General features: G+C 36.8%; 1 protein-coding gene across 1 annotated transcript; it reads right to left on the bottom strand.

Annotated features, from left to right (window-relative positions):
* Positions 1–296: 296 nt before the first annotated feature.
* Positions 297–13,422, bottom strand: arglu1.S (arginine and glutamate rich 1 S homeolog). The gene is made up of 4 exons (NM_001096597.1): positions 13,039–13,422; positions 8,913–9,138; positions 2,049–2,132; positions 297–1,584 (listed from the first exon to the last, which is right to left on the bottom strand). The coding sequence occupies exons 1-4, from the start codon at positions 13,359–13,361 to the stop codon at positions 1,420–1,422; spliced, it is 798 nt and encodes a 265-aa protein (NP_001090066.1). The 5' UTR covers positions 13,362–13,422; the 3' UTR covers positions 297–1,419.
* Between the last annotated feature and the right edge of the window lie 45,655 nt (positions 13,423–59,077).

The raw sequence follows: 59,077 nt of genomic DNA, 5'->3' as shown, positions 1-59,077 counted from the left end.
CAAGAATTATTTGTAAATGTAATTGCTATTGAAAGCAGTATGCTGGACAGTATTATATGTCCCTTCACTCCTGGCTCTGACTTACGAAACATTTGCAAGTCAGCTGATTAAAAACACAGGCAAGTAAACTCACAGTAGAACTACACAGAGACTACCAAACAGAAATCTTGATATTACAGCAATCATATCTCCTATGCATATTTATTTCTGTCTGTGAAGCAGACTCAAACATCTCAAATATACATTTCTTGGACGAAATAACGCAACAGTGTGGTATAACAAAAGAAAAATGCAGATTAAAAAAAAAAAGTTTATTTAACAGGTTTTCAGGGCATGAACACTTAAATCTTTTTGCAGAAATGGAAACAAGAGCACAATCTTTTTTTGCATGAATGAAAACATATGTATGGCAGTATTGTGGAAGAAGTTTGTAATTGTTAAACATTCGCATCGATAGGACCGTTATTTTATAGCTCCAGCAATGTCTGCTCTTCATTTTGAGAAACATGTTAGGGTCCAAAAATGCTACTTCTACTTGAGACGATGAATTTACTTGATTGCAGCTACATGCGTCTGTGTTATAATTAGAAGGCGTTAGGTATTCAGGCATTTGTCTAAGGCAGTTAAGCCAACCAGCTGTTTAAACATGATACCGCAGCTGTAAAATAGGTCTCTGCCAGAATAAAACTAACATTCACATAACAGCAAGCTTTTTCTTATAAAAGAAATTAATAAATATGCATGCAGCTAAGAATTTTCTTGGGAAAGTGCTGGATAAAGCAAGAAATCTAAATTCCAATCCATGAAAGATACCTTAAAATATTCACAACATACGTGAAACATTTAAGACTTTATTCAGCAAATTGGTGTATTTACATTGTGGGGAAAGCTGCTTGAGTCAATGTTATTAAAAACGATTTTTGAACAGACAATACAGAGAATTTAAATTAGAGTTTTGTTACACATCTGTATCCTTACCTGTACCGGAACATCAAGAGCAAGAGATATAGTATCATGGGGACACTGACCCTTTAATACACTACAGAGCATTGACAATACTGTGGTAGGAATAAAGATGTCTAATACCATCTGTTTTATTCAAATGTCAAAAAAAAAAAAAAATGAAAAGAAAATTGTAGTTTTGTTAGTTAAAACCTTAACAAATCATACTGAGCAATTAGCAGTAAGCTAGCCAATTCAGGACTGGCATCCAACTAACTAAAATATGCATGATCTGTTAAGGATTTGACTTCAGCTGAAGAAAAATTATATTAAAAAATATGGAATTTAGAGCACAGCCCCTTTTAGAACAAAATAGCATCCAGTAGTAAAAAAAAAAACAAAAAAAAGGGAGGGGGGACACTTCAACATGAAGCTAACATACAGTCTTGATTTGGTGACAAATGTTCTTTTAGCCATTTAATCTGGGTTTTTAAATGAGAAAGACAATTTTGGTCTTGATTTCCCCTTGCCCAATATGATTTTTTGCTCTTCTTTTTGCTGCCGTTGCCTTTCTTGATCTAGTTTCATCCTCTCCTCATGAATTTTCCTTTGCTCTTCAACAATTTTCAATTGCTCCTCGGCCTAAAAGAGAAACATAGGGTGAAAACCTATATTGAAAGGAAAATGTATACAGACGGAGTTGTGGTAAGTCTGCGCATGCTGTGCAAAGAATCGCAAACATCTTTTTGTGAAATCTCACCAAGTGCTATCATAATGAGAAAAGATGAGAATACGGATACTTGGCTTTCTGAATCACAAGCATTACAGCAATTCCCAAAGCCAATATTAACAACTATTAATATCTAGTATAGGTAAATCTAAAAACAACTGAACTTGCTGAGTAATCAATGAATTGATTACTCAGCAAGTCCAGTTGTTTTTAGATTTACCTATACTAGATATACCATGACCTGGATGAATGAAAATCTTCATATAGTCAACAACTATTAATGTTTAGATATTAGTATCCTCATACAAATAATGACATTTCTGGTACCTATCTTTGGTTATATATATATATGTTCAGAAAAAAGTAGTAAACTCACCAGTTTTGCCTGAGCATCAGCAATTTTACGGTTATTCTCTTCAAGTATTCGCTCTAACTCTTCACGTTTTCCTCTTTCTTCTTCCTAAATGGAGGATGCAATACAATGTGAGAAAAACATAATACCCAGGGCGTCAGCTTCCTCTAATCTGCCTCAACTCATTTTGGGATTTAAGGGGCAGCTCAAGAGCCAACGTTTCAAAAAAAAAAAAAAAAAAAAAAAAAACACATTCACAGACACCGTCTAGATCTAAATTCATCTTAACCCTCCCAATCAAAACAGCAATCACTTAAACCCTCCCTAGCCATCCTAACATTAAAAGCTTTATTTTAAGTCACACAGAACAGGGACAACTAAAAAAACTGGGAAGCATTTATCAAAATTAAAAAGAAAAACGGTAAAAGATAAAGGGAATAGTTTTTCTCACCAATAACGTATACCTACGTATTCTTTACCTATACTCCTTTAATCAGCTTTAAAAGTTGAATATTTACTGTCTTGTCCAGTGTCCTGCAGAGTGTGCTCCTCAGCTGCCATACGCGCCAGCTTCCTCTTTAAAATGATTTGTACTGTTAGCTTGGCAACACCTGCCATCAGCAGCTCAACCAATTATAAGAAACATACAAGGAAGGCTGAGCTGAGGAATGCAGACGTTTATCGTAAAAGGGAACAAAAATATGTAATTCATCATTCCTAAGGCAAACAATTCATAAGAAACATACATTTATTGTTAGTCAAAAACACAACTAAAACCAAGGCTCTAATGGGACTTTAACGTTTTTATCAGTTTAAAGGTGCAATCCATTAAGTCAGGGCTGTCCAACCGGAAGTTGTGGCCCTCTAAGGAATTTTTATGGCCACATGTATGTTCAAGGGCTTGATGAACTGTTTACGTCAACATTTGAATATAATCTGGTCTCAATGTTGTACAGAACTGTTTAGTTAAAAGCCAAAACGGGTTTTCCCATTTATAAATACATATTCTTTGCATTTCCCTTCAAGAAGATGCTACTATGATGAATTACCAAAAGCAGTCACTTTTTATGTTAATGCTAGCAGTCTAAAAAAGACCCCATTACTTTTGAAAGAAGGTGCAATCTAATGATTTAAAGGAGAAGGAACGCTACCGAAGCAGTTTATTGCCAATAGATTAACCACAACAGTGCAAGCTATAACACTATATTTATTCTGCAGAATGCTTTACCATACCCAAGTAAACAGCTCTAGAAGCACTCTCTGTTTGTTTAGGATAGAGCTGCCATATTAGCTTGGTGGGACATCACTTCCTGCCTGAGTCTCTCTCCCTGCTCACTCATAGCGCTAGGCTCAGATTACAGCAGAAATAGGGAGGAGGGAAAGAGGGGCAAACTAAGCATGCTCACGCCCGGGGCAAGGAGGTTTAAAATGAAAACAGGAAGTCTGCAACAGAAGCCCATGTGTACACAATAGAAGGAAAGAAATGCTGTTTACTTTGACAGAGGACTCAGAGCAGCATTACTTTGAGGGTTTATTGGTGTAGTCATGAAGACCTTTCTGATAGATTACTTAATTTTAGACTTTCCTTCTCCTTTAAGATTTATGTCCTAATGAACAACGTACTCCAGTTACAGCACACATTTTACTAAATGGGAAAAAACATGCAGATGGTTCAGTGGGGAAATAAGAGCAACTGATTTAAAGGGGCAGTATACACACCTATGTACACCTTAGCCAATAATGAGCACAATAAAGAGGACTTTACCACATGTTTCTATTTTTTGCAATAATGGAAATGTTTTTGTTTCCCATGAACATTTACATCTTACACTGTAAACAGGTTAATATTTTCTAAAGATATACTATGCTCTGTATAAGTAATTCCTTAAATGTGGTCTTGTCAAAGTAAGAATCTCATTATACAGAGGCCAATATGTGCATTAGTAATTCTATTTCTAGCTTTTACTGTTTAAACAGTCATTTGGTAGAACCAGCATGTGCTACAGTAAAAATAAGTTTACATTTCTTGTTTAAAGTAACAAGACAGACATTTTAGATTAAAATAGGCAAAACAGATGATCAGCACAAGCCCTATTAATTGAGCTCATATTGTAAAGGATATACTGCTCCTTTAAGTTGTGTCCTTTTTAATTCAATACAGCTGCACAAAAATAACCTCATATTAAGGGTGCATCTGTTTGAAGGAGCCCTGTCACTCTAAGAAATAATTACAAATTATTTTATTGTGTTAGTTGAGCAAAATAAAATTTAATTACACTACATTATTTACATCACAGCACGCACCCATTTTGTGTATCACCCCATAATCTTGTGTATGCACCAAAATGGGGGACCTAATTAGTGCCCTACACAATTAAATAGTGTAAGGAGTAAAGGGGAGTGTGAAGAAGGCAGTGACATCTAGGAAGTACTGAATGAAAAGTTAAAGTAATCGACTGTTCCACCTCTATGCATCTAGAGGCGGAGACAGGTAATATTTGATTGACAGCTCACATATTTAAACACCTTTATAACAAGTATGGATGCTTTAATGAAAAAGAATTTGGGTTCCATGTTTAATTTGCAAACAGCTTTTATCATATGTTTTTATGTGTAGGTAAAAAGGTCTGCTTTTAATAGACTATAAACACTTCGGACAGTATGACTGTATTTTTGTTTTTGGTGCATTTAAGTTAAAACAGAAGTCTTTTCTGTCAATTTACGTGACTGTTTGCTGATCCAGCAATACAACATATATTGTTCTGTATTGTACCTTGCCTCAACTGCCTGAATTTTTAGGTCATTGCTCACTGTTCCCAGAGAAGAAAATGAAGTTTAAGAAAAGTAAACTTAGCAATACCATATTGATAATACTGAAAACCCAGAGACCAGTTATCTAGAGAGCCCAGAATTATAAAAAAGCCATCTCCCATAGAGACATTTTAAAGAAAATAATCCTCATTTTTAAAATGATTACCTCTCTGTAATAATAGGAAAGTACCTTGTACTTCATACCAACTATGATATAATTAATCCTTGGAGGCAAAACAAGGGTTTATTTAATGTTTTGATGATATTTAAGCCTTTCCAAATTAGAGAAAGATCCATTATCCTGAAAACCCCAGTTTCCAACTGTTTTGGATAACAGATCCTATACACATACCAGGTATCATCTTAATTCATAATACTGGGTGGTCTCTGCATAATTGTTGGTATTACCCACTATAACAAAGCCTTAGATCATAATACAGTAAAACCTAAATTTTAGATTGCCTGAATTTAAGTTTTCCCTCATTTTACATTGTTGTTTTGTGGTCCCACCTATAGATTATGCATAATACATTTCCCTGATTTTACACCATTTTTTTTTTGGTCCACTGAAAAAACGTAAAATGGGGGTTCTACTGTATTTGTGTTTAATACATTATAAAACATTAAAGGCCATCTTAGTCTTATGTTTTCTTCATGGATACTAAACAGGGAAATATCTATAATAGCAAAGCTCTGGATAGCCTTGGTGAAAGCAAAGCCATGAAGAGTTCAAAATACATGGCCCTCTTGTGCTAGCCATGTCATACCATGTCCGATTTCAGATCTGGACTGCGCTATGTCATGAACCCTTTCTGTTAAGGGATAAGAACACAATGCATTCACTATGGGAGGTGGTACTGTAGCAAATCAGCCTGAGGCAAAGGTATCTTGGCACAGCTAAAATGGCCAAATGAATAACAAATACAGACAATCTAGTGGGTAAAAAGCAAGGGAAATGTTTGGTCCATAATATTTACAAGTGACAAATACAAAGAGGAATGGCCTCTGATAAACTTTAATTATACTGTAAAAATTTTTGAATCTAGTTTCCTTCCGTCTTGGAATTCATAATTATAGCAAGCAGGCAGGAGCCATTTTGTGGACACTGTTATTAATATAAGCCTTGCATCATCTTAAAATCTTGTTTGCGCACCAGAATGGGGGACCTGATATCCATCCCAATGCACTGGCTACACAATAAAATGGTTAAGAGAAATTTGGGAATGTGTGGAGAGCAGTGATAACTAGGAAGTGCTGAATGGAAAGTGAAAGTAATTGTCTGCCCTGCCTCGATGCCTAAGGCATAGAGGAGGAGAAGACAATATCTGACTGACTGAGATTTTTAAAATAATTTACAACAGCTATGAATGCTTTAATAAAAAAAGAGTTTGGATTTCACATTTAATTTGAAAAGGACTTTTATTATACAGCTTTGGGTGTCTAGATGACAGGTCCGCTTTAACTAGTCCTCAAACATTCATAGAAAAACATAGTTCACCAAATAAATCTGAACACCATTATCAGACCTAGCTCATCCCCTGATCTGTATCTGTTAGACCAGGAGGATTTCTGTATGCCTTTTAGTCTTCTAGTGTAATGTAAATACAGTATAAGCTTTTGTCTTTATTTTTCTTAGTCATGGGAATCATGCTTTGGCAGAAAACCACCTGTATTGAGCAGCACAGTATCTGACTGATGGCAGAGTAGCAGCACTTTGTTTAACCGACTAAAGGAGTCAAGACTTTAAGCCCTATTTATGGGATGTACTCTATACCACACATCGTAATTAAGTGCCACCAGATGGACAATACTGCACTCTGTTTTTGAATTATAAAAGAACATACTTTCTCACAGAGGGACTCTACCGAAATAGAGAAGTCCTAGAAACAGCTACTCTGCTTGATTAACCTTGTGGCTTGAAGCTGACCAAGCAACACGCTATCTATCTATCTATCTATCTATCTATCTATCTATCTATCTATCTATCTATTAGAAAATATAGATGAGGAAACTATCCAATACAGAGTGAAATTTAAAAAATAACAGGCATTTCATTATTTTTTCTATGTGTTTGCTCTAAATATTTGCATACCAAGAGATTCACCCATGGCAAAGAAAATGATACAAAAAAGCAGACGTGATGTGTACGATCTCTCATACAGTGGTGGGATTCATAGAACACCTCTGCCTGCATGATATGGCATCATTGGCTATGTGCTGGCATCATAGCCCTAATTACATTAAAGTTGACATATCTGAACACTAAGGGCTATTCCACACGGGGAGATAGCGACGCGTTTGCGGTCGCGGCGACAAAGCGCCGCGACAGTCGCCGCGACCGGCGACAGTTTTATATGGGCGCCTATGTAAAAACGCCTGTGCTAACCACACGAGGCGATGCGCTTTTCAACAGTCGCCTGAAAATGCCTCGCCAGGCTTTTTCAGGCGACTGTTGAAAAGCGCATCGCCTCGTGTGGTTAGCACAGGCGTTTTTACATAGGCGCCCATACAAAACTGTCGCCTGCGCCGGTCGCGGCGACCGCAAACGCGTCGCTATCTCCCCGTGTGGACTAGCCCTTAAGCACTACAATTTTGGAGATAACCATCTATGGTGAAACTAAGGTTAAGCATAAATAAAGCATGTCAGAAAACTGCAGTATTCTAACCCCATCTATTAGACATGAAAATAGAAAAAAAAAAAAAAAAATAGGCCTGCACCTTGTAAACTGACAAAAAATATTTATATATATATCTATATATATATATAGATATATATATAAAGAAAAAATATATATATCTATATATACAGGTATGGGATTTGTTATCCGGAAGCTCATTATCCACAAAGTTCTGTATTACGGAAAGGCCGTCTCCCATAGAATCCGTCATAATCAAATAATCCAGATTTTAAGAAAAGATTTCCCTTTTCTCTGTAATAATAAAACAGTAGCGTGTACTTGTTCCAAACTATGATATAATGAATCCTTATTGGAGGCAATACCAGCCTAATGGGTTTATTTAATGTTTCATGGTTTTCTAGTAGACAAGGTATGAAGATCCAAATTACAGAAAGATCCTTTATCTGGAAAACCCCAGGTCCCAAGCATTCTGGATAACAAGTCCCATACCAGTACATGTTTTGTACCAACACCAGTTTGAAGAATGACTGTGCAAAAGTCTGATTAAAAATGTTGCAGTATAGAGTACCAATAAAAAAGTGAATTCAATAGCTAATAACTATTATAGGGAAAGTGTTTCTGCATTGGCTGCACCTGCTAAAGTGAAATATATTAATTGAGGGCAACATAATATCTTCATGGAAATCTAGGAGAGAAGGAAATTATGACTAGGTTCCCAGATGTGGTAATCACAATCTGAACAAAAAGGAGAAAAAATGTTAATCAAAGGACAATAAACAAATCTAAATGGGTTAGTAGCCCCCCCAGATTCTGAAAAGTACTTGTGCACATTTGCAATGACATCACAGAAGAGCTGTAACTCATAGGCCAAATGCTTAAAATGGATCAACCCTTTAACCTCCATCGAAAACACCAAAGATTGAATAGTACTGCATTTTTTCTCCATATATTTGAATACAACGTGAAAACATACATTTGATGTGCAGACGCACTAACGATTTGCCAGCAAGAAGATTCTTTGATGCTGTTAAAGGGCTCAAAAGCTTGGCTCATTAGTCACAGGTGCGACTGGTTATAAAAAAACAAAACATAAAATAAAAACACACAAAAAAAAAAACAAAAAAACAAAACAGGTTTGCTCTGTGCTCAAAATATTAATTCTACAGCCATGGCAAAAGTTTCAAGAGTATTTCTAACAAAATGCAAATATTGGTTTCTAGGTTAAATGAAACCCTCTGCAACCCTCTAGGTTCCTCAATTCATTCTAAAAAGCATCCTTAACAACGTTTTCTATATTGCAATTAAGCGGAGAATGCTGCAAATATGTCCAGCACTGCAAAACAAAAGAGGAGTATGCCTTCTGTCAAACAGCAGCACAAGATAAAAATGGAAAGTTTTGCCATGGACTGTCACTACTTTCCAAACGACCAAGCGTTACCTCTCTGGCTTTTTGGGCAGATAGCTCGGCCTGCCTCTGTCGCTCGAGTTCTTCGAGCAACTGCTTTTCCATGATGCGCTTAGCTTCCTCAACCCTGCGTAGAACCTCTCGCTCAATTTCATCTTTCCTCTTCTCCAGCTCTTCCTCGACACGCTTGGCAACTAATTCTTCTACTCTCCGCGCCGTCTCCTCTTCTATGAGTTTTTCTTCAATTTCTTGCTGGCGACTTACCAAGAGAGCAAACAACATACAAATATAAAAATCAGTACTTTAACCAAACAGGTAATTAATAACGTACATTACTCCAATTAAATTGTACAGAAACTTAATTACTGTAACTTTTTTTTTTAATTTGCAGGGAGGACTTAAAGGGATTCTGTCATTATTTTTATGTTCTTATTTCTAAATTACATTGTTTACACTGAAAATAATTCACTCTACAATATAAAATTAAATTCCTGAACCAGCAAGTTGTAATATAGGTGTGTAGGCAGCCATCTCAGGTCATTTTGCCTGGTCATGTGCTTTCAGAAAGAGCCAGCACTTAAGGATGGAACTACTTTCTGGTAGACTGTTTCTCCTACTCAATGTAACTGAATGTGTCACAGTGGGACCTGGATTTTACTATTGAGTGCCGTTCTTAGATCTACCAGGCAGCTGTTATCTTGTTAACAGCTTAGATCTACCAGGCAGCTGGTTACTTTCCCATTGTTCTGTTGTTAGGCTGCTGGGGGGGGGAAGGGAGGGAGTGATATCACGCCAACTTGCAGTACAGCAGTAAAGAAAGAGCGACTGAAGTTTATCAGAGCAAAAATCACATGAATGGGGGCAGCTGGGAAACAGACAATATGTCTAGCCCCATGTCAGATTTCAAAATTAAATATAAAAAAATCTGTTTGCTCTTTTGAGTAATGGATGTCAGTGCATAATTTTGCTGGAACAGCACTATTAACTGATGCCTTTAATTTCCTGGAACTTATGACTATTTGCATTTCCTTTCTGGCAGGAAACAGATGCCTTGTTTTTCTTTATGGAAGCAATTCTGTAGCCAGTATGCCACAAAACAAGGCAGGATGAACTACCCTATTTGAATTATCCATTATCAACGTATGAAAGCTAAAGATTCTGTGTACAATATACTTGTGGTGCTCAATTCAGAAACTCTGCTGCAGAAACAAGTTCCAACGATCCATATAATGTAGAAAAAATTAGATGGCAATTAATTGTGCTAAATATTTTTCGTGATTTATTGAGATCTCCACACAACATTTTGGAGGTACAACCTCCTTCCCTCAAGTGCTCTCATACGTGTAATCTCCACACAAAGTTTCGGAGGTACAACCTCCTTTCTCAAGTGCTCTCATACATGTAATTAATTGTCACAATTTGGGCACAAATACTAAGTACTCCTTGTCACTATACAGGTATTGTTACAATCCAATGTAATACTGCTTATACCTAAGTGATGTCACTTAGAGGGGAGGAGTGATCCACCTTTGTATGTTTATATACCTGTGGACTAAGTTACGTATGCGAGCACTTGAGAAAGGAGGCTGTACCTTCAAATGTTGTGTGGAGATGTAAATAAATCACAATTTTTTTTAGCACATTTGCCAGAGTGTGTGTGCCATCTGTTTTTTTCTGAATTATCCATTATGACTGACTACTGCTTGGCAACGCCTATAGTGAATTTATCAAAAAGTGAGATGTAAATCTTGGCTGAGATTAGGATTGCCACGACAAAAGGGGTGGGCCATGACATCAAAAGGGGTGGGCCCACAACACAGAGAACTGAAGACTGAGGAGAAAAGATAAATTACAGGGGATTGGGGGCAGGCCGAGGGCTCTCTTTGAAGGGTATTACAAATTTACCAGCAGCTACATGCCGGTAAATTTGTAATACCGGCCCCGGCCTTGGCAGGCGTTTTACTGGCTAGGCCAGTAAAATAACGGGTGGCAACCCTAGCTGAGATAAACCGAAACATAAGAAAATGATATAGAATGTTAAGTCTGAATACCTTTAATACATTTGGCTGACTTTATATGGTTCCAGTCCCCTTTCAGGCCCATCTGTTTACAGACCTCTAAGGTATAAAGGCCTAACAGACAAAATCTGCCTGTGTATGGCCACCTTTACAACTGGTCTATTACAGACATTGTGATGACTGATGGACTATTACTTAGAAACTGAAAAGCAAGCATTTCTGTGCAGAGGTCCACCTGCCACTGCAGGATCTGGCATATAACCGGCAGAGAAGAGTTGTTGTGACGTAACCATTTTCTGGAGTCAGCACAGTGGCAGTTGACAATGTTTATGCAACATACAGGCAATAATGCAATCTGTGTTCCTCGTCGGTGCCAAAGCAGCAAAATCAACGGTAAAACATTTGAATAGCTTTTAGGCATTTCTTGGAAAAATAAAAGTTGCATTGTTCCTGTGTGCATCCTAATAAATGGGGTATGTTATGCAAAACCTAATTAAAGGGCACCTTTCAAAGTAAAATTGGTGCATGAAAGGTGCGCTTTAAGGGTGTGAGCTGCAAGCTTAACAAGTTTAAGTTTTATGAGCACAATTTGTACAATTAAAGTACCAGGAAATTCACTGGGGTGCCACTGTTAAGGTGGCCATACATGGGCAGATTAAAGCTGCCGATATCGGTCCTTTAGACCGATTTGCAGCTTATCTGCCATGTGTGGGGGGCTCCCGACGGGTCCTCCCGATCAATATAAGGCCAAAAATAGGCCTTGATTGGTCAAGTTTGATTTTTTTTATACGATCCAGGACTGCATCGACTAGCTGATGCGGTCCTGCGACCCGACGGAGCCCATTCGTACTACTGTATCATCCGATATTGGCCAGCCGTTGGTGGGCATATCGGGGTTAAGATCCGCTCATTTGCCGACCTTGCCAAATGAGCGGATCTTATAGTGTACGACCACCTTTAGGCTCCAGGCAGTGAATCTCATTGCAAAGACTGATCCCAAGGCCTTGGGGGAAAAAACACATAAAGCCATCTTTTTCTAGGTGTTCCTGGCCCATTGCTGTTCAGCTTGGAAGTGAATGGCAACAACATTGTCACCTGCCAAAGAGATGCCAACACAGAAATGCCTGATGTGTCATTAGCACATACATTTTACATTGAAGCCTGCATTTTACAAATGTGAACCTACCTACTGCTAATCTTGTCTGGATCATCAATAGGTTAAGGTGGCCATAGTCGCACTGATACTATTCGTGATTCACTGCACATGCTCTGTGCTGCTGTTACTTACTGAGCTTAAGGATTGACTCAAAACATACAGTACTCAGAATATAAATGTCACAATATAAGGCTGATAGTACTTTATACAGATAATTACTACATGGCAGCACAGAAACCAGTGCAGCTAGCATCAGAACAGCCCTGTAGCATCAGCTTATATTACAGACAAACCTAATTTTCTGCTTGATAATTTGCAACAACCCCTAAGCTTAGCTTCTCAACAGCTGCACAGACACTTTCAAAGATGGTGACCCCCTGTGACAAGTTTGAAGTCCTGGTTCAATGAAAACTGAAACTTTAGGCTGGTGCAATAAGTTAAATAAAATATGGCATTTATAGCCATTCATTTTTAGGGTTTAGTTCTCCTTTAAGCGAGCAAGCAAACAGAAGGCCCATCATAAATAGGGTATGGGGCTAAAAGCTTTTTCTGGTGTAAGAAATGTAGTTTTGGCTTTCCTTGTATGAACAAGGCCCGGCATTTTCAGTAAAGGAGGCTGCCACATCATCCCCAGGCCCGGACTGGCAATCTGTGGGTTCTGGCAAATGCCAGAGGGGCTGCTGTAAGATGCCATAGAAAGTCACTATTAAGTGGGCTGATGGAGGGCTGTTGGGGCCTCTGGGCACCTGAAATGCCAGGGCCTATTTTGATTCTCAGTCCAGACCTGATCATCCATTACCAGATACACAAGCAGCTGGAAAGCCCATTGGTGGCACATCAGTGTTGCACTACTACACTGCAGCGCGGAGGAACACAAATGTAAAGCAGTGATAGGGCAATCCCAGCCAGCCTCTTGGCCTGCAACGCTATGCACTTTCCTACCCCACATGAGCAGCCCAACCCCCATGGGCCGCCGCATACTCACATCCTACGCTGCCTCTCGTACTCTGCTTTCTTCTCCTCCTCCTCCCGCTTTTGCTTCTCGTCCAGGCTGCTCCTTTTGCTCACTGTGCGACCGAAGATGTCGATTCTGTCGGGCGGTGATGCCGGTCTCTCCCTTTCCCTCCGAGAGGCGGTGTTCGAGCGGGACCTAGAGCGAGACTCCCGGCGCCGGTTCCTCTTACTCTCCCTTGACTTTGAGCGTTTTCTAACTCGTTCCTTTTCTCGGGAGCGGCTCCGTTTTTTGTTGTGTTTGCCGCTTTTTACGTGTTTTGATCGAGAAGAGCTCCGGCTCCGGGAACGGCCCATGACACTCGGAAAAGAGCAGTCGGGTTGTCTTGCGGCCTGGACAGCACAACCTGCAGACGAGGACAAGATGGCGGAAGCTCTGCCCTACGCCACTTAGCTCCTGACCCACAATGCAGTCTACTAACCCATTGCGCATGCGTCAAAAGCGCAGCAGAGGCCAAAATTGCTGTGAATGCGTTTTCCCGAGATGCCACTGCAGTGCACTAACAAACACCAACCTAATCAGCAACGTTCTAAAAGCACAGAACCAAAATGTATTTCACCCAGACCAGAAATCTATGTCAAATCTTTCTTTCCCTTCCATTATGCATATATTTTGGGTTTGTAAACGAATATAAATGTACTGAAGTAGAAATTGGAAATCTTAAAGTGTTCCATTACTATTTTCAAAGTAAAGCAGCCGCGCTGATTCTTTGTCTGGTGATGTGGAAAGACAATGCCGACAGTTCCTAGTGTATTTTTGAAAAAAAAGACAAAAGATTTGAAAATATGACATTTTTTTCTATCAGTAACGTCTACTATTTGAAGAAAAAAGGAATCAATTTTATATGTGCCTGTGTATCATCATCATCATCATAATCATGCTTTCAGCTTTTTAGTCCCAAAACCAGGACTGTCAAAAAAAATAAATAAAAAAACAGGGAGCAGCCGTACTTGAATTTCACCAATGATCCACATATCATCTACATGGGTTAGAACATGTTGGTGCTATTAGTAGTTGCACTGAGCTGCAGCTTGCAGGAGGTTTATACAGATTGCTTCTATCAAAGCAGTATCCCTTTAGAATTAATATATCCTAAATAAAATGTGCAGAATGATTCCCTCCAGCTTAATCCACAGCCATAGTACCTGCACAACTACACAGGTCAAGAGTCAAAATAAGCCCTGACATTCCAAGTACACAGAGGCCCAAACAGACACCCACCAACCCACTAAATATTGACTTTATATGGCATTTTACAGCAGTATTTGCCAGAACCCACAAATTGCAAGTCTGGCCTGCAGCTACGATATAGGTTCTACCCAGGGCACCATCAGGGGGAAGAGCCATACCGGGCCTGGTGTTGCACTTCTTGAATTAGATGGGCCTCCATTGAATGAAACCAAAGTCGGTGAATACAGCCGAAGAAGAGGCGAATGAAGACCTTTTTAAAGAGAACTAAAGCTTAACTAAGGAAGTAGCTAGAAATGTTGTACATTATGTATTGGGTTTCTGTACCAGCCCAAGGCAACAACATCCCTTTAGCAGTAAAGATCTTCTTCTCTACTGAATTACTGCACATGCTCTGTGCTGCTGTCACTTACTGAGCTTAGGGACCCACTCACAATATACAGTATACATAGAAATGTCACAATATAAAGCTGAGTAATTAATAGGGATGCACCGAATCCAGGATTCAGTTTGGTATTCAGCCAGGATTCTGCCTTTTTCTGCCCGCCAAACCAAATCTGAATCCTAATTTGCATATACAAATTGGGGACGGAGAGGGAAATTGTGTGACTTTTTGTCACAAAACACTGAAGTAAAAATGTTTTCCCTTCCCACCCCTAATTTGCATATGCAAATTTGGATTTGGTTCAGTATTTGGCCGAATCTTTCATGAAGGATTCGGCCGTATCCAAAATAGTGGATTCGGTGCATCCCTAGTAATTAATACAGATTACTACATGGCAGCACAGAAACCAGTGCAATTAGCATCAGAATATAATAATCAGCCTTGCAACATCAACCTAATTTTCTGCTTGATAATTTGCAACGACCCCTAAGCTTAGCTTCTTAACAGCTGCTCAGAGCCCACTGGGCATAAAGGGCTGTGGTTGTCTTGGGCTGGTACAGAAATGCAAAACATAATGTACAACATTTCTAGCCTAATTCGTTAATTAGGCTTTCGTTCTCCTTTAAAGAGTGACCCGTTAACCCAAAAATGATTCCAAATCCTATTTTATCATGTTAGCTAAGCAAAGCAAACTTGAATTACACTGTATAAATTATTTGAATCTTGTTTCCTTCAGTCTGGGAATTCATAATTATAGCAAGCAGGCAGGAGCCATTTTGTGGATACTGTTATTAAAGCAAGCCTTGCATCATCTCAGAATCTTGTTTGTGCACCAGAATGGGGGACCTGAGGTCCATCCCCATGCACTGGTTACACAATTAAATGGTAAACACAGAGGGGGAATGTGGGGAGTGCAGTGATATCTAGGAAATGCTGAATGGAAAGTGAAAGTAATTGCTTGTCCCGCCTCTATGCCTAAGGCATAGAGGAGGGGCAGGCAATATTTGATTGACAGCTGAGATTTTTAAATGCGTTTACAACAGCTATGAATGCTTTAATAAAAAAACGAATTTGGATTTCATGTTTGATTTGAAAAGGACTTTTATTATAAAGCTTTTTATGTTTGGGTGACAGGTCCACTTTAAGCTGGCCATAGATGCGGATGCAACTTTTCGGGGCGTGACCCCTTTCTTAAGCATGCTTGAGAAAGGGATCACGCCCCGAAACGTTGCATCCGCAATAAACGAGCAAGGTTATACCTGCTAGTAATACCCATGCTGTGCCGGTGTGTTCTGTGTCTACGTTGCTTTTGAGGTTGCCCAATTCCTCTATCATCGAGCACCTGGGATTCGTTTGTTTCTGGACGGCCAGGGTGTGCGAGTGTAAGTTTGTTCTTTCACATAGATGCAAAGAAACCATCATACAAAGTGAAGGTTCGTATGATTTTCAGGCCGTGTGTGGAGTGTCCTGATATTTTTCACACTATGCAAATTGATCATTCAGTCGATCGGACAGGTTAAAAGATTTATATCGGCTCGCGATAATATCTCTGCATATATATCCTATCTGACGCTACCAATGGGATATTGTCACTATTATTTGTCGGACAAGACTTTCATATGATTGCTGTCTGTCAATTAAAATAATTAAACTACTTTATATTAATCTGAATGGTTAGTTGCAGGGGCTGCATTAATATGTGTAACCTGGTCCTTCTGAAACATGACGCACCACAGTTTCAGACCATCAACTTAAAGGGTTGGTTCACCTTTGAGATAACGTTTAGTATGATGTAGAGACTGATATTCTGAGACAATTTGCAATTGGTTTTCATTTTTTATTATTTAAGGTTTTTGAGTTATTTGGCCCTTTATTCGGCAGATCTCCAATTTGCATTCTAAGCAATCTGGTAGCTAGTATCCAAATTACCCTAGCAACCATGCATTGATTTGAACAAGAGGCTGGAATATGAATAGGAGAGGCACGAATAGAAAGATGACTAGTAAAAAGTAGCAATAACAATACATTTGTAGCCTTACAGAACATTTGCTTTTTAGATGGGGTCAGCAACACCCATTTGAAAGCTGCAAAGAGTCAGAAGAAAAAGGCAAATAATTATAAAACTATTAAAAATAAATAAAGAAAACCAATTGAAAAGTTGCTTAGAATTTACCATTCTATAACATGTTAAAAGTTATCTTCAAGGTGAACCACCCCAGTGCCATTTAATCCACTCCCTGCAAACAAAATAAAAAATGGAATTGAACAAAAAGAGGTTAATGATGAGATTACAATATGACATTACTATTTTTTTACTTCAGTATAAAATTGTATAGAACATCAAAGCCAATACATATGATAGCTTTTGGTTTATAATATCTTTTTACAATGAATTGCTGTAGGGATAATAACTGTGTGTTTCCATTTTAATCAACAAAATCTCACCATGCGATATGAGTAACCTAAAATAAAACACCATCATGCTTGAGTTAACATCCAATGTAGGCTTAAATTAAAAGCCTTTTAATTACCTATGTAATTGTCAGTTGCTATTGTCGGTCTTCTTAACTTGCACCTAATATCTGGCATTGAAGGGAGAACATTCCATACAATTTAATTATTTCCTGAAGTCACAATTTCCCTTCTCTGATTATTGGCATCATCCTGCAGTAGATTAAAATGTTGTCTCTGTTCCGACTGTAGACTTGAAAACATAGAGAACATATTGGGGAAAACTAAATGATCTGGGACATAATTTTGCTTAATTTCATTTAATAATTTTAATTCTTAACACAACATAATTCTGACAGTGTCATAGTAAACAACATGCCTGTCAATTCTCACTGGGACAATGCTAATGATAAAGTCTAGCTATGGCACAGAACAGATAGTAACAGGTTCCAATGCTTTCATCTTTATTTGCACAGGCACATGATGGCTTTTAAAGCATGCCAAACCTTGCTCACAAATCCCTGCATTGTGCCTGGGTTTATATATCATGCCAAAAGTATTTTGTTCGCTTAATTAAAGCTGATTTTCCCTATTAGATCCTACCCTTGCAAAAAAAATGTTTACTTGTGGTATAATGTTATGCTTCTGGAATAAAAATGGTTTGGGGAAAGAATATGAATTGTGTAGGTTGTCTCTGTTAAAGGAAAAGGAAAAGCTAAAACTAAGTAAGCTTTATCAGAAATGTCTATATAAATACACCAGTAACCCCTCAAAGTAATGTTGCTCTGAGTCCTCTGACAAAAGAAACACATCATTTCTTTCCTTCTATTGTGTACACATGGGCTTCTGTATCAGACTTCCTGTTTTCAGCTTATACCTCCAGGGCAGGGCTTGAGCATGCTCAGTTTGCTCCTCTCCCCCTCCCTCCTCCCCTCCCTGCTGTAATCTGAGCCCAGAGCTATGACTGAGCAGGGAAATGCAGGCAGGAAGTGATGTCACACCAAGTGAATATGGCAGTTTCTATCCTAAACAAACAGAGAGAGTGTTTCTAGAGCTGTTACTCGGCCAAATACGAATCCTACTGAAAAAGTCCGAATCCTGGCCGAATCCCGAAACGAAACCTGGATTCGGTGCATCCCTATTAATAATAAAACAGAACCTTGTACTTGATCCTAACTAAGTTGTATAAATCCCTATTGATGGCAAAAAATCCTATTGGGTTAGTTTAGTGTTTAAATTCCTTTTTAGTAGACTTAAGGTATAGAGATACAAATTATGAAAAGATGACTTATTCAGAAAACCTCAGTCCCAAGCATTCTGAATAATAGGTGAGGCCCCAATACCTGCTGAGTTCGACTATCTGGACTGAGAGAAAACAAATTAAAAAACACATACAGCATTAATTAAGGAAATTGGCAATGTTGAAAAGCACAAAAGAGGATGAAGCTTTTACATTCAGAAAATGTAGGCATAACAAACTGAGTTGCCCAATGAATGTATATGTGTGCCATGTTGGATATATAGCAAAGAATAATTCTATAGCTATGGCATTATCATAATATAGTTGGGTTTTATATATTTAGGTTACACATTTTGTCTAGTGCAAATGTGACTGTAGACAAGTCAATTCTATACAATTATAAGAAATAATGAACACAAGTGTGTTTTATATTGTTGATAGATGTACTGTCTTGCTATATCTTTGTTCTCATCCCTGTGTGTTGCTTGTCATCATTTCTTATCTGGTAATCTAGACAAAACTGCATATAAGTGGGTTGGATACCAGTAGTTGAAAGAATGTGTGTTATCTTATCATCACCAGGGAAGCTATTAGTCTTACACTGTTTTTCTTCTTGGTGCATGGGGAACTGGAAGTGATCATTAAGGACAATGCCAAGCTTTCTTTTGCCTTATTATTTTTACCCAGTCTTTGGCAACAGATGAGTTAAATCTTGCTCTTCTATTAACAGCTCTGTTACTCATATACAATTCTCCCCTTATCTCTTACAATCTATCATTATGCCCTAACTTTCTCACATCTAAAACATACAGTATTTTACTCACTGCCCCATAGTTCTCAAATTCTTCTGCTGCAAAGGTTCACTGAACAACACCTTGTCTCATCTTTATGTCTCATCAGGAAATCAGTTGCTTCAATTAAGCAATGCGAAAATTAAAGGTCAGCAGTTACTGACTATTCTGAAACACTAGATGGAAATGAGTGCCAAAGTTATTATGTGCTTTACCATCATTTTGCTTTGATAGCTTCTTAGCACACTAAAAAAAGAATAAATTGTTACATGCTAGTACAGGTATGGGATCTGTTATCAGGAAACCCCTTATCCAGAAAGCTCTGATTTACAGGATAGCCATTCTCCCATCTTTGGCTACAAAGATTTAGGTGCAACAACTTTTTACAAATATTGACTCATGTTCATGGATTGTGATAGGACCTTCCAGACACTTCTGATACATGCCCCAAGAAATATATTCAAGGACATACAGTCAACATTTTTGAAGTTTATCTGGGCTAAGTCTAGACATAGAATCTCTAAAGCTGTAATGTTGGTTGATACTTAACAAGGGGGGTGGTAACCCCAAACATCCATCAATATTAGGAAGAATCACACGTAAGGAAATCTAAAACACAGATCTAAATGGCCACATATTGAAACTTTAAAATGAGTTTCATTCTCCCAGAAATTAATCTTCCCTGTTAGTGGTATTGAGTTATATATTGAGGTATATATAGCACCCCTCCCTATGCACGCCCAGTCCTTCTAAGTAGCTGCTGCTTGCAGAAAAAAAGACAGTGAATAAAGAGACGGCCCACGGCCGCCCGGGCCAGCTGTACAGATATCAGCACAGGAAATCAAGAGAAAGGGAGGAGCAAGATAAGAAATACAAAGATAACAGAAAAAGCGGACCCAAAAGTGGCTGGCATTTTTTCATTTTAGCCGTCGCAGTGTGAGGGAAGGCATTTGGGGAGATTGGTCACTGACTTCTACATGAACTTGCAATGTTTTACATTCATACCAAGCATTTGGTAACTCAAATTTGTGAAAAATTGAATGGATAAAGTAAGTGACCCATACAAATGGTAAGGAACAGACCCCTGTATGCAATTTAGACATAGGTGGAGCAGGTTCCACATGTCAAAGCCTCAACTGCAGCCAAGGAGCCCCAGAATTTGTAGAAAATAAGACTGCAGATGAGGTCACAGACAATGCTACCATTACTTTTGTCTTTCTAAGCTTTGGGGAGATTGGTTGCCGCAAAGACAAGGCGATTAGTCGCCAGGCGACCAAATCTCCCCAAAACGCCCAGTGTGGCCTTACCCGTAGTCTTTTATTTTTAGTAGTTGTAATACCAATTTATGATAATTATTATTATTATATAATAATGTGAGACTTTTACAGTAGTACTAATTTTTATCTTTTAATTAATTTAGCCATTTTTTTATGTTTTTTATGGACTTATCACATGGAGTATGGAGGCACACTTTAAAGGAACAGTAACATCAAAAAATGAAAGCGTTTTAAAGTAATACAAATATAATGGTGTTGACCTGCACTGGTAAAACTGGTGTGTTTGCTTCAGAAACACTACTATTGTTTGTATAAATAAGCTGCTGTAGCAATGGGGGCAGCTTTTCAAAGGAGAAAAGGCTCAGGTTACACAGCAGATAAGCTCTGTAAAACATAATGGTGTAATCTGTTATCCAGTATTTTACCTGTGCCATATAGCCTTTTTTCAATTTTCGCCTTTGCTACACAATAGCTTGTTTATATGAACTATAGTAGTGTTTCTGAAGCAAACAGATCAGTTTTACCAGTGCAGGGCAACATTACATGATATTTTTATTACTTTAAGACACCTTTATTTGTTGGTGTTACTGTTCCTTTAACTAGCTGCTAAGTTTAAGAAGATGACTGCAGCATTTTTTTTTTTTCTGCAAATGTTACCCTTTATTGGGTTATCACCAAAAGGAAGGATGCACATTTCATTCAAAAGAAGGAATACTGCAGCTTTATTTTTTACTCTGGTTATTTGGCTTTACATCACCATATAAACAATATAGAAATGGCACTCACATATATATTTTAGGCTCAACAGTTTGACTTGTGTAGTCAGGTTGTAGTTGTTTTGTCAGAAATTTATGATGAAATGAGGGATCACCCCCCAAAAGGTTGAATTCAGTACAGAAGTCAAACTGTGCGATGTTAAAAAATATCTAGGGAACAGAAAAATTGAAGAATGAGGTGTCAATACAGACCACATAAGGATGGAGCATACATGGAGAGGACAGAGCAGTGGGTAATAGAGTGGACCTACAAGGTAAGATGCAAGCGTGGAACAGGACAGACCAGGCATGAGCCAGAGTAGATGAGCAGATGGAAAGTGGGATGGAGCAGACATGAAAGAGGATGGTTTCAGAGCAAGATGGAGTTCCAATATAGGCCCTGGCATTTCAAGTACATAGAGACTGATTGATTGATCTGCCCCTAGATGTCTTCATGCATTTAGGTAATATAGACAGTGTGTGATGCAGAAGGAGTACTTCTTTAACATTAGTAAATTAAATATTACAATTACTTACTAAGTTTACTGCCCAGAAAAATTATGTTCTCATCTAACAGATTACAATGTAAATCATTTCTTTTTATATAAAAGGAAAAAAATATCAAATAAATAGAGGATTATCATCTTATTTTCTAACATTGCAGATGTTGAATGGAGAAGAATATTGTCCTTGCCGTAAGCTAATTTTATATCTCTATAAATTGTCTGTCTAAAAGAAAAACAGTCTGTTACTGTAGTGTTTGTACTAAACCAAGGATGAACAGTTAATATCCTAAGATTGATAGTAGTTATTACACTAGACTGCTTCATAAAATTGCTCTTGGAAGCCACACACCTGATTTTATAGTGAAATGCATACCACAAGTTCATATGGCCACATGCCTTTACAATAGTTTTACTACATTAGTTAGGAATGCCACTCAGTTCTTCCTGAGATTTTCTTTAAACCAGACTAAAAAATAATTGCAAATCCTTGCTTATCATGTTAGTCAAGCAAAATAAACTTTGATTACACTATATCAATTATTTGAATCGTGTTTGCCTTGGTCTGGGAATTTCTTAATTATAGCGAACCTGCAGGTGCCATTTTGTGGACAATGTTATTAAGACAAGCCTTTCATCATCTCATCTTGTTTGTGCCCCAGAATGGGGCACCTGATGTCCATCCCCATGTACTGGCTACACAATTAAATAGTGAAAAGAGAGGGGGAATGTAGGGAGTGCAGTGACATCTAGTAAGTACTGAATGGAAAGTGAAAGTAATTCTTGCCCGAGTGGCAGGTAATATTTGATTGTCAGCTGAAATGTTTAACTGCGTTTACAATGGCTACGAATGCTTTAACTAAAAAAAGAATTTGGATTTCATATTTAATTTGAAAATGACTTTTATTATACAGCTTTTTATGTCAGGTGCACTTTAAAGTAGTTAAGAGGTCAATGATAGGAAGTAAATGACCCTTGAGTTCTCAAATTAAAATATGCTTGCCCCGGGCAAAACCATCTTACCAGAAACCCTTAATTAGTAAAACGAGGCACTCAACCCTAACATTTTCTTGTTTTAATGAACTTGAATAAAAATGCCTTTCCTAGACTCATTCTATACTCTCTATACAGCCTGTGAGAGAACAATAAATTACAGTGAGCTGTTGCAGTCCCTGGGGTTTTTAACTATTTAAGTACTCCTTCCTTGACAATATCATATCCTAGAATGGGGTTCTAAAACCTTTTTTTTTTTATTTACCTTTTTAGTTTTTTTAAAACTTGCCTCATAGTCAATAATTTATAATTCAAAAATAAGCACCAGCTTTGAGGACACATATTTAAGATGTTTAATGCGAATGATGCTTAACTAATATGAGAATCATTGTATCTGATTGTCTAACATAAAATAACTTGATCAGGGAGGGCAAAATACACTTATATAGAGGAAACAGATGCATAAAATACATCTTTTCACAAAATTTCTGTGCATGATACAATGTTTCGACCAATATTTTAACCTGGAACTAAATGTTAATGAGGCAATGATAAAAATACAGCTGTTGTAAATTCTTTCCTTAACAAAAGTTTGCAAATGATGCTTGATCTGACCCTCTGTGTGCTAACCTCATAACACCCAACTGATTAAGAAACAATGCATTATAAATAAAACCTGGTACAATTTTCCAGTTTGCATCAAAGGTAATTGACCCAAGTGATCTGAGAAAATGTGTCCAGAAATAAAAATCAGTATTATGCTCATTAAAAATGTTATTTATTGTAACTACAGTAGCCTTCAACAGCATCTATGCAATGAGAAAATAGAAAGTATAACTAGTTTAAAAAGCAAAATGTAATTCATGTAATTAAATACTGTATATATAAATATGTTTTAATGCAGTGGGGGTTGTAAGTGAAAACTACTTACCAACGCTATTCTCTACACCATTCCTCGATCCAAGATGGCGGCGCCCAGTCCTCCCATGTGGTTCCTTATGGTCGCAGCGCTGTGACACCAGCGCCTTCTCTTCCGCTGATTGGATGCCAGTGCCGGAATGTCGGCCGGCGTCAGAACGCCAGCATCATGATGTCACTGCGTCCTGTTTGGCGCCAAAGGAGGCCTATTTAAGGAGCCTGTAGACTGTAAACATCGCCCAATTATAGCTTTTACTTTGTGCATTCCTGGGTGTGACTCTTGTATTGTTAATTGATTCCTGTGTACCGACTTCTGCCTGTTTAACCATTTTGACCCTATTCTGCCTGGATTGACCCCTTTGCCTGGACTTTGATCATTCTATTGCCGAACCCTCTTGTACCTTGAACTTTGTTTACACAAACTGCTTCCTCCTTGGTCCACACTACTACTGAGCCTTCAGGCCCTTACAGGGGTATACCAAGTTAACCCACACAGAGACTCAGAATACTCAGAATTATAAAGCTCACTGACAATGAAGTATAATTGTTCAGCTGGCAGCTGAATTCATGGATCACAGAAACTAAGGGATGGCAATATTGTATCGATATACATTTTTAAAACATATACCATGTTTTACCATGAAGATCTCTCAGGCCAACACTTGACATTTTGTGTTACCAGCAACATATATCTTGTATAAACAACATACAATTTTGATTCTGAAGCATATGATAGTAACTAGCTCATGAGAAATGCCCTTGAAAGGGTATTCTGCAAACCAGCAATGATTACTGTACTGTACCAGATCTGACCAGTGTCCTTTTGTCACATTATTCACTTAAAATATGAAAATCAGATAACACATTTAATCAGGAGACATGTGTTGCATTAATACATCATGCTTCATTTTGTATTAAAACATTTTTTTTAATGAGCCTCCACTTTAAAGCGTAATCTGGTCATGATAATATGAGATACTCACAATAGATGGCGGATGCTTAAAGGAGTGGTAAGCGTTTAATATGTTATAAAATGACAAATTCTAAGCAAATTTTCACTTGGCTTTCAATGCATGATTGTTAGGGTCATTTGCACCCTAGTAATTAGACTGCCGAAATTGCAGACTGGAGAGCTGCTTAATAAAAAGCTAAATAACTCAAAAACCACAAATAATAAAAAAATAAAACCAGTTGCAAATTGTCTCAGAATACATCATACTAAAAGGTGAACAACCCCTTTAAAGGTGGTTATACACAGGCAGATTTGTAGACTGATTTGCCAGCTTTCTGCCTGTGTATGGGGCCCTTGGCTGGGCCTACCCAACCAATATGTTAAAAATCGTCCAATCAATAAAGTTTGATGTTCCCTCCCGACAGGTCCTATTCCTGTAGTTGTAATCTGATCGTTTGTCCCTAGGGATTGGGATTGGCCTGACATCCCTTACCTTCGTGGACATTTGGTAGGAAAGAGCCACTCGTTTGGCCACAAGTCTCCTTCTGACCCTGACCTTATTAAAGTAAAAAGTTACCTTCATGTGACAGCAAAACACTCATTTTTTTGCTCAGTATAATCTGTGACGATCCCTAACTCCATAGTAACTCATTTCACAAAGTGCATGTAGTGTGTCACAGACACAAGGGAAGACTTGAATCTTCACTACCATAAAGCTATTGATTTATGCTGTAAACTCTGCATAAGATGCTTTTTACTACCCTTTAGTTTAGTTGTAATATATACTTAAAGAAGATGTATTTGGTGTACCTTTCTTTATTGGCTGAAACATTTGCAACTTGTTGATGGTAATTTAGTATTTAATAGCACATTATTTTCAAACCTTATAGTCAGCTAAATTTACTTCTGCATTTGCCCTTAACATTTCACCACCAAATAAGACGTGTTGTGCATTGCAGTGTGCTTATGGTCACTCTGGCCTCAAAGATCCTATATCACTTTATCTCCTCACCCATGCAGCACTTTCATGAATAATGGCTGTGTCCCATCTAAAAATGCTTGTGTAGACAGACTAAGGTTACTTTTAATGTTACAGGCCTAATATTTGCAACAGCATTAACCTGTCAGTGAAAGCTGATTGATAATGTTATAACTGGCAGAGCAAGAGCATTTTCTTTCCATTGTTTTCCAAATGATGAATTACAGTTATTTTATAGAGTGTGTAGTCATAGCTGTTTCCTTGGTTCGATTGCATTAACTTCCTTGCCATATTGTCTGAAGCCTCCAGACATTGGTTTGTAATCTGATGGTTTCCCTAGCATATGGGAAGCTGTAAACTTTGTAGGCATTTTGTAAACAGCTTTAGCTAATGCATTTTTGTTCTTTCCCACAGAAGTGATGTTGTTGTTTTTTGTTTTTTTTTGATTTACACAAGCCTAGAGTATATTCATTTAAATTCATTATATGCTTTTATTGTTGGTGAGTGATAAAGGCTGGACAAGGAAATGTTTCTTGAAATTCTGTATGTGTGGGAGGCAAACATAGAAATATTTGCAAAGTTATGTAAAAAAATGCAATTCTGTAGGAAACATGCAAAAGTGGCAAATAATTGTAAAATCTGCAATGCAGTTGCAGTCCTGGGACTGCCTCTGCCACTTACTGGTGGTGCTCAGTTTGAAAACGTATGGGGTCCGTTATCAGTTATCCAGAAAACTCCAAATTACGGAATGGCTATCTCCGATAGACTATATTTTATCCAAGTAATCCAAATTTTAAATAAGATTTCCCTTTTCTCTGTAATAATAAAACAGAAACTTGTACATGATACCAACTAAGATATAATTAATCCTTATTGGAATCAAAACCAGACGATTGGGTTCCTTTAATGTTTAAAGGATTTTCTAGTAGACTTACGGAGGAATGTAATTAAAGTCGCAAAGCACAAAACAATTTGTGCCGATAAGACTAAAAAGTCACATCTCGCAATGTAATATTATTGTTTAAACTGTTATTGCATTGTGAATTGTAATTGCTTGAAGGTGTTGTAATCTTTTGCAGCAACCATAGCGACTTTTTCAGTAAGACGTTTTATTACATTGACTATGCATTGTCGCAAACTATAAAATTCGCAAACGGTCTTCCACTGTCGGAAGTGGTCGCTAAACAGTTTCCTCGTGCGCAAAAGCTATTTTAAATTCGCGCAAAGCAAATTTGTTTGCACAAAGGCATTACGAATAGTTTTTCCTTTAGCAATTTATATTGCTGCAACTTTACAGCTTGCTGTGAGAGGAAGGGGATATGTATTCCCATCTCCATCCCTTCAGATTACAGAAATTCTCAACCACAGCCTTACAGATACTGAAGAGATAAACACTTTTCTTGAATTCTCTTGATAAGCATCACACTATTCTTTTCTGTGCATCTGCAGCTAGTGTCTCTTGTAGAAAACCATCTTGTGGAATGCAGTTGGTATTTGGGAGTTACAATCCTAAAATAAACTGTGTTTGAGTTTAAATAAAAATACATTTTTATATTCATATTTTTCCTTTTAATTACGTATATTTCTTCTCCATTTTAGTTACACTTTGGGCATCACATATTGTGAGATGAGATAAGCATGTCCAGAATGCAGACATAAAGGGAACACCTAAGCAGTGAAAAATAATATATTGCCAGAAGGTATTTTGCACATGTATGGCATTAAAGGAGAACTAAAGCTTAAATAAGGAGTAGGCTAGAAATGTTGTACATTATGGGTCTATACCAGCCCAAGGCAACCACAACCCTTTATCAGGGAAAATATGTGCCTCCAAAGATGCCCCAGCAGCTCCCCATCTTCTTTTCTGCTGATTCACTGCACGTGCTCTGTTCTGCTGTCATTTACTGAGCTTACGGACCAATATACAGTACACATAGGGGTATATTTATCAAAAAGTGAAGTTAGAGATCGCCACAGTCCTCAAGAGTGAAGTACTGCCACTCTCCATTTATTTCTATGGGATTTTGAAAGGCGTATTTATCAAAGGATGAACTTTTACTTTCACTCATTAATAAAGACGCTTTAAAAAATCCCATAGAAATGAATGGAGAGTGGCGGAATTTCACTCTAGAGGACTGTGGCGATCTCTAGCTTCGCTCTTTGATAAATATACCCCATAGAATATCAATATCACAATATAAGGCTGATTAGTACTTAATAACTATATTTCTACATGGCAGCACACAAACCAGTGCAATTAGCATCAGAATGTAATAATCAGCCTTGTAGCATCAGCTTTTATTACAGACAAACCTCATTTTCTGCTTGATAATTTGTGACAACCCATAATCTTAACTTCTCAACAGCTGCTCAGAGCCCACTAAACACGTGAGTGACATAGACACTTTCCAAGATGGTGACCCTCTGTGACAAGTTTGAAGTCCTGGATCATTGCTGCTATTGAGAAGCTGAAACTTTAGGCTGGTGAAATACTTTCAGTATATAAAATATGGCATTTTAAGCCGTATTCATTTTTACGGTTTAGTTTTCCTTTAAAGGGGTTGTTCCCCTTAACTTTAGTTAAGGTTTAGTAATGTAGGGAGTTATATTTTAAAACAATTTGGAATTGATTTGCATTTTTTATTATTTATGGTTTTTTTAGTTAATTCAGAAGCTGTAAAGTTTGCAATTTCGGCAATCTGTATGATAGAGTCCAAATTACCCTAGCAATTATCCATTAATTTGATTAAGAGACTGGGATATTACTATAAAAGGACTTGAATAGAAAGATGAGTAATAAAAAGCAACTATAACAATACATTTGGAAGTTGAAAGAGTCAGAAGAAGAAGGCAAACATTTTTTTTAAACTATACAAAATTAACAATGAAGTCAAATGGAAAAGTTGCTTAGAATTGGCCTTCTATAACATACTAAGGGGGTTATTTAAGTCCAAATTTTTCTGGTCAAAGTTTTAATGAAGAAAACTAAATTTTTTCGTAGATCTGAGCTTGGTTTTATACAATAATCCAAATAATTAGTGGTTTTCAGGTGATAATACGAAAAAATCTGAGTTTTTGGATCTCAAATCTGAAAAAAAACATATGGTTCAGATTTTCTCATGATTTTATTGAGTCTTTTCCCGAACCAGATTTTTTCGAGTTTGTTTATTGATAAATAAGGTAAAAATGTGGATGGGAGTTTGGTTGAAGTGGTTTTAACAAAATATAATAAGGAATATTTTGATTTTAGTAAATAACCCCCTAATAGTTATTGTAAAGGTGTACCATCTTATTATAATATGCAGGCTCACGTACCAAAACTTTTAACTTGTGTTACCAGTGGAAAAGTCTTTGATAGTTTAAAGAGAGGTAATGGTTGGGGCAAGCAATGCTAGAGCTAAAGTGATAGACTACTGTTTTTCCTGTTTAGAAAAACCTAAAGTTTACAATTGCAAGATATCATGATCTGCACTGGGTTTTGTACCATAATCTGAAGAATAATCGCGATAATTAGAAAAATCTGAGTTTTCATGCATCAAATCCGAAAATTTTTTGTATGATTCAGATTTTTTTCATGATTTTACTGAGTCTTTTGTAGCATATAAAGCAAGGATTTATTACAGGTTTGGAGCCTGTTATCAAGAATGCTCGGGAGCTGGGGTTTCTGGATAAGGGGTCTTTCAGTAATTTGGATCGCCATTCTTTAGGTCTACTAAGAAAACATTTAAAAATTAAATAAACACAGTAGACTTATTTTCCTCCAATAGAGAAATATGAAACAATTTTAAAAAATTATTATTTCATTCAAATAGAGTTTATGGGAGATGGCCTTCCCGTAATTCGGATTTTTCTGGATAACCTGTCTCCGGATAATGGATGTCATACCTGTACCATGATCTCAAAATCTAGGGGCTGAAGGAGCACCACGGTTATCTGTACTAGTGCCGATTTACCTACTTTGGTACAACGTTCCTAAATGCAGAAAGAATAGTTATATTTTAATTAATCTAAATAATATTATTTTGTGGGTAAAGCAACATGAATATGAGCTTAAATTGATTGTGCTGAAGATATTTAGAAAATAGATTTCAGATAGTTCATAGCTGAGAAGGGTAACTAAATTGCTAATTATGTTTTTTTCCAAATACGTTGTAAAAATATTGCAAAATTGTAATTCTAACTTAAAAAAACTTCTAACATTAAAAAATAATTATAACATTGAGAGCTATTCCTAGTAAGAAAATTAATAATAAAAGATCAAAAAAAGGGATTAGGAAGATCAGATATATGAATTTGCAAATTAAAAGGCTATTTGGAAACTATTGAGAAATGGCAACTAAAAATATAGCTGTTATTAGAATGCATAGAAAGTTGTATCCAAAATGAAGGTCTCAGCTAACTATTGCAGCAGGGGAGAGATAATAGCCTTTCACTGAAAGTAATTGGCGCTCCAGATCACTGAGCCGACTTAAAAAAAAATGCTACTGATGAGGGCTGCAGCAGTTAACAAGGTCTCCTATAAAGCCCAATTAAACAAAGCAGCATATCATAAAGGTGAAAAAATGACTGCCATCAACCAGCTTGTTCTCAAGCCAATGATAATGTCTTCTGCTCATTTTAGAAAGTATATTGGCTCTACCTTCCGATTGTAAAGCAAACTGTTGTGTTATACAGGGCACTACAAGGGCAAAACTGAGCTTTTTCATGTAAACATAAAATAGAAATTCAACTTGGAAAACTCAAACATTTGCTAGACTGTGTATATGGATTATGCTGATTTATGGGCACAGTCTGTAAGACATGGACCCAGTTATTGATAGATAGCGTTGGGATGTATTTCATTGGAGGCAAATAAATCTTCCTAATTGCACCACTAACCATTCAGAAGTTACTTCCATTTTGTGTTAAACAAAACACTTTGCACTTCATGTAGGCGAAGGAAAAAAAACCACACCGCAGGCATTTTAATGAATAAATACTGCATATGGCGTTGCTATATACATGAGAAGTCTTCCATTAAAATAAACCTCAACCGAATCCAACATGTTCTTCCAATTTCAAAAATCATATTGCACAAATATATGTTTACATGATATAGAAGTTGACAAGCATTGCAAATGAACGAGTAACTAAAGGATAATGTATATTTTTATGTTTGTGCATAGCTGTATATTAATGACATTTACAGAATTCTGCATAAAGTGGAGCCAGCTGGGCACAGAATTAAAACCAGTCACCATTTGTCTAACATATGATCCATTTTTTTTTTAAAAAATGGAATCGATCCAAAGTTCTCCATGTATGTCGCCATGTGTACATGAGATTTACATTCGTTTTTAAGACAAAAGTCTCCGTAACTGTGGCTCTGTGGTTAACACTTTGCAGTGCTTGGGTCTTCCATTTGCTGTGTCTGTGTGGGATTCCTCCAGATTCCTCCCACATTCCACAAACATGAAGGCAGGTTGAAGGGTTCATGATGAAACTGACCTTAATGTGTTGAGTGAATATAATAGGGACTTTTGATTGTGAGCTCCAGTGGGGCTGAGACTGATGAGAATAATGTATAAACTCTATAAAGTGCTGTGTAAATATGTCAGTGGTGTATAAATAAAGGATAATAAAAATAACACTGAAAATGGAAGCCAGAGACAATCACTCCGGAGCATAAGTTATTCCTGAGGGTGTGCAGGAATTTATACTAAAAATGTTCATAATTTCACGACATGACAACAACGCAAAGCTTGACACGTATAAACAGAGAATTCTGTTATGCAAGTGGGTGGCACAGAGTTGAAGCCAGGGCACTTTCTGCAAGCAGTTTGTCTGTTCTCTCTGTCTCTGTGTGACTTTTTCTCCTAACATTGCAGTTTCTTCCCACACTCTAAAAAAAATACAGGCAGGTTAATTGACTTCTGCAAAAAAAATTGACCCTTGTGTTTGTTGTGGACAGGGGCGTTTCGGGGCTTATTGCCGCCCTAAGGCCTCCTCGCACCCGGCGCATATCATTTCTAGCACATGAGCAGGTGTAGAGAGTGCAGTTATGCTCTCTGTACTAGCAGAGATGAAATTCCAATTTAAAAATTAGAATTTTGGCTCCTAAAGTTAAAGGGATACTGTCATGGGAAATTTATTTTTTTTTCAAAATACATCAGTTAATAGTGCTACTCCAGCAGACTTCTGAGCTGAAATCCATTTCTCAAAAGAGCAAACAGATTTTTTTTATACTTAATTTTGAAATCTGACGTGGGGCTAGATATAATTTCCAAGCTGTCCCCAGTAATGTGACTTGTGCTCTGATAAACTTCAGTTACTCTTTACTGCTGTACTGCAAGTTGAGTGATATCACCCCCCCTTTCCCCCCAGCAGCCTAACAACAGAACAATGGGAAGGTAACCAGATAGCAGCTCCCTAACACAAGATAACAGCTCCCTGGTAGATATAAGTACAGCACTCAATAGTAAAATCCAGGTCCCACTACGACACATTCAGTTACATTGAGTAGGAGAAACAGCCTGCCAGAAAGCAGTTCCATCCTAAAGTACTGGCTCTTTCTGAAAGCACATGACCAGTCAGACCTGAGATGGCGCCTACAAACCAATAACTAAAAAAAATACACTTGCTGGTTCAGGAATTTAATTTTATATTGTAGAGTGAATTATTTGCAGGGTAAACAGTGTAATTTAGAAATAAAAACGACATCACAAAAATCAATACAGAATCCTATACGAGGAGCGACTTTTTTGCTACCCCTGCTAACTAATGGGCTGCTGCTGCCTGAGTTGAGTTTCTCAACTTGCCTCATTGCAGCAGCACCCCTGGGTGTGGGAGCTGATCCAGATATGCTTGTATATTCAAAAATGAGGACAGAACCCCTTGCTCCTATAAAATGAAAATAAGTTTGGAAAACTCAGATCGTATCTGACAGATTTGATCACAGATGGAGTGCATCAAATCTGGGAAATATGAAAATATGTAAAAGTTGAAAATAAGTTTAAACAGTGATTTACTTTTCCTTTAATGTTCCTGTTTTATGTCACCCTAAATTGTGTAAGGCAATGGTCCCCAACCAGTGGCTCATGAGCCAAGCCCTTGGATGTTGCTCTCAGAGGCCTCAAAGCAGGTGCTTATTTTTGAATTCCTGGTTTGGAATCAAGTTTTAGATGCATAAAACCAGATTTATGGCCAAACAGAGCCACCTGTAGGCTGTCAGTTCACATAAGGGCCAATAGTCAATTACAGCCCTTATTTGGCATCACCAGGAGCTTTTTCATGCTTGTATTGCTGCCCAACTATTTTTTACATTTGATGCGTAAAAAAGCTAAAAAAGGGTTGGGTTGTAGTAGACTATCAAAGTGTTCTACTGTGTGGTAATCCAGGGCCGCAATCAGAGGGATGTTGCAGTCAGGGGCCCTATGGATTTCTGATATCTAGAATGCTCGGGATCTGGGATTTTCTGTAATTTGGATCTCCATTCCTTAGGTCTACTATGAAAACATTTAAACATGAAATAAACCCAATAGGCTTATCGAGGGACACCATGATTTCTGACATTGTGGCAATCACTGACATCACAAAACATTGTGTAAACCAGCACCGACAATATCACACAATTACTAGATAAAATAGAACTCATTGGCACAGCTCAATATTTGGATATTCAGACATCCCCCAAGTTTAAAGTTTAGTAGCAAACCATTCTATATCGAATATATAAAGGATACCAGTATTACTATAATATTCTATAATATTACTATAATATAACAATAGAAAACTACTTAGCATTCCTTAATTGCAATAAGAGTTCTTGGATAGAAGCTCTGATAACAGATACATTTGTGGGCAAAACTGTCTTGTTTCTACAAGTGATGTATTCCTATGGCTGACAAATATTCTAGCCTTGTGCTTCATCATTTTTGATAATTTTGGAAAAGAAATCCTTGTAGGTGGTAAAAGCTGTTTGTTTTATGTAAAAGAAAAAAAGTGTTTTAAGAAAGAGATAAAAGGCACCAATGGGAGTTGTGGTTCTAATTAAACAAAAGTTTATGAAATCTCAGTGTAATGAATACTACATATCACTCAACAGTTAAGAGACATTATGCAGTATAAAGTTTACAGTCAGCAAGCTGCAGAATTATTTTATTTTTCTGTGTCATAAAAGTCTGTGTTATATCTGTAACAAGAAGTATATTTGTATATTGAATAAAATAGTTCCCCTATAAGTCTGTATGTAGCAGGACACACTTCCCCTTTACAGTTGTATGCTTATGATACATATTCAAAAAATGATCTCTCCCAGCTGTGTGGTACAACTTGTTATCTGTTGCCTGGTAAAGGAGAAAATAAATACCTTTGTATATACAGAAAAGGAAGGAAGCACAAAAGTTAAATATTATCAAAACACATTACTGAAGACTTGGATGAAGTGCTAGAATATACAGTGGCTGGCTCACTATACACTGAACATCTCTGAAGAGTTGCATGAGGTTTCTATGTTCCATTGGTAATCACTTATTCGTCCTATTGCAGCGATGAAGGCAACTACCCCTTTTCTCTATAAAGGAAAATCTCAAGGGTTCTGAATCGATCTAATGAAATTAAAGTCTTTATTTTAAGGGCCAGATTTATCAAAGGTCAAAGTGAAACTTTGAATAAAAAAAATTTGAATTTCGAGCTAATTTTTGTGTACTTCCACTAGGGAATAGTCCAAATTCGATTAGAATTTATTTGATTATAATTTGAAAAAGTTTTTTTTGGGGGAAAAACTTTGAATCGTACGAATGTGGTATTACTTTGATTCTTACTATTCTAATTCAATAGAAAACGGGCCTATTCGGCCAAAAAAACTTTGATTTAATTTCGGTCCTCAGTTTTTCAAATTCTAAATTCGACCCTTGATAAATCTGCCCCTAAATGATAAATCCCCTAATCAGTTGACATCTGTTAATCTATAATGATTCTTGATAAACTGGCCCCTTAGAAATGAGTGAACATTTGTTTGCATGGACACTGCAAAGAACCAATTCCTGCAAGCCAAATTATATTTTTTTACGGATAGTAGCCTGAACTTCATGAGTTCAGTACAGTACCAATTCTTTATATTAAATTGCTGTATTTTATACATTCATTTTGTAGGAAAACTCGTTGCAGACATACCTTTTTATTCCTGCACCAGAATCCCCCCCTTCCATTTTTATTAAAGACAAATCATAAAACAGATTATTCATTTGAATAATCTTTACTCTTACGCTGTTCCTAAGTCATATGAATGCTTTCTTTCTCTTTGTACATTTCTAATCTTACATGCCAGCAATATCCTTCTCTTCAGCATTTGCCTGCCCCGACCTTTGAATACTTCACTCAATATTTATTCAGATAGCATTAGGTCAATTAACACTGCATGAATAACCATAGCAGGCCTGGCAAATGATGGATGTCTCAGGGCTCACTATTCAACAGAGTCATTACAGAAATGATGTTTGGGTTATTGTGTGACTATGAAGAGACACATCTGCTCAAATTAGTTTCTTAGCTGTCATATTAGGAGGTATTAATTTAATGGATTATATTACTACATGCCAGTGTTCATATACAAAAAATGTTTGAAGCAATAAAAATGTTTAGTTTATATCTGTTTATGCACACAATTCCCTGACTATTTATATACAGACCTGTACATGACATTATTCAGGTTGAGAGATTACCTGTGCATGGAGCTTACAATCCAAGCTTGTCTAAATTTTAAGGAAATCGAAGGGCAATTTACACTTTTTCTGGGCAAACCAGCAGTCTGTAAAGGCAGCCGTTGCTATAGACATCATGTTTCAGATTTTAGGGCAGAAACACGCCGATATTTCGGGAGATTAGTCCTCCAGCGACAAATCGATTCTTCTTCTGGCGACTAATCTCTGCCTTCCCGTCGCTAAAATGTAAATTATGGACCGGATGGTACTCGGAATGCTTCATTTTCTGAAGTTGTCTCACAAGCAAACTGCAGGCGACTTCGGAAAGCCAAAGCGATCCGAAGGCAGTTCAGGGAGATTAGTCTCCCGAAGAAGAATCGATTTGTCGATGGGTGACTAATCGCCCAAAATAGCCCTAAAGGGATGAGAAACAGTTTGTCTGCAACGTGATTTTTTTCTTATCTTAGGGAAAGACTTGAAGATCACAAATTATTAAAGTATAATAAAAATTGCAGATATCACATTTCACAAATAATGTTAAAATGCAGTCATCTAATGGATAATGGCATTTCTAAAATTCCCTGTCACATGGCAAAGTTTACTAAATAATGATGTTTAGCATGAGACAAATGTATCTACTATTCCCATAAGTACTGCTGAACTCTGCTTAAGCATTCAGTGCCAAAGGAACTGCCTTGTGGTATTCTGCAGAACGCTTTCCGAATGATACAAATTAATTGTTTCAGACTGTATATATTATTCTTGTGACAAACTCCAAAACAAAAATCTGTTTTAGCAATCAGTCTTTGATGATGAGAATGTAAAATGTGCCAGCGGAGAAAAGAAATATGCTGTGCCGCCAGGGGGTTATTTATCAAAGTCTGAATTTATCTCAATATTTTCTGCTACAAACTCCGATCTGCTCGGGTTTTTTTACGCTTATTTATTATTACATTTTCCTGAAAATTTGATTTGCAGTAAAAAAAAATCAGATTTCCACAATTTTTTTGGATTTTTCCATCCGATTTTCAAGATTTTTACTGAATTTTCACCCGAAAACTCAGAAAACTTCGGAGTATTGCGGGAAACCCAGTGCACATCAAAAAATCATTGGGACTACTCCCATTGACTTATATGCAACCTCGACAGGTCTGAGATTCCGGATTTTCTAATTCAGACTTTTCCATCCTCGGGGTTTACTAAATTCCGAAAAATTTGTGCTTTTTTTAAAAGTCAGATTCTATAAAAAAAAATCACAAATTTTTCATGCATTCGGAGTTTAGTAAATAACCTCTTAAACTCCCCATAGACGCGACGATACTTCTTGCCGAACGACCGATTTTAGGGAAGCCCGACCAATCCTTCAAAATTATCGTGTGGTTAGTGGGATTCGAACGATCGTACATTTTAAGATTTTTCGGCCAACATCTGTCGGGAAATTGATCAGCCAGGTCAAAAAATCTTTGTCGGTCCCAGTGCAATCTATCTATGTTTGCAGGGCCAAACAGGCAGCTCCCCTTTGTTTTCCTGGCAAATTGGTCTTTTTAGTTGATGGTAAATTCGTACGATCGTTCTGAGAAGAATGTGGTCTCACGATCAGGATCTGATCTTTTAAAAATCTCAACATCTATGGCCAGCTTTAGACTGTTTTATGTTGTAAAATGTGGAACGTTACTGAAATTAACCTGCATTTTCGGTAACACCAGTTTAGCCGTTGGAGTACAGGTATGAAATCTCCGGAAACCTGTTATTCAGAAAGCTCTGAATTGCGGAAAAGACATCTCCCATTTGATCTCTCCATTATAATCAAATAATCCAAATTTTTAAAAAATGATTTCCTTTTTCTCACAAATCAGTGCCTTGTCCTTGATCCAAGCTAAGATATAATTAATCCTTATTGGAAGCAAAACCAGCTTATTGGGTTCATTTGATTTTCTAGTAGACTAAGGGGCATATTTATCAATGAATTTTGAATTTGAAAAAATTCAAAAAGACCAACTGAAATTAAGTCTAATTTTTTATTTTTGGCTGAATAGCCAAATAAAGTTTCCGATTGAATATGAATCGGATGCATCAAAGTAATAGCGAATTCGATCAAATTCGAATCAAAGTTTTTCTCAAAAATATCTTTGATTATTTTAAGTCTACCAATTGACTCCAAATAGGTTCTAAGAGGTCCCCCATAAGCTAAAACAGCCATTCAGCAGGTTTTAGATGGCGAATGGTTGAATTTTCAAAGAGACAGTACATATAAATATAGAATATTCAAATTTTCAAATTTTTTCAAATTTTAATAGAATTTGGACTATTCCCTAGTCAAAGTACACGAACAATAGCTCAAAATTTGAAATTTTTGAATTCAAAAATTCACCTTGACCTTTGATAAATCTGCCAATTAAGGTATGAAGATTCATTATCCGGAAAAACCCAGGTCCTGAGCATTCTGTATAACAGCTCCCACACCTGTACTAGAAAAACGTGACATAAAAATGCCGCAAAAACGCCTTGCCTTAACAATATAAAACAGATTTATTGTTGGAAAAAATAAAAATAATATATATATATATATATATACAGGTCATTTGGCTTTATGAAGACAGAGGGCACAATGTGTGGCTGCTTTTCATACTGTATCATATCGCCCATTATTTTTGCACTGTATTCCAAATGCATTTATGGTGCAGACTATTTTAGAAATACCTAGATAACAATAATTCCCGCTGGCACTGCTGCTGTGATTTAGAAACACGGGGATGAATAAACTGAACATATTTGGTGAATGTCCTAGACTTGAGCCTACAGGCAAACTAAGAGATGAAACAGAGGATGAAAAACAACACTCCACTGATATTGAGAAACCAACAAAGGTGGCTGTCAGAAAATCAATACATTTAAGGAAGAGAAAGGAGCTGAAAGTACTTATTAGTGACTGTGTAAAAGAAGCCAGTAAACTGCTAAGGGAATAAAAGGAAAATGTGCACAGTAAAAATAAAATAAAAAAGTGACTATAACTCTGAGTGAAAAGCTACATAAAAATGAAAGCAACATGAATTACAAATCGGTTGGGCTGAAGAATAGAGTGTTGGCTTTATCTTTCAATTCATTTAATGCATGTCATTTTGATGTGTTGCTCTGGGGATTTATATACTTGAATAAGATAAAGGTACTCTCCTGCTGGGGGAGGGCTTGTATACATAGGCGGAACATACCTAGAGCTATATGACACAAGCAGCATTTGCCTTGAAGGCAAGCTTCAATGAAACAAAGTGAAAATGTAAAGGAATTTGTAAATGATTAAAGAATTACCAATATATTCAATTTTCATTTCAAGATGACTTGTCTTTCCCCCTTTCTTTCACAGCTTTTCTGTTTTGTGTTCAGATATGGACCAACATATCTGTGCATTTTTAAAAAAATATGAAAACTTTGTAAAATTCATTATTTTAAAGGGGTGGTTCACCTTCAAATGAACTTTTAGGGGCAGCTTTATCAAAGGTTGAGGTGAATTTTCGATTTAAAAAAATTCAAATTTCTAGCTATTTTTATGTACTTCGATTATGATTAAATTTGAAAAGAATTTGAATATCGAAATTTAACATGTACTGTCTCTTTAAAAGTTCAACGTCGACCATTCACCATCTAAAACCTGCAAATTGCTGTTTTAGACTATGGAGGATCTGCTAGAACCTATTTGGTTATCAATTGATGGACTTTGAAAAAACAACGTTTTTTTGGGGGAAAAAATCCCTTGCTTTGGGATCTCCTGCTCAGCATCAGATGGTTTCATTACCAGTCAGTACTCAAGAAGATGTGTGATGAACTGGTGAAGTACAAAGATAGGGTAAGAGAAATGGTCACCCTAAATGGAGTTAATATTTGGCCTATATGTATTTCTAGACACAAGGGCTAGTTTATTATCACTAGGCATAACACTGGATGCAAAAATGTGGCCAAACAGTAAAACTTACATTCACAAATTGGGCCTGAATGTGCTCCACCTCAATATATATCAATTGAGCATTTGCTGCTGCAAATACCTGGACAGCATCATATCAATCATATTCACACATGACAATACACACGTGTACATCATTTTTATGTAATGCTTGGATCAACACATCAGGTACAAGTAGTAGTAGGTGCAAATTATGACGTACCCACAATTAAGCTGGAATGGTGGGAATTAATGTTGCATTATGGTTAATAGAATGGCACGGGGGGGGGGGTTTACTCTTTTTGGGTATCTTAGGCAGCTTCTACACTTCACCCCTGAAAATACAAAATGTAATTTTGTAGATTGGATGGACGTTGTCTGCTAAAACTGGAGTATGAGAAGCGCTACTTAAAAGGAGCACAGAAGCAATATCAATGGACATGTAAATGTCCCTTTCTTTTGTCTGTAGCTCCAAGCACTGTTTCTTCAATAAGACCCAGTAAACAGCAGGATTTTTTTTTCTAAATTCAACACACTTTTTAAAACTTGTAGAAACTCTGGAATTAAAAATGCCAGAAAATGAATCAATGAAATGATTGCATTGTAACTTGATAAAAACCTCTTTTATCTACATGCCCATACATTGTATTCTTTTTCTATTTTCTTGGACAAATAATCAGAAAGGAGTTGGATTTCATTTCATATCAAGGGGCCCTACATATATATATGTCATATATATGACAGTGATGTTTAACTAAATCTCCGATAATAATTTAATGGTCTGGTGATAAAAGAAAAAAGAAGGCACATTGGGCATATTTTTTCCCTGCCTTTTTAGGGAGCATTCTGTGACAACCTTTTTCAGCCAAAAGGGGTTTGTCCAGACTCCAAAATATACAATCAAGCATTTTCACACTGAAATTCACATCATCCCTAATGATAGGCAGTTCTGGTTAAAAATAATGAAAGGCTGCTCTGCATGATTCTGGCATTTTTCAGCCAATCTCAAATGCCAGTATCCCAACCCCTTGGATCAGGTTAAATACATTCAATGTCTTGGAATTTCAGCTACAATGTAGAATAGCCATCATCATGAAGATGTTTGGCAATTAGTAGATGTGTGCATCAATATTTTATTAATAATTTATAATACTATTGTTTTTTTTTTTTCATTATAAAATAAAAGTTATGGCATAAAGGGAGTATTTTGGCTTGCTGAAGGAGGAAATCATGGTGTAAGCACTGTAGATTCTATGTTGGCTGGTATATAAAGCGTTTTACCCCTGCTTGCGACTGTTGCTGGAGAACTGCTTTTGCCTTTTTAACCCCCCAAGTACCTATCACATGTGGGAGGAAAGGTCCTAGCATTTCTAGGTCAGGACCTCCATAGTTCTTTTCACTTTCAGTAAAATGTGTGTTTTGTCCAAAGAACGCCAGAGACTTTTCATTATCTACTGACAGGGGAGTTATGGAGCACAGAAACATCTCAGCCACAACTTTTTGATCTTGACAGCAACAGAGAGTGGATGTCTGGTAAGCAGTCAGTGAGTGATTTCTGCACTGGCATTAGTATGGCAGTACTGAGTATCCAATGATTTAGTAGGCTGTCTGAAAGTTTAGATAACCTGTGTTGAGGCAATAGTACACAGGGACATTTTTTTGTTCAGCTCCCACAACTTTATGTAGCTTGGTAGGTGGGACCAGACCACCTTGCCCTTCACTCACTTCTACAGTGGTAGTGCATGTACTTTCAGGCATCTCTTGTCTGGTGACCCCTGTCACATTTAAAAGTGATTTTTTGGTTGACAAGCATTGCTTAAAACATGCCCATAAGACATTGCCTTTATTAAGGATATTAAAAGTCACCAGGGAGTTCTCTGGATGGCCCCCTGCCAAAAAGTAGTGTGGCCCAATGTAAAAAAAGCATGTTTATGCTAAAGCCCCACCCATGTTCTGTCCCCTACATGACACACAATTCACATTTTTAAATTTCTTAGTGTCCTACTATTGGACCCCTGACTGCAGTACCCCTTTTATCCCCTTCACCCCCGATGGTGGCCCTGTGACCATACTGTATAAAGGCCAATGACCAGGCATTTCAATTAATACTGAACTAATTCAGTTAATAGGGGGCTTTGTTTTTTTTAATTACGTTTCAGTGTGTTCAGTGTGACAAATGACATGACAAAGTCTAACTGATGACATTATAAGGATATATTTTACAGCAGATTCACAATGCTAACAAGCAAAACTGAGCCCTGTACTGTATCTGCTGCACCAAGCTGTGGTTAAGTACAGAGTTTTTGCAGCGTCCCCTGTTTATCATTCCTTGCACATCCTAAGTAATGTGCAAAGTAATGACATGCAAGAGGATGTCCATGTTTCACCTTGATGCCATCCCGCCAGTATAATGCAGACAGAGGCACCTACTCCATTCTGGGAACTCAAAAAATTGCACCTATGGGTGCTAGAAGCAACACAGGATTGGCTAGCTGCATTGCAGGCAACAAAGAGCTTACCATGAGCTTAATTTTTTTTATTGCACCTAGTAAATGTATTCTTATATCTCTGCAGCCCTTGCCATTAGACATTGGAACAGTTTTCATTGATAAACTTCTGCAATTAATACAACCTACTGTTTCTTGGATGATTAAAATAGTTTGTATCACAATATTGATTTCTTTTCTTCCCAGCCATAATAAAAGGTTCACAGAATAAGATTTTAACATTTTGAATGCTGACATTCTCACATAAAGTTAAGAAGTCCCACATGTTCCTGGCAAGAGCAAAATAAATGAGTTATTAAAGTGTTGACATGTAGTATTCCTTAATATTAAACTTACATATATGGGAAAATCCCATGAGAACTTAGGGCCAGGAAGTGTGGCGTGTCAGTCCCTGAAAATAAGAACACTATCATGCTAACTGTGCCGCCTTGTACAATAGGAGCTTCCTGCTTCCACGAGCCATAACAAATGTCCCAAACAAATGGGAAAGGACATTGTTATGCTACTACTCTTTCTCAAGGAAACACATAAAGTTTCTAGTCAATATTTATTTTGGTAAGAAACATGGGCACTGAAGTGCTAGGAGACAGAGAATGTTAGCTGTCAGTATGGGACAATTCGAAGAAATATATTGAAGTACATGTTTTTTGGTACCTTTTGTAATGTTAACAAAACGTACAGAACACTGATCCCTCCATGAAAGCTGTGGATCACCATTATTACTTGAGTCGAAGAAAGACAAACAGCTGCTGGAACCTTAGATTGTGTGAGCGGTCTTCCTTTGTGCTGTGCAGCTGTGCTGTTCCCAGGTCTACAATAACTGGCAAAAACAATTAAAAAACTTTATTGTTTTAGCTCTTGACTATACAAATTTTATATTAATTGTTTCATGTTTTATGTGTCCGGGCCATTTTTATTAATGCTAGCCCTTAGGAGGCAAACAGAGGACAGCTGTACACAAAATAATCCCCCTAAGGAAAGAAAATGGAGGTTATTTAAATGGCACTGGATTGCTGGTTGCTACCAAGAGGTACTGTCTTCCACCTGCCTGAATTAGTTACCCATTTGTGAATATTTAGCAGAAGGTTCTACTGTATGTTAGTTCCTTGCCACACGCCAGTATAAGCTTAAACAAAAAACAAACACTCTCCTGGTTTATAACTTATAAATTAATAATAAGAAAGATAAAATGATCTTATCCTTACACCTTTAACCAACACGGGGAGGAAAATTTATAAAGGGTTGAATTTGAAATTCATGTGAGTTTTTTTAAACTCCCATAAATTTGAAATTCGACTAGTTGAAAATTATTAATGAAATAGGATTTTTTCAGTTTGGACGAATTTAAACTCAAATTGAATTCAATTCAAATTTGATCAAATGTCAGGAAGGCTGCACATCTCCTGGACCTGATCCCTGGACCAGGAGATGTGATCTCTGGACCTCTCCCATTGACTTAAACAGCAATTCGTCAGGTTTTAGGTGGGGAATAGTCGAATTTGAATTCTTAAAGGGTCATATGATAAATCTTGAAAATTCATTTTTCATTTTTTAAAAAAAACTCAAAGTGAGTTTGCATAACTCCCTAGTCAAATTTGACAGTTTTGACCATAAAAAAATGTGAAAATTTTAATTTTCAATTCGACCCTTAATAAATCTGCCCCTGTGTGTGAAACAGAAGGTAAGTGTATATTTATTTTTCAAAATTCAGGTTGGTATTTACCTTTAACTAAATAAAGTCAGAAAAATTGTACTCTGCCGCATGCTCTGGCATGCATACATTGACACTGCCACAACTAGTGCAATATTTATCAATGCATCTATGCTGGGTGAAATTGCAAGCTGAGCTAGTAATATCTTCAACAACTGGGAAATAAATATGCAATTTGGTTCACAGAAAAAATTAATCTAATTTGAAAAGATAGCTTTTACAATTTTTAAATACATTTGAGAAAACAGCCTTCATTTGTACTGGCCTGGATATTTTTATTATCCACTACAAACATTGCCACCGTAAAACAAGAAACCTATAGAACTATTTTTTTTTTTTTGCCATTCGCTTTACAAGGTCACATTCAGATAAAAGTGACAATAACCATACAAGTCATTAGCACGAGATTTGGAACAATTTTCAACATGTGTGTCAGGAAATGTTTAAACGAGCCAGATCCTAATGACTTCGTAATGAGGCAATGAAGGATATTAAAGAAACAACTTCTGAATCCATTTAAAAGGGATTAGTGCACATAGCAGGTTTCAGGTGTACCTAATATGGAAATATCCAGCAGTGTGGGAACTGTGACACAGGACTTGGTGATTAATAGGACAAATATTACAAAAATTTGTGCATTTAGATAAAATTGTTTGCTCTGTAGAGGGCAGCTTTCATTTAGGTATAGAGGGTACAACTCTACTTATCCTATCATTCCTGGTCCATGGCCAGAGATATTAACAAACATAAACATTGTTAATGGAAAAAATACGTGTGAACAATTATTTCTCAGTGAATACTTAATATATATCTTAGCTGACATAGTAACTCAAACACAGTGGAAACAATTGCATATTTTGTTTTTGTCCCAGTGCACGTTGTTTGAAATAATAATCAAAAAACAGTTATGTTGAGCTAAAAAATTGTGGCAGCTTCAAGCGGGTCTTAAAGGGGCAGTATACATCCCCTGATCAACTTCAGGTCAATGAATAGGACATGTGCTGAACATATTTTTCCTATTTTTTTTAATCACAAAAAAGCTAAAGGTTATGTTGTGTCTTTAGCTAAATGGGTCAAAAGGGAAATGGAGGCTACTCCATGTTAGCACCTTGCAATCTAGATAATTAAAGGGGGAACTCCGGCTTCCAAACCAAAATTTGATAAAGAGGCCCACATAGCACAGGAATCCCTAATATACTGTACCCATCACAGTTACCTGTTTCTTTAAAAAGTATGAATAAATGCCATTTGCTATGCTGAAATTCAGCTGGTTAACAGTTCTTCTTTTTTCTTCATCATTTGAAATCCTGGCAGGGGAGGAGGGACTAAAACAGTGATGTTACAAATTGTAACAACTTCTCCACAGCTTACAGACAGCATGCAGGAACTACATAACCCACAATGCATTGCACTCTGATGTTCTGTTCGTTATTGAAATTATGTGTGCAGGGAATTGTGGGGTTTGGAGGATGCAGGCTAAGGACAGCTGGCTGTTGATACAAAGTAACAGTAGTCAGCCAGCTCAGCAAAGTAGTCAGACAGATCAGCAGGGGGCTAGGCTTAGGGAACTGTCAGAAACCATTAAAAATCATGAAAAGTCTGCATATTTTTTAATTAATGTATATTGCAAAGTTGCTTGAAATTATGTTTACTTTTCGAAAAGCTTAAGTTATGTTTTTGTACAGTTCCCATTTAAATTACAAATGTACAACCCATTTTTCTGTGGTACTTTGGTGATGGCTGTTGCTGACGCTTTCTCTTACAATCTACTTTAAACTTTAGCGTTGGATCAGGTCAAGGGGGGCCGCATCACTATCGAGGAGAGCGCTATAGCCAAATTTCCATTTAAAAAAGTGTCTTTTAGCCACCCCTGGGCCCGCTCAACGCCAACTGAGGCAAGGTTCTCACCCTACCTCATTGCAAAAGTGGCTCTGGCTGTTACCTTCTTGCTTCAGGCTCCCAGGTGTCCTGTATATAAGTTCAGACTTGGAACATGCACAGTATAGACTTTTCTGAATATTTCTGTTTTGAGTAGATGCCAATCCTAAAGTCATGCAGGAGAAATCTGTTTCAGGACAAATGGCAAATAGCTTTCTGACACCAAAGTACCCCAGGCAAGTGGTACTTAGCTAACTAAAATTGCATATAACAATTATTAAATTGTTATATGCAATTTTTTATTTTATGAATCAAAATTTTTTTTGTCTTTAATTACATATAACCTTAAACATATACAATATACAATACAAACACCAACTCCATTTGCTATATGTATATATATATATATATATATATATATATATATATATATATATATATATATATATATATATAATGACAACAAATTGGCATCACAAACATGTATTTTTAAAGTTGAAGTAGTTGTTTAAAAAAATAGATGATCAACTTATGTCTTCGAAGGAGGATTGTAGCTGGCTAGCTTATTCCCTCTCTTAATTTATTTTCTGGAAGAGAAACACCACAAAACATGTAACATGGGGATAACATTACATTTTGCCAAAAATATGTCAAAACGTAAATGCACTTAAAAAAAAAAAAAAAACATAAAAATACACAGCATTCAGTTCACACTGATATTTAGAGTTTAATATGATAAAAAGTACAGTGTATAGGCATCATAAATAACATTGTACTATGTATATTAAATGCCAGACATCACACAGAGATGATAAATGGAGTACATAATGATTTAAATGTTTCCAAAAATATTACCCCATTTGTTTTTATCATAATACCAACTTTCTTAGAAGATTTATTGCTAAACTTTACAGTAATGAGATTACATTACATTTTGTATACAGCATAGCATATTGTTCACCCCGGAAATATTTCTTTCACAGTCTAACACTGTTATAAGCATTATACAAAAGATGGTGAATAAAGGGTAGAAAAAAAACAATTCATATTTATCATTATGTTATTTCCAGAATGGCAACCATTTTCAGTTCACTTTGCATATACTAAGGGGCAGATTTACTAAGCTCGAGTGAAGAATTCGAATAAAAAAAAAATTAGAATTTCAAAGGATTTTTTTTGGGTACTTCGACCATCGAATTGGTCAAATTCGATCGAATCGATTGATTCGAACGATTCAAATAAAAATCGTTCGACTATTCGACCATACGATAGTCGAAGTACTGTCTCTTTAAAAAATACTTTGACTTCATACTTTGCCTCTTTAAACCTACCGAGGTTCAATGTTAGCCTATGGGGACCTTCCCCAGCACTTTTCTAAGTTTTTTGTGGTCGAATAAAAATCGTTCGTTCGATCGATTGATCACTCGCTTAAAATCGTTCGATTCAAACGATTTTTATTCGATCGTTTGATCAAAGTATTTGCGGTAAATCCTTTGAATTCAATACTTCCACGAATCCCTAAAAATGTGTTTTTTAATTTTTTGAAAAACCTTTAACAATGCAAGATTTATTAAATGTAAACATTACAAAAACCTCTAATACAAAACTTCACCAGGTAAAAGTAGTAGAGGTCCTATAGAATTTAGTGGGAGCTGTGCTGATCCAATTGGAAAGCTCTAAATCAATTAGCTTTTTCTCTAGTAATTGTCTGAAAAATCTTGAATTTTTCACAGTGTTCATACATTTTTTTAATATTGTTTTTGAGTTTGTGAGTAGTGGTTTCAAAAACCTCTAAATCCATTAAAATCTGACCTTTGATAAATTGCCCCCATGTGTGAATATTTGTGAATAATGGGAAAAGCACAATGCTTTTGTATGTTTCTTGGTCTGGAAATGTACCCCTTTAGTGAGGAAATAATGATTTTCTGCTGAGTGCCTAAGAGCTGCTATTTCTTTCTGGTAAGTAATTTTTAAATATATTTTATCTGCGTGGGATATATATACTTGCTTTCTTTCCTGTGGAGATACCATATGTAATGTTAAACTAGCACTGACCTCCAGTGAACAATGTACAGTACATTACATGCAGATGCAATAGGTTTTTTTTAAAAAAGGCTGTTAACCAGTTGCACTGGTGAGATTAAAACATCATAACAGCTAACAACATTGCTTGATTAAATTCATATACAGATCGTTTTCAACAATTAAAATGTATACATTTGTTGTATACCCCTTTTATGAAAGCCATGGCTATTGGAATGTAGTGGTAACTATAATTTAACAAGACTGTCAAATACAAATGTAGGTACTTCATAAGTAAGACAGCATTTAAAAGAAGACCCCCTGAGAATAGTGGAACATAAAATCTACTGCAATTTTCCTGCAGCTGCTTAATTAAGTGTGAAGGAGAAATGTGTATTAGCTGTGTAAATAGTGTGAGATCCTATGGGAGAAACATTGTAATCTTTATTATAAACATGCTCTTATGGTACCATCCAAGATGTCTTCTCATTAGGAAAAATATATGCGTTGATATTATCACAGAGGATTCTCAGATATAGGGCCATAGTTATCAAAGAGTGAAAATGGAACCTATCACAGTTACCCCAGAGTAACAGTTTTTCAGACTCATTTTAGAGTTTATAAAGAGTTTTTTATATTTGTCAGTTTCAAAGATTGATAAATATGCAAGCAGTGAAATTTCAATCTGGTGAACTGTGGCTGAGCTCTAGTTTCTCTACCATGACTAGATCCTGCGTAGCCAATCATTTTTCCAATCAATTTGTCTATAATTGCTAGATTTTTGGTAAAATGTAAGATCCAAAACACATGCTATACTGCACATTACTTTCAGAAGAACTATTTTTTTATAATTTAAAATACATTGCAGCTATTCAAGTTTTCAGAAAATATTCTTGAGTATATTTATGTTCTTTTTTTCCTGAATTTTTCCTGAATTTCACTAAATCTGGCCCAAAAGGGAATTTACCTGTGTGTTTAGTGCACAGTGGGTTTTTAAAGGTGATGGTCTCCTGATGTAAAGTTTTATGGAATAACTTTGGCATAATGGATATTTTATGGGAATTTATAGTAAGTGGGAATAATGTGCAGAAGAAACAGATATGGTTTAATGGTCTGAAAAGCAACATTTCCCTAGATCCATGCACAGCAGTTCTTGGTGCCATCCGTGACATAGCTACATGTTCAATGGAAATGAATGTTCATGTTTCGTGGCTTACTGTATTGGTTTTTCATACCACTTTTAGATGGCATAAGCATCCCGAAAAACATTTGTTTCACATCACGTTTTGACTTAATTTATTTGATTTTGCACCATGTCTTCCATGAAAGCTGCTGGAAAACAAAACACAACAAAATCCCCATGTTGCTATTCAGATGCTTAGAGAGGATATTTTTGTTCACACCCCATTGCATCCCATTGCACACATTACATTCTAATGAATAGACCAATTGTCTTATTTAGTCAGTAAGGATTCTGGGAAGTGGTAATATATTGAGGTATGAAGAGTTATGCATGAACTATACTGTTCACTTATAAGAAAAAAACATGTGCTTGTAGGAGGTAGTTAAATCATTTTAGCTCCTTATGCCATATTACATGATGAAATATGTTCTACTTTCCTTAATAAATTCTAGGTCCCTTTTTTCAGACCTGAATCTTGAAAAAAAAAGTTTGTTTCTTTACAGTTATAAGAGTTAATTTATGACCTCCAAACAGATGTGCCCATTATTTGCACTTTGCACTGTTGCAGATTGTGACATCACAGTGACTCATGGCTACCCACATGAATACAATGCTGCCTATGTTTAGCAGAGCTGTATTCATGAGTGGTGGGAGGCATGTAGGTACAGTACTCCCCCTACCAGTTGCCTACCTTGCATATCATTCAGACGCACAAGATAGAGAGTGACAAAGGATGCCTAGGATGCAGCAGGACCCTGTTATGGGGCTGCTCTGTACCATTCTGATGCTGCTCTGTACCATTCCTTGCACCTATTATCTAGGACAAGGTGCAGACTGGAGCCAGACTGGAGCCAGACCAGAGGAAGAAGTGCTTGCTGAATGAGAACTAAGGGGTCGACTCTTTTTACTAACATTTTTTAAAAATGCATTTAAAAAAAATCTAAGTTCCAAACTCCTCTGCTTATTAAAGGGCCGCATAATATCTTCAGTTTTTTCTGCCAGACTTTGCTGGTATAGTTGCATGGTCCCTTTCAGACAATGACAAATCCCCGGAAGTTGTCCCTGCAATGGAGAGTTCATTTAATGGCATCTGCCACACAAACTTACTCCCCTGTTGGAATCATATTATAATGATCAGTTTTTTTTTGCAAGTGCATGTATTTAAAAAAAGAAAAACAGGGTTTTTTGTTACAAAGTTATAATCATAAAGTTGATAAGCCACCATAACACGTCAAGGTAAACGCCATACGGTGGTCCCTAACTTATTTACCTGTGATCAAAATATAAAAGGTCATATACCTCTCTGCTTAACAGCATTACTTGGAGTAAAAATCTCCTGAAGCTTGGTTTCAATCGGTGGACTAGATCCTCCCCTGCCACCTGCATATGCGGCTTTTAAAAGGGAGACTGCCCAAACTAACGCCCATTTTTAAAGCACTGCGTATCTTGACAGCGCTATATAAATAAATGATGATGATGATGATTTTTTTTTTAAAAAAAAGGTGATAATGAAAAGCCGCATATGCAGGTGGCAGGGGAGGATCTAGTCCACAGATTGAATATGCACTTGCATATTCATTGAATCATTTAGACATGGGATTATTGTACTTAAATATGTTTTTATATGGCCTTAGGAGTGCACCCACAACCCTCCTTTTTTGTACCACAAAGGTCCGGGCCTAGGAAGGCAGATTATTAGGGGCGGCATGCCGCCTAGCCGCTCTATGGGGAGCACGGGGACGTGCAGCTCACCAGTGCTCCTTTTGTGCACCCGTGAGGGGTCGTGCGGCCTAGGGGCTCACGTCCGGTAAATCCGGTGCTGACTGTCCCTATTTGTGCAGGACAGTCACGATTTCTACAGCTCAGCATGCAGGCCCAGATTTTTATTAAAATGACCCTAAAACATAAAACATGGCCCTGAAACCCCCAGAAGTTTTTTAAAACTGTTTTTAAATCCTTTGTTTCAGGAATATATTATAAAAAGTATTATGGGATGCTTAAGCACCATGCTTTACGGGTGTCTCATAATTCTTTTTAAAATATGTTTCTGAAATAAAGTATAAAATTCTTCCTGCTCCTGTTTCTATATTTGTGAATATGCTGTGCCTGTTGCCAGATAGATTAATTAGGTTGAGCGGTGTAGATCAGAGTATTGGTATTGTGCACTGGCCAGTTTTGCGGCTAAATATATAATTAGCCAATACTTGTATGCATGGTTATTTCATTAATAATGTGAATGTCGGATCTCCAATCTCCATCTGTTTGTACCAAGATAGGGGTATATTTATCAAAGAGTGAAGTTAATAGTGAAGTTCCGCCACTAGAGTGAAATGCTGCCACTCCCTATTCATTTCTATGGGATTTTTAAAGACGTATTTATCAAAGGGTGAACTTTCACTTTCACCCATTGATAATACACCTTTCAAAATCCCATTTGAATTGAGAGCTGCGGAATTTCACTCTAGTGGCGGAACTTCACTCTTTGATAAATTTATCCCATAGTTGCTTGCAGTGCTATGACTTACAAGTTTCTCTTTGTGATTTCTTTTGATTGGTCTGGTAAATGCACAGCATTAGGCTAATGTCACATGCAGTGGATTCTCTGCCAGCTGAACCCTTACCCCCTGATTGCCTCCCAAGGTTCCCATTGACTTCAGTAAGAGCAGTGTGGAAGTGTGGCCGCTTTCCTGCTCGAAAATACAATTTCTTATTAAGCGTCCTACTATGCCCACATCTGCACACAAAATTCCCATTAAAGTCAAAGGGAGCCATTGGTGGCCATCATAAGTGTTTCCCTGCTTGTGCCTGTTTTCTGGCAGCATAGAAATACTATGTGGGACATTACTGTTAGCTTTCCAGGGAAAAATATTTTAGTCTATGTAGTTTAGGCCTGAGATCAACCTTCTGTGCATGAAAACATTTGACACCATTTAGTAACTAATTAGTAACATTAGTATCTATAGAGGAAGCAGACCCTGCAGGGGTGGCAAGGAGGTATAGGGGGCCCCGTGAAGCCCTAATTAATGAGCCATTTGAATATTTATTGGTAAAACAGGACAACCTCTGCATATTTTGGGGGCCCTAATATGAATTTGCTGTGGGGCCCAATAACATCTAGTTACGCCACTGAAACGGGTCTACTTTCAAGGTGTCATATATACATATATATACATACATATATACATACATATATATATAAAAGAAAAACTTAAGGAAGCCTTAAAGGGCATGTAAAGGCAAAAATATAAAATCCCATTTTTACTTTCTTTAATGAAAAAGAAATCTATCTCCAATATACTTTAATTAAAAGATGTCTACAGTTTTTATCATAAACCTGACTGTATGCAGTGCAATTCCCCCTTCTTTTACTGCTGTTGATAGGAATTGTCAGATGGTCCCCAACTGCCATACTTTCAAATGGCAGGGGGAGCCCCCCCCACCTTACTTCCCAGAACTCGAGCAGCATTGTTGGATTCCCTGTAGAGATTTATATCCAGAGACGCAGTGCAGTCTCTATATTATGATTATTAATCAGTCTTGCTGTATTGGCTTCTATGGCAGATATTATTTGACTTGTGCTGTTTTGATAATTTATGACGATCCCTAAGCTTAACCTCCCAACTGAAGCCCAGACCACACTGAGCATGTGCGAGTCTTGATATTGCAGAAATGTCTAACAAAGTTACAAGATGACAGCCCCCTGCGCCAACTTTGAAAGCATAAATCATTTGTCTTATTAGGCTGCTGGTGCAGTAAGTTCATGTTTATATTTAGTATACATAATACAGCATTTCTAACATTTTAGACTTTAGTTGCCCTTTAAATAGCTTCTGGCTCCTCGCGTCTGTCAATATTGAAATGTTAGAAATTGCAAACTAAGGTAAATCGCACTGCATGGAAATCTGCTGATTTATAATTTTCACATGCTATTATAATTCCTTCAACTGGCAATTTTTTCTTTTACATATATAGCCCCAACCCATTACACCAAGAGATTGCCATCAGGTCCAACATCCACTTTATATATGAAATGTGGCAAAAAAGGTCAAATTGCTTTTTAAATTAATTTCTCTTACATTATCACTCGCTTGAAAACTGATTTTTGTATTTTTTCTCTTATTTTGTATTTTTGGACCATTTTCATATGAATTGGGTGCCACTGACAAATGTAATTACACAGTATGACCCCCAACCAATAGGCAATATTATTACAATTCTTTTGTTGTGTTTGTTATTTTAAATTTATTATGAATTTGCTGCAATTAAAATCTATAATTGTGTTCTACAGATCAGGAACGATTTTATTTAATAGAAATCATTAGGAATTCCACCCTCAAGGCACTGCTGTTCTTCATCATATTTCAATGCACTGGGGACCTCATTGTGACTCTGACAGTTCACTAAGATTTCAATAAAATAGTGTTACTATTAACTGCTGATATTATGTTTCTGCCATGTGTGAGTAGCTGCCTCGCTCAAACTTTGCAGCATTAAATTTATAACCTTCCTGTTCTCCGTATGGCAAGAAGTAAAAAATGAAATTACAAAACAGATGTTTGTACCAGAGCTCTGTACCTCTAGCCAATTTAAAGTCATTTTCAAGACTACATAATTTACATAGCTGGATAGTGTTTTGCTTAACTGATCTGATTGCACCGAGAAGCCACCTGATATGAGAGTGAACTCAGCTTTAATACTGGACACTAGGGCTTTGTGTGAACCATTTTACTGTTTTTTATAAGAGATTTAAATGGAAACATGAATACAAACACACAAACTCCAAAGAATTGATATAGCTTAGTTTCTTATTCATATGTAGTCATATAGTTCATATGTGACCATTTAAGTGAAATAAATATAACATATTATATTGTCTTAATGGGGCGGTATACACTCTTTTTCAATAGGGCTTTTTCTGTACCTGTGTAGTATTTGTTATTTTTTGAACTAGACCAGGCAAAATCTGAAATTGAAAGTAAAGTCACATGCTACGTCTAGTTCATTCTAGCAAAAACAAATCAAATCAGCAGTCCACTAACTCCCACTGTTAGAAGCCAGATTGTAAAGTGGAAAATGGAAGTTGTTAACAGGAAAACAAAAATGGGAAATAGTCTGCCAATTAGTACTTTTTTTTAATCTACATATCTAAGTGTAAAAAGCCAGTCACAAGAGACGGCAGAGCATATGGATGATGAGATTGGTAGCTGAGATTATAATTAGACACATTCGATATACTTAACCTGTTTTGAATGCAATTAACCTAACATAGAATCACTAGACAAACAAATGCAGTCCATCAGTTGCATTCTTATCAGATATATCCAGTGGAGCCTACATTATGCGGTGCAATATATTGTTGATTCACAGGCAAACCTGCAGGAGAATCCTTAAAAATGTCATACATCTTACTCATGAATAACAATGGTAAATGTGTTCATATATTAAACACTATGCAGCCACAGTAATGCCCTTTTAGTACCCACCACCAGAAGATCTTTAGCATATCTATAAGGTCTGATTTTAAAACATAGGAAGGAAGTTAAAATATGTGAGCTGTTGATTTGATCCATTTGGGAAATTGTTCTGAAGCCACTTAGATAATTGCATGGCCTATAATAAATTGACATTACCAGTTTAATCTGTTTAAAATAAACCAAATATGTCTACAACTTAATTTAAATACGTATGCTTTCATATGCCAAGGAGATCCGGTCATTCATCTGGTTTCTGAGAGATCGGATTCAAATAGCAGATCTACCTGTGCGTTGCTGTAGTGCTGGTTATGCCAGAGTGAGTGGTAGCTTGGGTTGCTTACAATGATATTTTCTTTAATTAGGCAAATTTTTATTTTGGGGTTGACTTGCCCTTTAAAAGCTTGCTTTGAAAACAAAAAAAAAACCCAACACACAAAAAAAAAAATATGGAATAACAAATAATACATAATATAGAAGGCTACAACAGTAACAAATACATACTGGCCAATAAGTGCTTTTTACTACTGTAACAAATTATTTTATTTAATTTTAGAATAAAATTTTTTACTTTGGCCAAGTTTATATTCTAATAAGAGTAAGCACAGGACTGTTCCTTTCTAATTGATAATAGTAAAGTAAGATTCCCTATTAAAGAGACTTGAGTCTTGTGCAGTAATGTTCACTATACCTATTTCTTTTTGTAGTATCAGTCGTCTTCAATCAAGAACCAGCATTTAGAAACATAGAGGTTTGGGGGTTTTGTAAACATGAGCCAGTTGACGATTAATAATATTAATGTGGAATTATTTCACAGCATTAACAAGCTCTTTTCATTTCATAATATCCCTATGCTGATTTGTTACAGCCAACGTTGGAGTCATTTTAGTCCTTTAAATCCTCACTGTTCTTACTATGCACTCATCGTTCAAAGCAAAGGGGAACCACAACAAGAGAACATTTTTTTTTTATTTCCCACAATCTAAACCCTTAAGTGCTTTTCTTGGAATGGCCGCACAGCGAATGAATGAGATAAACGGAAGACATGGTCAGAGGTATTGTGAAAAGTAGTGCGGCAATTCATCATTATCTGTCATTACAGCCAACTGCAAACGTTTCAAATTATAGAGCCTAGCAAGTGGAAATCAATTACTGTACATATGTGTTTCTAAAATTAGCTGCAGTGTAAATGAACACAGCAACTTTTTATTAACCTGAAAAAAAAAAAAAAAAAAAAAAAAATATATATATATATATATATATATATATATATATATATATATATATATATATATATCTATATATATATATATACAAAAACAAAAAATGCAGCTCATCCATGTGTTGCAATTAAAATCAGTCTGGTGCATGGGTGTGTGGCTTATATCATATACTGAACTAAACAAATTAACCCAGCACTATCATTATACAACTTTAAGGAACAATTGGATTAAAGAGAACTTATCTGAATTTGGCAAAAAGAGACACTTTTGGTTACATGGTTTGTACAAAGTATGCATAAGCTGATGCGCCCCGCCAAGGCAGTGTCCATGCCTCAGTCCTACCTAAGTGAAAAAGGGTATTTTCTTTGGGAGGAGAAAGACCATACCTGCTTCTCTCTTTATTTGGCATGACCTCTTCCAAAGATATATATATATATATTAAAGATGAGGCTGAAGAATCTAGGGAAATTCTTAAAGATTTGTTAGTATGAAAAAAATGACTGCATGGGAATGGCTAGTATTGTATTGGATCCTGGGAATGCTGAAGGCTTGTCTGGGAAAGAACACTGGTGTCTGGAAGGAAATGACAAAGGCCTCAGGAAGGACACGGTGAGGCCAGCATTGGCAAAGTCTATTGTGTCTATAACAGTGCACTTAGATTGTCTTTTGTTTTATTTGCTTGGACATTTTTCATATTTTGCCAGAGAAGGACATTCTCTTTATTAACTAAGAAGTAACTGCCTTCTTTAGATCCAAAGATATGAAGTTTTCTATATAATTAATAACAATCACTTTTATGCAGCACTTTTTAACCTCTAGTGTGCCAAGGGTTTTTCATACGACTCAGTATGAGTTGCACTGCACAGACTATAGAACTAATTCATTTAGTTTTTTACTTGGTACAATTCACTTTATTGACAAGAGAAAAGAGTAGAACATTTTTCAGTGGAATCAAATGCCTGTTGCATTTCAGCTACAGTTGGCCGCATGCAGTGGTACTGGGTATTTAACCTACCTGTGCCTTTCTCTTTCACCTGCCGACAAGAAAAAAGAAGTAGTGAAAGCATAAGATACCTTCCATGTTCCATGACCATATAAAGGCAGAAGGGCAAATACTTCGATCAAACGAATAAACTTGGCGAAAAAATGTCGCTCATCTCTAATTATTATATATGCTTATTGTACAGAGCGTACAGAAAAACTATTTGGGAACAGCAAATCTATATAGAACAAAGTTGATACATTCAACTTTTTGTTTTTTTTATTAAGCCCCGAATTATTCTAGTCAGATTTTTTAAGGGAATTCTTTTTCTAAGAATTTTTTTTAAATCTGAGACCTGCTAAGAACATGTAAAAGTCAATGGCAGATGTCCCATTAACAACTGGAAGATTTTCTGAGTTGTGCTGGGTTTCCGAAAAAATCTTAGCTTTTGGGAGATTTTACGAAAAAATCATAGGTTTTGAGCGCAAAATACAAAAAAATTGTAGGGTTCGGATTTGTTTCTTTTTTTTTCTCACAAGAAAAATCTGGAAAATGTATTAATTATTTACTAATGGAAGCTAACATGGTTTCTTCGTAGCAATAGTGGATTAAGACAACAAACACATTCGATAACATTATAAGCCAATGTCTTTCAAAACAGGGCAGAAATAATCATGGTAGCACCTGTTGTATGACAGTACTCTGTTGGATCAAATCAATCCAAACAGGTCCCGTGGAAAGATGACCGGCTGGAAAAAATGTAACACAAATCGAACTTTTGAAATAAATAAAAGACCAGTGCTCTATTTTCTTTCTATGGAAATATCACTTGTCTAAACTACTCCCTGTTTTTTCTAGAAAATGTTATCACCAAATTCCTTCATATAAAGCTGGGCACAGATGTGTTATCAGGTTGCGTATAAAACAAATATTTGACCCAGTTGGATTGCGACGGGACCTTTGTATGTATAGACCACTTAATTTCTGTTTCTTTTAACAGTTACATTTGCACTATTCTCTCTTGCTTTTGATATGCAGTGTCTAATGGTAATGCATTCCTACTCATGCTAGCTATGCTATTCCTAAGCTAGTATATAACTTTACTGGGAGTTTGTCTGTAACTTAATATCACATGAAAGAGCTCCATCCAGTTCACAGAAACACAATCCATGAATCTTTGTCCTAGCAAGGAAGATGATTTTTCATTCTAACCAAAATAATTGTTGCCACTTCTCTCTTTTTCTACTTGGAGTCATCTCTAGGGCTCCTATGATTTATATGTCTTACTACAGTTCAGCTCTACCTGATGGGTTTTTCTAAAAGAATAATAAAGTCCTCCATTCTTCCATGTACAGATAGAGTATTAAAGGAGAGGGCAGAATAGACCCCACACATTTTGGATTATAGATTCCATGCCTGTATCAGGTGATCCTTTTGTTAACCAATAAAAAGGGCATTTATTTTAGAGTTACATTGTAAGCTTTAGTGTTGGGTATGCTAACAGTGTTTAATTGGTTCTGTGCAATTAGCACAACCCTGTTCAATAAGGTGGTTCTAAATAAAAGTTACATGTGTGGGTTGTACACATATATATTATTATATATATTATTATATATCCACTCCCAACCCACACCGATCTATGACTTTACAGAGGGGGCAGGTCAGATGTGAGCGTATAAATAGACACCGCTGGAAGTGACACACACTTAGGTCACGGCCAGGAAGGGTGGTAGAAAGAGCTTATTCTGAACCCACCTGCTGCCTAATTCTTTGTGCTTACATCAGCCTGAACCCGACAGACCCTTGGGTAAATTTGTAGGTCCTGCGGGTATCAGGCTGGCCCACACATGACTAAAAGTCGCACAGTCAAATCCTGACCTACAATACTGTGGGAAAACTAGTTTTTAAGAGATGGCCATGAATTGAATATGCTTCTCATAGATCTTGTTATGTCAGTCCAAATTAGAGCTGGAAAGTTTGTGGCTAATATTTAGTGGAATATATTATATAATATAATGTAAAATAAGGTGAAAATGTAACAGCTCCTATTGTCTATGGCAAGTAATGCACATGTAGCATCTATTAGTCTCCTATTTTAAATTAAATATCTTATTGTTGCTATGGGCAAATCTTTTGCTTTTTTATCTTTTTGCTCCTGGTGTTTGCTGTCAAATTGGACGAATGGAGCTGCATTGTAGGTTACAGTGTGCAGAGCAATGTGCTCCTATAAGGGTTAGTTCACACGAGGAGATTCGGGGAGATTATGTCGCCTGGACGACTAATCGCCTCGTCTTCTAAGCGACTATTTCCCCGAACTGCCTCAGCGTTTTTTCCCATAGGCTACAATGAAAAGTCAATGAAAAACCTGCGCTAATGAACACAAGGCGATACGTTTTCTATAGCCCGAAGTTGCCTCACACAGGCAACTTCGGGCGACTATAGAAAACACATTGCCGCGTTTGCATTAGCGCAGGTGACTTTTCATTGTAGCCTATGGGAAAAAACGCTGAGGCAGTTCGGGGAAATAGTCGCTCGGAAGACGAGGCGATCTCCCTGAATCTCCTCGTGTGATCTAACCTTAACAAAGTTACATTATGTGGATGTGGAGAAGCCCTGACTAATTACAGTAGGAAGTATGAACACCAAAAAAATAAAAGCAGAGGAAAGAACAAAGCGTGAGAAATACTGGGTTTTCGACCAAAAGTTACTACAGTTTTTCTAGTGTTCTAGTAATGTTTCAAGCTGCAATGGTTGCAGGAGTGATTATTTTTCTATGGGAAGCTTATAAGATCTGGGGAAATGGGGATGAAGAGGACTGAAGAGGATAACATAGTAAAAATGACAAAGCACCTTGGACAAAGTCCAAGTTAGACATGAGCAGGTCAACAGCCCCAATCTATCTGAACTTTCTATTTATGTTTCTTACATAACTTATGTTACAGATGAAGGGAAGCCTTGCTGCACATCACTTCTTCCACCGAAATTCCAG

Source organism: Xenopus laevis, chromosome 2S (genome assembly GCF_017654675.1).
Source record: "Xenopus laevis strain J_2021 chromosome 2S, Xenopus_laevis_v10.1, whole genome shotgun sequence".
Taxonomy (NCBI): Eukaryota; Metazoa; Chordata; class Amphibia; order Anura; family Pipidae; genus Xenopus; species Xenopus laevis.
The sequence above is the reverse complement of the archived record's forward strand: the minus strand, read 5'-3'. Positions and strand labels throughout refer to the sequence as shown.

Bases quoted from the DNA above. Each gene is read 5' to 3' on its own strand.
- arglu1.S (NM_001096597.1), bottom strand. From the start codon at position 13,361: ATGGGCCGTTCCCGGAGCCGGAGCTCTTCTCGATCAAAACACGTAAAA. The intron at 2,133-8,912 runs GTAACGCTTGGT...TCCTCCATTTAG, and splicing joins CTGCCCAAAAAGCCAGAGAG to GAAGAAGAAAGAGGAAAACG. The intron at 1,585-2,048 runs GTGAGTTTACTA...TTTCTCTTTTAG, and splicing joins CTGATGCTCAGGCAAAACTG to GCCGAGGAGCAATTGAAAAT.